This window comes from Mirounga leonina, unplaced genomic scaffold (assembly GCF_011800145.1).
Source record: "Mirounga leonina isolate KUSES-001 unplaced genomic scaffold, KU_Mleo_1.0 Mir_165, whole genome shotgun sequence".
Taxonomy (NCBI): domain Eukaryota; kingdom Metazoa; phylum Chordata; class Mammalia; order Carnivora; family Phocidae; genus Mirounga; species Mirounga leonina.
Window position 1 is genome coordinate 68,329,438 of NW_023270415.1, and position 71,795 is coordinate 68,401,232.

Below are 71,795 nucleotides of genomic sequence, written 5' to 3' on the forward strand. Positions count from 1 at the left end.
TAATCGATCTTGGAGAAAGGATTTGTTGCAAGAAGGTAGACTGGATGCTTGTGGGATGTGGAGATACAGGGACTAGTCCCAAGCTGTACAGTCCCGGAGCATAGTGGAGTTCTCAGGTGATCTTCAAATATATTCTGCTGGCATTAGTTGCTAAGAGACTAGTGCCTAGCACTAGCCTGGAGAAGGAGGATGGGGCTCATCAAAGCAGCCCAGAATACATCAAAGCAAGTATGTGTGCATTTTACTGGGGCCATGGAAGGCAGACAGATTCACTTATCTGCTCAAGCAGACTGGGGTACCATGAGGTGCAGACACTGAGAGAAGTCACAAGAGGTTAGTCTAGTGCATTGCCAAGCCAGTGTCCCTGATGAAAGATGCCATGTGGATGAGCCAACATTTGGATCCTACCATTTGTAGGGCCTTCAACAGCTTAGATAATACCATGAAAAGCATCCACCACCAGGTCTCTCACCCTTCTCACTACCCTAACCTTGGAAAAACCATCAGCTATTAGGTGAGTTAGGTGAGAAGTGGAGTAAGGATTGCTGAAGAACAGATCAAAGGCCCTTGCCTTTACTGGTATCTGAGTATCTGGACATGCCTCAGCTGGGCAGAGGGAAAGAAGCTCTAAACTGGATATGAGATTAAATTTTGATTTAAATTGGACTGGACATTTTAATACTTGCAAGTGACCAAGAAGTTATAGACTGTCCCTGATATGCCATCAGGGGAAGGAAGAGGCAAATGAGTTTGAAGGCAATAGGGAAAAAAGTAAAGCCATTTCCTGATTGTATCGACAAGGTCCAACCTATTTCCAACAAAGCTATTGTGTTTATTTTGCAGAGTATTGGTAAAAAAATAACTGAAATAACCCAGCATACTACATCCTTGTGAATAGCAGTAGTAGTATTAAAGATTTCAATGTATATGTTATGTGTGCAAGGTAATAACACACAAAGGAGTCATATTCCTATAGAGTTAACGCAGAAGAGTGGTTGCCCCCAGTGAGCTTTGGTTCGGGGGTCTGTTTTCAGGGGACCCTAGACTCCTGAGTGGCCAGGTTGGTAACCAGAAGGCTAAAAGCAAAATACAAAAGGTCCACATGGCCTTTCACCGTGACCACTAAACTGACATCTGGTCCAAATCCAACCACCAACTGGCTCCCTTGCAGAGCAGACCCACAGAATAGTCTTCAGATTCTTAGAGCAGCACAGAAAATACTTGGACTCTGGTTTCCAAACCCACTTTCCACAAATCCCACCTTCCCTGTTAGTTTCTTCTCTCTGGAAACAGTCTGCCCTGCTTTTTGATCATGGTTGCCCTTGCAGAACAATCACATTCTTTCCATTAGGACTAGAATACCTTGGTTTCTATGTTCTTTTAGGCTTCTTTTGTCCCCCCTTTAGTGAGTCACCAACTGTATCATTTAACTATTACATCCTTTAAAGATGGGCTCTGCACTGGGCATGGAGCCTGCTTGAGATTCTCTCTCTCCCTCTCCCTCTGGCCCTCCCACCTCCTCTCTCTCTCCCTAAAAAAGAAGCAGAAGCAGAAGATTATTCACTCCCAGGTTTGCACATTCAGCAAATGTTAAGTGGGGGTGTGCTTGTGAGAGCGCATTTGTGTGAATATCCAAAAGCTATTGAAGCTTCTGTGTAATCATCATGTCCCTTCCTAGCTGTATCTGTGTGGCAGGGGATGAAGGGGGAGTATCCTTCTTTAACCACTTCATGGTTAGTATTGTGGAGACTACACAGATTCAGAAAGCCAGCTGGTATCAGAGTCTTTGAGACTACACAGCTTCACCTACCAGTACTCCTTCACTGTGCTCACTGCTTCTGTATGCAGGTCTTTCAATGACCTCTGGGTAAGGAGTGAGACTCTTATAAGCCAAGAAGAAAGGGAGGTTTTTTTTCCCTCCTCTGATTTTTGCCTAAAATATACTGTGTAAAGTTTACGGAATGTTTCAGCTAACCCTCCAGGTTAGTGGTTCTTAATGTTTTGGAGGACATGCATAGCCATGGGACTCTCCTGAAAGATTTGGAAATATTTCTCAGAAAAAGAAGGCCACAGAAGACATAGAGACAAAATTTGCAGAATTATCAGAAGGGTCATGAACACTCTCTAACTATAGACCTTTGCAGATCGGTGAACTCCGGGCTCCGACTCCTGTCCTCCTGGAAGTAAAGGAGTACCTCTTTGTCAGGTACCCTCTGAGGATCAGTAAGAACCAGAGGATCAATGAATCCAAGTGGTTTTTCTTCCAAGCAGTGCAGGAGGAGAGGAGACAAGGTCAGTTGGATGAATGCTACTGAAGGGTGCTGTATGGGAGGTCCCCGACCGAGTCCTCCTCCTGCACTTTCTTGCAGAAAGCAATGCTTACGAATGCTGCACATTTCAGGTAAATTTGCTTGAAATCCAATTTGGATTCATGACTGTGATTCGTGTTATATGGATCACCATAATGCTCATGGACCAAGTACCTTTCTCAGCTGATGAATTTTATGAAAACCTTTTTTTTTAATGTTTAGCTAACTCCTTGATGGGAAGCTGCTATATGCCTTGTATTTCATTTCATGGCCCCTGATTCCAGCATCCTCTCTCCTTCTCTACCACCCAGGTTGCAGAGGAGACTGGTGAGCACATGTTAGAAATACAGTGATCATAAGTTAGGGAGAGTCCCTGCTGGTGGCCTCCTTGTCAGGCCACAGGTGGTTGTCCATGAAGGAGCTGATACAGAGGACCAGGGGAGTCAGTCCTCCATTTTCTCTGTTAAATGCCATCTTAACCAGATTTTACCACTAAACATATAGCCTTTGGTGGAATGAGGGGAGGGAGGTATGGAAATGAGAGCAAAGGTATGGAACTCTCATGGTGAGAATCATGAAGGCAAAAAGAGTCTAACTTTTATAGACTGAGAAAAGTGGACTGGAAAAAGAAAAGGAAAAAAAAAAGATAAAGAAGAAAAATAAAACCACAACTAACATAGAGATGAACCACTTAAGCACCCATCTCATGGCCCAGTGTCACCCTGGCTTAGGAAGGCTCAGCAAGCCCCTGTTGCAAGAGCTTTTACCTCAGGGAGGGTGAGGAGGGGTGGCTTTTTTTTTTAATTTATTTTTATTCTTATGTTAATCCCCATACATTACATCATTAGTTTTAGATGTAGTGTTCCATGATTCATTGTTTGTGCATAACACCCAGTGCTCCATGCAGAACATGCCCTCTTTAATACCCATCACCAGGCCAACCCATCCTCCCACCCCCCTCCCCTCTAGAACCCTCAGTTTGTTTTTCAGAGTCCATCATCTCTCATGGTTCGTTTCCCGCTCCAATTTCCCCCCCTTCATTCTTCCCCTCCTGCTACCTTCTTCTTCTTCTTCTTTTTTTTTCTTAACATATATTGCATTACTTGTTTCAGAGGTACAGACCTGAGATTCAACAGTCTTGCACAATTCACAGCGCTTACCAGAGCACATACCCTCCCCAGTGTCTATCACCCAGTCACCCCATCCCTCCCACCCCACCCCCCACTCCAGCAACCCTCAGTTTGTTTCCTGCGATTAAGAATTCCTCATATCAGTGAGGTCATATGATACATGTCTTTCTCTGTTTGACTTATTTCGCTCAACATAATACCAGGAGGGGTGGCTTTTAAACTTCCCTTCATAACAGCTATAAGTGGGTTGAGGAACCTGTAATACTTGTTGATTTAGTAACAGAGGTCACCTTGCTATCTGCACAGCTTTCTCTTCGGCTTTTTTCTCAAGTGGGAAGCTTAAGACCTATTTGTGGTTTAGATGGAACTGTGTAGAAACAAATTTGTTCGAATAATGAAGGTAGCAAAACGATAGAGGAACCCCAAGGGAAGCTGCTCCCTCATCATCATGGTGATCTTGCTAGATGCAAGAGTGGTGTTGAGGGTATGTGTGCGTGTGTGTGTGTGTGTGTGTGTGTGTGTGTACAACTTCCCAGCAACCCTGCAAATGTAGGAATTTTGAGTTGTCTTTTCATACAGGAGCACACTAAGGCTCCCAAAGACTAGATGGTCTCCCCAAGGACTCTCACTTCACTCAAAAATCAACAGCACCCGAATTATGTTGCTGATGTTATTGGCTCCCAAACCCCTCAGGGTTCCATTATTTACTCTGTTTCCAGTTACTCAGTTAGCAAATGGATTTGCAGATATTGGCAATGATGTTCTGGGTGCCGTGCTGGGTTGTAGTAGGTTGTAGGGATACCAAAATGAGGAGCCACCATCCTCAGGAAGCCCACAGTCTACGCAACTATTGTCTACTGAAATATTGGGGAATTTGCCTTAACCACTAAAACACCAGGCTGCTCTGGTTGAACTAAAGCAACATCACTCTCATCTTTCGCCCATTTCTTAAGGAGCTGTGCCAACCTCACTTACAACCTTTGCATTCCTTATCTCTTTTCCTCTGGGGCTGACCTCCAGGCTACAGGTGAAAGTCTGCATCTGCTCTCTGTGTCCCTTTCTGCCGGTTCCCTGGCTCTGTCTGCCCACCACATGCCCTGCTCCCCCGAAGGCCCTCCCCTTGGCCTGGTCCTGCCTATTAGGGCCTGGACTCGATCAGTTTCTCAATGCTGTGACCAGTCCATTTTGGGAAAGGAAGGGAAGGCAAGGAACCCGGTCAGAAAGGCTCCTCCTCCTCAGGGGGCTGAGGGAGAGCAGTCTGACTCTGAGGGAGTACCCCAGGAGAGGGTAGAATAAACTTATAGAGTGTAGATGTGATAAACAAGGACTTTGGAGTCTTATAAACTTTTTCTCACCAGTCTTTCTAGCTATGTGACTTGGAGGAAATAATTTATCATTCTCTGCCTTGGTTTGTGGGGAGTTAATAAACTCCTTACAGGGTGACTCAAAGTAGTGACCGGATTATCAGAGCAAAATAATTGTCATTATATAGCATTTGGCAATTAATTCGAGGAGTCTTAGATTGCCGTATGAACACTCAATGAGATGTGGTCCCTGTGGCCTTTGTGCTGGATGTGTTCCATTGACCCACCCAGATCCACTCTCCATCCTTCTCTGTGCCCCAGGAGGCTGACCTGGATGAATCCATCAATGAGCCCCCTTGCCATTTGGTTTCTCATAGGCTTTGGCCAATTATAAAGGGTGGGGGGGCAGTGAGGTAGGGTGTTTATTCTCAGAGTCACACCTGGAACGGGCGACTTCCTTCCTCCTTGCGTCTTGCTTAAGTCAGGCAGCTTTCTCCATACTGGCCAGGCCCTCTCTGTTTCTGTTACATAACCACTGTCCCTCTTTCCCTTGGACCTGGGGGCTGATAAAGGAACCTTGTTCTTATCAGCCCTGGTACTGCTTCTTCCCTCAGGGTTTCCTTATACCCACATATGACCTCAGTATTCTCTTGATTAAACTCTCCTTGAATGTGACTAACCTGAAGGGATGTCTTCTCCCCGGACCCTGAGCGAAACCACCTCCTTCACATTGCCTGAGATGCTGCTTGCTCCAAAAGAGGGCCAGAGTCCAGTTTTGAAGTTCTTGTCTTCTGGCTTGAGTCTCTGTGGGTGGGTTGAGTGAGAAAGAAGTACTAGTTCAAATGAATTACCCTGGGGAGGACAGGTCATGGAGGAATAAAGGGGAAAGTTGCAAGGAGATTTGAGCCCCAGAGAGGAGCAAACCCTAAGGAAAGATCTGGTAATTGGAATTAGGAACCACCTATCTCAATTCTCTTACCTCCTGAAATCACCCTACGACAGCTTCCTCCCTGTCCAGCACCCCCAGCACCTCCCTCCCCAGGACTCCTGAGAGCAGATCTAGAACCACACTGGCTCTGCGGCAGGGAGGGGCTAAGAATGACTGATGAAGAGCAGAATAGATGTTCAACTTCAGTAGTAGCCGAGAACAGGAAATTAAACAACATTAATGGTTTTAAACAAACAAAGAATGCTTTCTAAACCAGGGCACATTCTTAGATTCACAATTTTAATGCAAAGACTTCTGGTTTCAGCTCAGAGATGTAGAGAACTGGAAAGAACATGGCTCTCACCATTACAACAACAACCAAAACCGCTGGACAAACTACAAGTTAACAGCTTTTTCTTGCACCTGTCAGAGAACGCAGGCCACAGGGGTATCCTGGAATCTGGGAGAAGCAGGCACCTGCAAAGGAGGCACAGGATTCAAGCATTTGCTCATTTACTGACCTGGGGCAGATGCCAGGTAAGAAGATTCAGTTAAAATCGTGTGTGATTATATGTGTTATGTGAAAAATACATAGATGTATATAAATTGACTCACACAAACATATGGTGGGTATGCAGTAATTTGAGTTAAGGGTAGTGTAAATTATGCCATACTTAGTTCATTTCATAGTGGGGGGTTAATCATTCTCATTTAGTCCATTGTTACCTTTTCTTTTACATTTTATTTTTAAATATTTCAAACTTACATAAAATTACAGAGAGTAAGACATACATCCACAGAGCTCTCACTCCCCAGATGTAACCAATGCTGATATATGCCCCCTCCTATGCTGGCCGCCCCTCCTCTGTTGAAATGAGGCTGACCCAGCTCCTTGGGCCCAGCAGACTTGCAGGAGCCCAGGACAATGTCCACCCCATCCTACCGCCCCTGCCCACCTCACCACACCTGCACAACTGAACCTCATATTGTCCCCCAGTTTAGCAATCCATCTCCTTCCTCTCCAAATGGGACTCAGTGTGGTGAGAAACATCAAAGTTCATTTTTGTTTCACTTGGAGCTGGTGAGTTTTTGTTTTTGTGTGTAAGAAAAAGGATCTGCTCTCAGCCTCAGCTTTGAAACAGAAATTGGTCTGTCCCCAGACTAAAATAGCATGCTTCCTGTCAAAGACCTTAATGATAAAACCTCTGGTTTTTTGAAGTCCTGATATATACTAACTCATTTAATGTATTGTTCCATTTGTCTTTCCAGCAACACTGAGAGGTATGTGGGTTGAGCCCTGCATTCCAGACAGGAAGCAGAACTGGAGAGGTCCAGGTTTACTCAGCCTTGTGTATCTGTCAGGCATCCAAAACTGCACTTTCTTTTTAACGATGAAGGTACAGATCGCCTTTCATTTTACAACATCTAGATTGGTTACTCAAAGTCCTTTTCTGTATCCGCGGCTTCCTTCCCGAAAACTGAGGTTGGAAGGTAAATGACCTCCACATTAGTGAGGACAAGTGGGACTATCCAATATTTCTTTATAGCAAGGCCTCTAATTCCTGGATATGATATTATTTTGAACTTAGAGTAAGGGTACAGCAGAACTTCACTACCATCCGTCTTAGGTCAGTTACATCGAAGCAGCCCCTGAGACAGTGATTTGGGTAAAGGCGGTTCAATGACTGGGGAGGGCCTTTGAGAGAAGGCATGCAGGAAGCAGGATGGGAGGGGAGGAGGCTAAGCAAGGATGTGGTCTTGGCAGGATCTAGCTTCAGTGTGATCGCATAGGGAGCTCTGGAGCATGAAATACACCTGTTAGTCATTGCCACTTTGAGGCAGTGGGGTTGGCCTTTGTGGAAAGGTAAGAATTATCCTCACAGCAGCTGGGGAATTTGTGTGGGGACCAAGTAAAGGGAATCTGGAAAGGGAACCAACATCCCAGCTCCATTGTCCTCAAACATTTGAAAGATTGATGGATGAGGGCCACGGGTATCCATTTGCATTACAATAGAAAGAGGCAGAATAATTAAAAGGTTTGAATTGGAACTAAAGAAAACCTGCTACCTCTTAGATGATTGGACACACTGGATAAGGAGATTAAGTTTAGGGAGGTGGGAAAGCTGGTCTTTAATGGTTAATTTCCTCTACCATTTGCAAAACCATTCAATTGAAGTGAGAATGAGTTTGGTCCATGGCTGACTACCTTCAGAACCTTCTGCTATTCTTTCTGATGATGTCTTCATGGAAGGCCCATTGCCAGCCTTGAGATTGCTGATTTCAAGGCACTTCTAAGACAAAAATAAAAATTCCATTACTTTCTGCAAGAGATGACTGTCTGCTCCTTTTGAGCTGGGCCAGAGGGAGCATTCAGAATACATTGCTGGAAGTAAATGGAATTTTTCAGCTATTTAAATTGCAATTCACCCCTGAAAACTCCATTTTATCAAAACTCCTGGTTAATACTATTTTTCATGCTCAGGTATTCTCCCCAAATACACATGCAGGAGATGCAGGAGCCCTGGGGAGACTGTTGCAGAGACAAAGTTCCTTAAAGAGGCCTCAGGTACTAACATCTTCACAGCCAGGTAACAAACAAAACCCAGAAAGGACTGACCTTTAACTTGGCAGACAGGTGTGTGGTAGGACAGAAGGCACTCTACTGGAATCAGAGGATTTAATTTGCCTCTCATTACCTGTGTGCTCATGAGAAAATCATATAATCTCTCTGAGCCTTTTAGTTCATATCTCTGAAATGAGTTTTGGAACACCTTCCTCACCTATCTCAAAGAGCTATTGTGACAACTACATTAGGTTAATTTTTATGAAAGTGCTATACAAAAACCTATAATTAAGCCTATGGTAGGCAAAATTCTAAGACAGCCCCCAAGAATCCTACCCCCTGGTATATATACATTATATAATCTCTGCTCCCTAAGTGTAAGTATGTCCTGTGGATGTGATAGGGTAGTCACTCCCATGATTAGACTATGCAGCTTCAGTCTCTATCTTAACAGACTGTAGAGAGACTTTTCCTGCTGGCTTTGAAGAAAGTAAGTTTCCAGGTCATGGTTAGGACCTAGGGATGGCCTTGAGAAGATGAAGATGGATTGCCTGCCAGCATAAAAACAGGGATTTCAGTCCTACAACCAAAATTTAAATTCTACCAACAACCTAAATGAGGGTGAAAGAAGAGTCTGGCTCCAAAAGAGAACTCAGTCCAAGCCTTGTAAGACCCTGAACAGAAAATCCAGTTACTCTGTGCCAGGCCTTCTGACCTACAAAAACTATGACATAATAAATGGGTGTGGGTTTAACCTCTAAGTCTGTTACATAACTATAGAAAATGGATATACAATTGGTTGTTCTGAAATGGTTGATTGAGGACCTCTAAAACCCATTTCTCTATAAAAGCAATGAGAACACTAGTGAAAACTGTCAAAATTAACTGTCTCATAACTCTGAAAAATCACCAGTGGCTTGCAGCAATCCAAGCAGCATTTATTCAAGAAAAATGGCTGAATTCCGGCAAGGACAGTGAGCCTTGTGGCATTTTTAACTGGACTTATGCCCATCACCCTCTCCCTAGCTCTTCAGTATCACTGAAAGCCAACAGCCTCACAGCTACAGTAGCTGTGAAAAACAGCAGCTTAGCAGCTACCAAAGAAAGCAAAAGGGGTTTGGAACTTCCAGGAAGTCCCATTCCTAGAAATTGTCAGCATGTGATCTGTCTGGCAGTTCATGAAAAAAAACTCACTTTTAAGGATGTCTTTATTTCATCTAATCAGAGCTTGTTCTTTGTGAGAAGCCCCACCCACAGAGTATTTGTCAAATACAATCGGTGGCAATTGTTTAATATCACAGCTGCCCAGAGGTGTATTAACAGTTGGAGCTAAAAGTGGCAAACCAAAAATATTAAAAAGAAAAGCTGGGTAATGAGATATCCATAGGCATCTTTGAAAAGCTCCAGCATATTCCTGGGAATCTAGAAGCCCATGTGCATTTTCAGGACTATACGTATGCCCCAGAAAGCCCTGAGAATGTCCTACCCTCTCACCTCTGATTATGCTGAGTCTCTTCATGAGCAAGGAGTTAAGTACAAGTTGGAGTTGTAAACTGTCTGACAGAGCACTGAAACATAACTCTACACACACACACACACACACACACACACACACACACACACACACGGAACCCTTAAAAAGGCTGGAAGATTATTAGTTCAAATAGCTTTATGGAAATCTCTTGTTCAGCCATTAGCTAACCACTAAGCTAAATAAATAGAACTTCAGTAGCCACACATGACAAAGAATACAGATTTTATAGAAATAGCCCAAGAAAGTAACTAAACTAGCAAATAGCAGCAATAATAAAAAAGCCTGGAGAAGAGAGAGAATCTTATTTTCAGAGTTGACACATCATACTATTTAAAATGTCCACTTTTAAGTAACAATAGCAAAAAAATACAAGACATGCTATGAGATAGGAAAGTGTGGCTCATACAAAGAAAAAAAAAAGTTTACAGAAACTGTCCCTGAGAAAGCCCAGACACTAGATTTGCTGGGTAAAGACTTAAATCACTTATCATAAATATATTCAATTCTACTTGGTCATGATGTATTATCCTATTTATAAATGCTTGGATTTGATTTGCTTATATTTTGTTAAGGATTTTTGCATTTATGTTCATAAGGTATATTAGTCTAAAGGTTTTTGCTACTTGTGAGTCATTCCAAAATAAAAGAAACCCACATTTTTTCTTCTGAGTATCTACTCTGTCCCCAAGCTCTACTAACCAAGAAGCAATAGAGCATACACTTGCTTAATCACTATGTGACCTTGGACAAGTTGTGTGAACTCTCTGAGCCTCGATGTCCTCATCTATAAAATAAGAATGATATTAATACCTGCTTCCTTGGGTTGCTGTGGAGATTGAATGACAAAATATGCATTGTTATAGGTGGACTTGTTCTCTCCAAAAAAGATATGCTGGAGTCCTAACGCTCAGTATCTCAGGATGGGACTTTATTTGAAAATAGAATCATTGTAGATGTAATTAGTTAAGATGAGTTCCAACTAGAGTAAGGTGGGCCCTTCCTCTAATATGACCGGTGTCCTTATGAGAAGATAACTAAGTGGCAACAGAGACACAGGGGGAAAATGCCACGTCATGAAAGAAGTAGAGATTGGAGTTATACCACCACAAGCCAAGGAATGCCTGGGGCTACCAGAAGCTAGGAAGAGGCAAGGAAGAACAACCATGGGAGACTTTTAAGAGAGTTTAGCCCTGTGAAGATCTTGACTTTGGACCTACTAGCCTTCAAAACTGTGGAAGAAGAGATTTCTATTGTTTTATTTTTATTTTTATTTATTTCTTTGTATTTTTTTTATTTTATTATGTTAGTCACCATACATTACATCATTAGTTTTTGATGTAGTGTTCCATGATTCATTGTTTGTGTATAATACCCAGTGCTCCATGCAATACATGCCCTCCTTAATACCCATCACCAGGCTAACCCATTCCCCCACCCCCCTCCCCTATTTTTTTAAGCCACCTAATATGTGGTATTTTGTTATGGCAGCTCTAGGAAACTAATGTACATATGAAGCTCTTAGAACAACACCTGGCATATGATAACTCCATAATTCATGTTATAATTAGTCTAGATGTTTTTCTTTCTTTGTGTTAATTTTAAAACAATTTGATAAGTTAAGTAATTAGTCTGCTTGGGCTATCATATCAAAATACCACAGACTGGGTGGTTTCAGCAACAGAAATTTATTTCTCACTGTTCTGGAAGGTAGAAGTCCAAGATCAGGGTGCCAGTATGGTCAGGTTCTGTTGAGGACCCTCCTCTTGGCTTCCAGACATCCACCTTCTTGCTGTGTGCTCACATGGTGGAAAGAGGAAGCAAGCTCTCTGGTGTCTCTTCTTTTATTTATTTATTTTTTAATTTTTATTTATTTGAGAGAGAGCAAACTAGAGAGAGTGAAAGAGCATGAGCTGGGGGGAGGGAAAGAAGGAGAAGCAGACCACCCCCCACAACCCTGGGCTCCAACCCAGGACCCTGAGATCATGACCTGAGCTGAAGGCAGGCACTGGACTGACTGAGCCACCCAGGTGTCCCTCTGGTGTCTCTTCTTATAAGGACACTAATCCCATCATGAGGGCTTTGCCCTCATGACCTCACCTAAACCTAATTACCTCTTGAAGGCCCACCCTCCAGATACCATTACATTGGGGGTTAGTTAGGTCTTCCACATATGAATTTTGGGGAACATAATTCAGTCCATAGCTGTAGGTATTATTACCTCTGCTTTATGGGTATGAAAATGGAGTCTCAGTGAAATTATAACACAAGAAAAATATAAAAGGATAATGGTATTAAAAGGAGAAGATTCTAGTCGACATGTAACTTCATCATGGGCATTTTCACACACAGCCATGTATGTTTCATAACAACAGTGGTGTTATAGGTCTTGGACTCAGAGAGCCTGAGTTCAATTCCACCTTCTGCCACTCATGAACTCTGGGACCTTGGGAAAGTTACTTAACTGCTCGGAGTCTCAATATCCTTACCTGCAGAAGGGACAATTCCTAATGTCATGGAGTATGTCTGAGCACTAAATGACAAATACATATAAAGAGTGTCCCAGAGTACCTGGCACAAAGCAGACATCAAATAAAAGTTCAAACTTCAAAGATAAATATACAGAGATGGTTGATGTAGCTGTGATTGTTAGAACAGATGTGAACAACTTCAACATCCAACAATAAGTTACATAAACGACGATTGATTCCCATAAAGAGATACTGTTCAGGCATAAAACAGCGTAAGAGAGATTTATGTTGACTTACTGGGTTCTTTTCCTGTCCCTATCTGTTGTGTGATTTAGGCAAGTGATTTAACCCCTCTGGGCCTCAGTTTCCCCATCTAAACTATGAAAATAAAAGCAGTACCTAGTTCACAGAGGGTTACACGGCATACAGTCCAGACGAGATACTGAAAATCTTCTCAGGCACATAGCAAGCACATGATAAATATTAGCCATTATCACGTTATGATTCCATTTATATGGAAGGAAGGAAGGCTACTTGGTTAATATCTGGAAAAAGGTAAGAATCTGCTATTAAGGGCGCCTGGGTGGCTCAGTTGGTTAAGCGACTGCCTTTGGCTCAGGTCATGATCCTGGAGTCATAGGATCGAGTCCCGCATCGAGTCCCGCATCGGCTCCCTGCTCGGCAGGGAGTCTGCTTCTCCCTCTGACCCTCCTCCCTCTCATGCTCTCTGTCTCTCATTCTCTCTCTCTCAAATAAATAAATAAAATCTTTAAAAAAAAAAAAAGAATCTGCTATTAACTGTTATTTCTAGGGAGTAGGAGGGAGAAGGGCTTCACCTTTCCCTTTACCCTTTGGGTACCATTGGAAACAAACCAACTCCAAATTACTAGCTCTCCTCTTCCCTCTTCCTCACATAATGAAGAGTAGACCAAATGGTAGCTGAGCACTTTCTTCTCCTGGCAGCCAGGGCTGTTCCTCAGCCAGGACATATGAGTACAACAGCTCAAAGACTACCATTCTGGTGGGTATATAGCCTCCTTGCCCCCTCTGATCCAATAAGGAAGCATTAATTCCTTGCCTGCTGGGGGCCTCTGAGAGCCTCTGGAATGCTGTTTGACCATGACTCTGGTTTCTTTAGGTCCTTGTAGTCCAAGTTAGTAAATACCTTGACTCACTCTTTGTGCTAGGGACTGAGCTCAGGGCTGTGCACCCATTGTATCTGACTCTAAATAAGTCTTCAAGGTACTTATTCTCATTTCCCCAAAGATGAAACACAGATTACTTATATATAACTGGCCTGCCAGCACACAGCTCCTCAGAAAGTCTCTCTGGCTTCCATGGCCATGCTCCTTTCATTGTGTCTTTGCTTTCATTGGCTCACTTTCCCTCTCTAAAAATATTCCTATGTTCTGAGTCAACAAGTTATTTTCAAAAAGTCAGTTTTACCAGCTTTATAATTCTGGCTTGTCCCAACTGGTTCAGCAGTTTCAAGAGAATTATCAACTCTGTGAATAATTAACAAGCTGAGTTTGAGCTGTGGCCTAAAACTGACCACTGAACTTGATTATTTGCCATGAACAGAAAGACAAGGAAAACGTCCATAGATCGGCACTTTTGCTGTGCCTGGAGAGGTAGGGAAGCCGGAAGGGTCATTTTCACTCTGTTGCCCCTCTAGGAGATGAAGTCCCCTGTGCTTGGGGACTGGGACTCCACTCCTTGGGGACTGGGCAAGGTTTTGGAAATTAAATAGTCTCAGGTTTAAGTTATAATCAGTTGTGTGACATTGGACAAAGTTACTCCCTCCATACCTCAACTTCCTTCGTCATTTGTAAATGGGGGTTATAGTATTTACAGGCACTTAAGCTAATATTCTGCAGAGATATTAACATTTTTCAGCAGTCATCAACCCATTGACGTGCTGCACACAGAGCAGCAGCTCAGCGCTGGAGACCCCAGCTCTGCAGGCATGTACCTGTTAGTCTGTGGGGATATAATGGGGCCTTCAGGGCAGTGGCCAGGTGACCAGGAAGGTGGGGGTGCTGTGGTAGTGAGGGGTGGGTTTCGGGAAAGCAGCTATTTACTGACTGCTATGGAAATGTTTTAAGATTTTAGTATCTGCTAAGGATTGTTCGAGTGGCTACAGGATGAATAGGGGTCCTTTGCAAGGTGAGTTTGCATTTCTAGGGGAATTTACTCTGTGCTTCGTACTCTGGCTAAACTTTTTTCTCTCACATGATTCCACATAATCTTCACAAAGACTCTGGAAGGTGCTACCTCAGGCCCATGCTTTCAATGAGGAAAATGCCTCTCTGAAGTTTACAATGGCGAGTAAGTGGTAGACTAGTGATCTGAACTCACGCTGACCCACAGCAGAGCCAGCCTCATGCCTGCAATGGGAGAGAGTAGGAAATCCTGGGCAATAGTGCAAAACTGAAGTTGAGAACATGGGGAAAATGATGAGTAAGAGAGCTGGGCTGGAGGACACTTCAAATGAGAAATAACAAATCTGCTAGACACGCAGAGTCCGTGGGCAAGAATGACATTAAAAACACATATCCCACCTGCACTTTGCAAATGGAATAGAATGTTGACATAACATGAATCTGCATCAAGGGTAGACAGAGTTTCTTCTGCACTGTGCTTATTCAAGCAACTGAAATTTTGCCCAAATAATAAGTTCAAGTTAAAAAAAAAATCACAGCCCTTGCACATGGGGCTTCATCTTCTCTCAGCTCTTGGTTATCTCTCAGTTGGTTTGTCCAGTTACTTGCCTTCATCGACTCAGTTTTCAGAGTACCAGGGGCCACTGAAGAAGATATAGGTGGGAATGTTCCACCTCATCAACTTTCGGCAGCACTGAGGAAACCTGAAGAGAAGCTTTTGTGATTGTGTGACTTGAAGATGCTTGCAAATGAGAGCGAGTGTAACCACTGGAAGCACCTGCCATGTAGCAGGAAGAGCATTGGCCTGGGAGTCAGATAACTGTGGGTTGAATCTTGTTTGGTGCATTTCACAGCTTAGCCATCTTGGACGAATCACGACTTCATCTTAAAATGAGAATCACAGTGGCAATTTCCCAGCTTCTGCTGGAGATGAAATGAAATACCATTTGTAAGGTTCCAACCACAGGGTTTGGAATACAGTATGTGCTCAGTAAACATTTTATTTCCTTTTCTCAGAGGCTCAATTTCTACACCTATTCAAGGAGAATGGTAATAATATCTTAAGAAGAGGGCGCAGAGATTTAATCCAATACCTGTGAAATACACTTTGACAATGAGTAATGTTACCAACACGTTAAATTAGTGTTGTAGTTGTTGGAAGGAGTTGATGAACTCTTGTCCCTAATTACATCTCACAGTTGAATGTCTCATTCTATCTTTATTGCTTTCAAGTGTCTTCTGATCCTTGATTCTGATTCTTCCAACAAGACTATTGAAGCATTATATATGCCTCTGAATACAATTCACATCTCCCCCTCATGCCTAGCCCAGGGCTGTGGAAGCTGCAAACACGTTGTGAACACGGGCATTTCCAAAGGAAAGGCTAAGGAGGTCACGGGCATTAAAATGAAAGGTTTGTGCAAAGTTAACTGTTAAGTGGTAAAACTATGAGGCTCTGGATATTTTCTTCCCTTACCAGTAAATCATCAATTTTAGGATTTTGACTGGTCAGAAAACATTAAAGTGCTGACAACTTTGGGGGGGCCATGATTCTGCATCACCTTGCTACATGGAATCCCAGTGCAGTTAGGAATTGTTTGGTAAAATTTAGCTTCGGATATCAACGTATATTCACATATATACACACACGTACATATATGTAGGCATTTAGTTTTGATACACAGTTCATTTCTTATTGTAGGTCAGTAGTCAGAGTGTCTGGAAATGCTGCTCTAAGCACCACTGGAAGCCACTAAAGGGTGTAAACCAGCATGTCACACTCTGATTAACATTTTTAAAAGAAGGATAATTTTGGATACCTTTCTACCGTTTGCTCAAGTTCACAGATTGGACTCTAGAATTCCCCAGACTGACCCAGTAACCAAGTGCTTTGGAGAGAATTAGAATGCTTGGAATAGAATAAAACTATAAACCACCGATTTGAGTTCTTGGAGATACCAACGAGACTAGCTCAGGTGGTAAAAAATAAAACTCCCATAGAAACTCAACCAACAATGTACTATTTTTCACCTGTAAGTAAACAAATATTTTCAAACAGCTTTACCATAATTGGCACAATCTTTTATACAGGGTCACACAGTCGTTCCTATCAAAATCTAAATTTTGCTGGGGTGCCTGGGTGGCTCAGTCTGTTAAGCGTCTGACTCTTGATTTTGGCTCAGGTCATGATCTCAGGGTTGTGAGACTGAGCTCCGCATGGGGCTCTGCACTGGGCGTGGACCCTGCTTAAGAGTCTCTCTCTCCCTCTCCCTCTGCCCTCTTTACCCCGCCCTCTCAAAAAAAATTAAAAATAAAAAAAAACCCTCTAAATTTTGCATAATCTTTAATCCAGAAATTTCACTTGAATGATTATATTTCCTTCAGAAATACTCTCATACATGCCAAGAACAGGTATAACAAAAATGTGGTATCATTTATAATTAGGAAAAAATGAATATAGTTGAAATGGGCATCAATGGAAAAAAATGCATAAATATGCAGAAGCTTTTTACTACGAAATACTAAACAGCTGTTTAAAAAGAATGTTCTAGACACTTTCTGTAATAATATGAAGAAGGTTTGGATTTATTAATGAGTAAAAAAAAGGAGTGTCACAGTAATATGGGTGGCATGATCTAATTTAAAAACACTGGGAAAAATACACGCAGCTGAGCATGTCTGAATGTTCATAGAAAAAAATCTAGAAGGAACACACAGCACACCTAATATTGATAACGCTTGGTTACAGGTGGAACAAGGTGAAAGAAGGCAATGGAAAATGTCCTTTCTTTTACTTTATACACATTGGTATTTGAACTTCTTTTAAGCACATATTATTTTTTAACTGTAAGAAAAAAGTAATAAAATTATATTAATAAAAAACATTCATAGGCTGAAAGGGCAGGCAGAGAGAGGCACTAACCAGGAGGTAATAAAACAGTTACAGCTTTAAGATGATAGGATGATATTGGGGCGCCTGGGTGGCTCAGTCGTTAGGCGTCTGCCTTCGGCTGGGGTCATGGTCCCGGGGTCCTGGGATCGAGCCCCGCATCGGGCTCCCTGCTCGGCGGGAAGCCTGCTTCTCCCTCTCCCACTCCCCCTGCTTGTGTTCCCTCTCTCGCTGTGTCTCTCTCTGTCAAATAAATAAATAAAATCTTAAAAAAAAAAAAGATGATAGGATGATATCAATGCCTGAGCTTTATCTCCTAGGTTGTCAGGCTGGGGAGAAACTAAAGATTCAGATGAAATGATGCACTTGGCTTGTGTGTGTGTGTGTGTGTGTGATTGTGTGTGTATGCACATATATTTATGATTTTTCTCCAAACACCTGGAGCCAGAGAGTTTTAACCATTACAAAACCAAATGTTGCATCATCTCTGACCATCTTAAGTCTCTTTGGCTTAACCTGCTCCACTCTGCAATTCACCTGTGAGATTTTGGTGAGTCATGAACACAGGGCAAAAGTGGAAAAGAGAAAATGGCTAGTGATAGCAACCGATCTCTGAGCATAAAACTTCCTGCCAGGACTACTTCTGAGTGATTTGTGTATATCACCAACTCCAAAACCTCGCATGGTGGGTGACACATCATTCCCACTTTACAAATGAATACACTACGGCCTCCCGAGCCAGGCGAGGGCATCTGGCCGACTGGCACATGAAGGGAGGTGTGGGGCTGACAATCCAGGCCTCACTCCCATGCCAGGCAATGCTTTCCACAGTGCCTCTTGGGTTCCTTCAAACACAGAGAAAGCAGCCTCAGTCCCAACTCTATTGCAGCTGCTTGGCTATGCCTGAAGTCAGCTGGATGATGGTGCTAAAGAGAACAGAACACTTTTAATGCAGTGAAATTATCCTTTCGGAGTTTTTGATAATGTGCCCTAGTTGGCTGAGATCTGTATCAGCACTACGAAGAAGAAAAAAAGGAATTACTAAGCAATTTATAGTAGTTGTTCTCAAGGCCCCCCTCCCCCCGCCAGCCACATCCAGAGACAGATGTGTGTTTTGCTTCCAAAATAAAGGGTTGATGAGTTGGAAGCAGGATTATGTTAGAGTCTTCCTCTGATCAGACCTCCTCCTATCTGCTTAACTTTGCCTGGGAAGGCTATTCTGGACCCTTCCCCATCCCCACCGTGGGGGGTTAGCTGCCAACACGTCCACACGTCCAGCCCTCACGGTGCTACAAAGTTCTCCATCAACACAACTTCATCACAGGTCTTGCACTTACTGTGTGCCTGTCTGTCTTGCTCAGCAGAATGTGGATGGGCCCTGGAGCACAGGGGCCACACGGTATTCCTCTTTCTAGCCCCAGGGGGTAGCCCTGAAGGGCATCAATACAAACTTAAAGAATGAATGAATTGCAATTCTAGCCAGACACATCATTCGGAATGGCAAAGAAAACAGAAGAGCCCTGTGCAGAGAAGTGCCTTTTAAGTTTTGATAAGAGCAGCTGAAAGTAGTCCAATTCCTCGCTTGGGAGTGAAAGAAATGAAGGAGATGTGTCTTGTGTACAACTCTTCTGTGACATTATAATGGTGGATACATTTTTCAGAAGGATAGAAGGCACAACACAAAGAGTGAAACCTAATGTAGCTATATGATGTGTCAGGGTTGGTTCATCCAGTGTAACCACGTGCCACCGTGACAATGCACGCTGACCCTGGGGGAGGCTGTGGGGTTGGGAGAGGGGGTATGTGGGAACTCTGCTTTCCACTCGATTTTGCTGTGAACCTAAAACTGCTCTAAAAAATAAAGTCTATTACTCTTTTTTTTAAAGTACTAAAATAGATGTCAGCACAAAGAACTGCCACCGTTTGATGCTTTATGGCTTTATGAACAACCTTGCTCTTGCTGAAATATATAAAAAGAAATAGACCCCATTAGAATAAGGTAGGATAAATCATGCATATCCATTGAGATACAAGAGAATTCTCTCCATGGGCTTTGATGTATTGGCCAACAGTATAGTCAGGTGGCAAAGACAAATGAACCCTAGTATGCAAAAAAAAAAAAAAAAAAAAGAAAAAAGAAAAAGAAAGAAAGAATATCAGTGTTCAAAAAGCAAAATTAAACAATTAAAAACAGAACAATAACAAAAAACAATGAAATACTTTTTCCAGAGAAAATACCATTTCCAAAGGAGATACAGATTAATTTACTCTTATCATCACCTTTTTCCTCATCCATGGCCCAGATTTGGTTTCTAATACTAAGGTTATGACAAAATTTGCCGGTTCAAAAAAAATTTTTTGTGTAAAATCCTTACTTTTCATAATAAAAGCACTCCCTGAAAGTCAGTCATCTTACTATTACTTTTTTGCGTTTACATGTTAATTTTTCTACATATTAATTGTTTACATGAATGAGGTTTAGGGCTACGGGCAAGGAAGAAGTACTAATTAGTATTAATTGGTTATACTTAAGTATAGCAACTAGCAACTTCTAGAACCATCTCAAAGGATAAAGTTGCGCTTGGAATCTTGTCAGGGACTCCCGCTAGAGTCGGGTACTCCACACACAGAAATGTAGATCCAGGCTCCTAGTTGGTAAAGGGACTTGCTCAAGGTCATATATCATATTTGTAGTCACGCCATGTGCGGCGGGGCCAATATGGCGCTCACGGCACACCTAAGTGCTCCACGATGCACTTGGTTTACATTATCTCATGGAAGCCAACGAACAGCCCTATGGATTAGACAGTCCTAATAGCCCCAATTTTTATGTAAGTCAAGGAGGCTTAAAGAAGTTACTAACTTGCCCAACGTCACACAGCAAGTCAGGGGCTGGAGCGAGATCTGAAGTAGGACCCTGTGACCTGAACTCAGCCTGAAAGGGGAAAGGGAGTCACAAAAGCACAGACAGAAGAGGGTCAGTTGGAGTACGGATGATCACAATGCTCAGCCACGGAAGGGTGGAGGTAATTAGGAAATGGTCAACATTCACCCAGGGCTTGTTATTGTTACTCAGAGAGTTGCTTCCCCTCTTTCTGCCTCTTCTTGCCTTTAGGGTCACTGCCTTTGGAGTTGTTGCAACAAGAGTGAAAATCTACCCGCCTCTCAGATAATGCTGCATGACAAAAGCTGGAGCAGAATAAGGTTCTCTGTATTCTCCCTGGGTACGGAGAAGGGAAGGGCAGCCAAAGGGTAGGAGGGGCCAGATGATCTTTCAGTGGAGGGATCCTAGCCTGGGGCTTTGGAGACCAGCATTCCTAGTACAGGCCAGAAGCTGTGGCTTATTAGCTATGTGACCAGGGACAAATGGTTTCATTTCTCTAAACCTATGTCCTCAACTATAAAATGAAGCTATCAGCAGCTGTCCAGAAAGGCCACTGTGATAATTAACACTGGATGGGGGGGGCGGGGGCGGGCAAGGTGACCTTATCAGTGTTAATATTATCTAGCACTTCTAATCCCCCCTCGGCTCTCCAGCACCTAGTACCTTAAAAGTTCTTAGGCAGTATTTGTTGAATAAAATATTATAAACAAGTTAAACGGTTCATCTACTAAAGATCAAAGCCCAAGAGACATTTCAAACCCACTAGCAGTGGCTAAACGACTGAAGTTTTAACTAGAGTTACCTCTTTATCTTACCAGTTTTTTGTAGTTAAGAAATACTCCATTAACTAAAGGGAAGACCTCTCTGTCCCAGACAGAAACTTCATTTTGAATAAGGTTTTTGAATACCTATAATATCCTAGATTTTCTCTAGTCAATCATAATAGCTATTGATCTGGGCTTTACGTACATTGTTTCATTTTGTGCTCACAACCATTTGAAGTAGATATTATTTTAGTCTGATTATAATATCATATACATACTATTTTTCAAGTACAACTGAAATTCAGAGAGTTGAGTGAATTTGACCTATGTCCATAAGTCACATTGTACAGAAGATAAAATAAAACTTCCAAGCAAGTATTTAACTTTTCCCAAGGTTACCAGCTTAAGAGTACGGAGCCCAGAGTAGAGAAGCTCAGGGAGTCCGACTGTCAAGACTTACCCACTCCTCAGTTCTTTGTGCCTGGCTCAGCCCCTGTACTTAGTGGTTAGTTAGTTTAGCCTAACCACTGAGAATCCTCAGTTACGAGGTTAAAATGAATGCACTATCAAGGTCATCAAACCTTGGAAGTACATTGTTGTGCAAGTTTCCCCCCCAAAATGCAGCAAAGCTCATCTTTTGAGTCACTGATGGCCACCCCTGACAAGGCACCGAGGTCTGTATTCTAGCAGTGGCCTGTATTGGCCAAGTGAACGAAATAACGTCTTCCGTAATCATGACTCCAAGACCACGGCATGAAGGCCGTCACTTGGGCTGTTTTCCCTCTGCTTCCATCCAGCCTGATCTGTGCCACTTGCCTCAATCGTATCAGGCAAAGGCCTGAATTCACACTCTACTTCATAACCTGGCTGGCAATGGAGTTCTGGGAGAGGGAAGGACAGGGTCACTCACTTGCTCCCCCTGTTCTATCCATCCTAAAACCACTGCTGCCTCACCCTCTTCAAACCATAGAGATGACAGCACCTTGAGATGAAGTGACACTGAAGACAGAAACTAAAACTGAAGACAGAAAAGATCTAGTTTACCTTTGTATGTTAGGCACTGAGAATTTAGGAGCCTCCCAGTTAAGTACTTCGTGAATATTAGTTATATTAGTTAACATCCTTTTTGCCACCATCTGTACCTTCAGAATTTTGGTCTGAATTCTCTAATGGGAGTACTCCAATTAAACCTACACCCATCTGCTTTATTTGAAGACCTACCAACCATCAGCACTTTACAGGGCCACCTTTATTATAATCTGTCCTATACATAGGAGTAAAATTGATTTCCCCCGAGAAACAAACTCTGGGGCAGGGAGATTGCTGGTAATCTCTATGTTCCAGTACCTAGGCTGGAGTCCAGCATCCTCTGGCCCTTTCATTAATACCTACTAGTATCTTGTTGTGATTGCAAATGCACACCAATCGTTCTTGCATCTACTCTGCAGATAAAATGGCTGTATTTGTTCAATAAGCAGTTCCCCCAGTTAATTCAGTAAAAGGAAATAAAAGCCTTTCTGCACGTATTCCGGGTCTGTTCATTTTGGAAGTCTTTTTAAATGCTTCCAAACATGTCATTTTCCTACATTAAGCAAGCTCGGTCCACATAGCAGAAATTGGAAGAGCAGCCTACACCAAGATCAACCAAGAATAAAGGCACATTCTGTAGAAGGCTCCCCTCCCTTCACTTTCGTGTGCAAGGAGAACCATAAATTAAGGACTCCCACTCTAGGGATAAATGGCCTCCCTGCTGCTGAGCTCCCTATCACCTTCGGCATTCCCGGTTCTTCGTGTCCCTAAGAGCCCGTTGACAACGCCCGGGCTTTTGAACCTCACGCACGGGACTGGCGCAGTGGCTTCAGGTGCTAGCCAAAGGAGTGCTGGGGGCCTCCCACACACCAGTGCCAGATGCCACACCTGCTCTTCTACTGACTGCTGGCATCTGCATCCCTTATTATGCCAACAGTACCAAGTGGTCACATTTGTCCGTTTCCTATAATTCAATTACCCAGAGAGTGCACTCCCTTTGTCTGAAACTGCAATCACCCAAGATGCAACTGATTTTAATACCAAAACGCCCCAGTGTAGATTCCAATATGGGAGTGTGGTGATCAGCAATGTTTGCATTGATTCTGAAAATCAATGTGCACTGAAAATTTATGTTTATGAGACATTTTTCAGGAACACTGAGCGCCTAGGAGCAATGGGTGATTAATTCTCGCAGAGCAAATGCAGGGAGGGCTTTGTCACTAAATGAATTCATCAAAATGTTTACTGAGCAATGTAAAGATGAGACATACCAATATTCTCAGAAAAACTGCAGCTTGATTTTTTAAACCACATACGGCAGAAAGAGGTATACAAGTGGAAAAAATATAAATTCAATTAACACTAATAGATGGTTTACTGGACACCCTTACAGCGTTTTCCAAAAGGACTTGACAGATTTTATTTTAATAAGACAGTGGAGAGGAAGTGGTTCAAAAGATGTCATCAATCTTTTATTTAACTAAACACTGCCCTTCATTTTGAAGGAAATGATACAATTTCAAATCGGAACCTCCTTCTCAAGAAGTAGTATGAGAACATAACATTGATTTAACATACATTCTTCAACAAAAATACAGTTTACACAATTCACTAGGAAATAAAATATACACAGAATTTACTGTGTTAGTTAATGTAATTCTCCAGGGGTCACAAGAATTATAGCTAACAAAACATAGTGAAAATTTGAATAAACCAGTCAAGTTTGTAGTTACCATGATTTAAAAAAAAAAATTTTTTTTCACAAATAAAATGTAACTTTCCAAACAAAACCATTTGTTGACCATGATCGTAGATTTTATTCTAATGTATTTTTTAAAAAAATGGTTAGACAATCACATGATATCAAGAGTCTTTGACACAGTGGATTCCATTTTGTTAAGAAAAAAAATAGAAAACAAGTAGTCATTAATTTTCCTTCACTCTCCATAGCGTATGTCGTATAAAATTAAAGTTTTGCTTCCAAAAATATGTTTCCATGTGGTTGTCGTGTTGTCTAGTGGTGCTCCTAGGGCCAGAAGCACGGAAGACACGAGAAGTTGAACCACTGAAGTGTAATTTTTCATAAAAACTAAAAATTTCCTTAAAGGTCTGGTGTCAAGTCTTCTGCTATAGGCATTTTAGTGCTATAAAGTCATTTTAAATTACATGTGGAATAAAAGCTACAAAAACCACGAGTTCTTTTGATACAAAAAGTTGTGTAGCTGATGTTGTGGGCTCCTCTGACATACATAAGCAGTCTCAATAAAATATTTGCTCAAATAAGAAAATAGAATTTGTCTTCATTGCTTTTAGTATGTGATCCAGTCCGGGGTCCTGCTTATCCCTGCCACAGCTTCTGAAGAACGTTAGAATCAGTATTTCTTTCAAAGAACATACATAATTCACAGTACAAAACAGTTCTACAGTCTTATGCCCAAGGAGAAACAAAAATCATTAAATATATATATATTTTTAAAGTGCCAGATGTAGCCATAGCCTGGACATTGCGCACTCACTTATCTGCAACACTGCCGCCTTGAGGAAAGGCCTGCGTGGACAATGCCCCTTTCTTGGAGACTCCATTGGTTGGTTGGTGCTTCAGAGCCTCAGAGAGCCCTAAGAAAACTTCCAATGGAATCATTCTTCGTATTATGCACTTCACACCTCTGGTAGCCAGTAAAAATGCTCGCATGACATGGGAAAACAGTCTCTGGAGTGGATGGATTTCCTCTTCTAGTTCATTTTCAAAAAACCTCTTGTCTAGAGGCAGACTACTACTAGAGATGTGGATTTTCTTTTCTTTTCTTTTTTTTTTTTTAAAGATTTTATTTATTTATTTGAGAGAGAGAGACTGAGAGAGAGCATGAGAGGGGGGAGGGTCGGGAGGGTCAGAGGGAGAAGCAGGCTCCCTGCCGAGCAGGGAGCCCGATGTGGGACTCGATCCAGGGACTCCAGGATCATGACCTGAGCCAAAGGCAGTCGCTTAACCAACTGAGCCACCCAGGCGCCCAGATGTGGATTTTCTAAGAGTTCTTCCTTCAGGTGGAGACTTCCCACAGAAAGCAGTTCCTTTGTAACAACAGTCACTGGTGTACCTCCCTCTGTGGGACCAATGACATTCACTTTCTGAGGGCAAAGGAGGCCCACAGAGATAGGCGAGTGGAAAAGCTAGCTTAAGGTTAGCCAGCCCAGAGCTGCTAGACAGTGCTGTTCTGTTCTGTTCTCCCCTCTTGCTGTCTGCACACTGGTCTTTCAACTACCGTGTTAAGCATAAAAACAAAAAAAACCCCGTATCTGTTAGATGTGTGAGGCTCTCCTAAGTATCTTTTACCTTGCTTGGCTTTTCCATGAACAAGAGAATATAAATACAAAGCTGAGAGATTATTACACATGAAAACTAGATCTACATTTCCCACAGGTGACGGACATCTCTCCAAAGTCCCAGACTATGGCTGAGTGTGGTTCCTCTGTAGCAAAGGGATTGAACCTGCTTGGTGATGCTTGTGAGAACAGGGAACACAGCAAGTGCCCCTAAAATTAAATTCATATTGAGGTGCTACGACAGTCTAGGCTTTGAAAAATTATGGCATCAACTTCCAAGTTTGAAAAAAGTATACAAGGAAATCCTTCAAGTCTTGTTGCATGAGTTAGAAACCCCCAGGGAGAAAACCCAAGGATTGGGTTTTATACAACGCTCAAATAGGATTCCATTCCAACTCTAAGAATTTGTTCAGAAAAGGACTTGTTCGGTGTCATCTAAAATGACACCCAAGAGAAAGGAAAACTTCATGCGACTTTGGGACGGCATTAGCAGTACCAATCTGCAGCAAAACAGCACTGTGAAATCGAGGGCACACATCATCCAAGTGCTCACGTGAATACAGGAGATGGGCTGTAAAAATTTCTAGAAGCCCCACAGTACAGCAAACAGGATCAGCAGCAGAACCCAAGAGTACAGGCCAGCCTGCTGCCAACACATCTCACAACCACCAACCTGTGCCCTAGGACTGTCACCAGATTCGGTGCTGACTACACCAGGTGGCATTTAGTTTGTGATGGCTGTCACCCCTCTTAATTGCGAAACCGCACTGAAAGGGGGGAGGGAGAGTTCTCCAAGGAACAAAGAGAAGGCTGCGATATAACAAGACTTTGCCTCTTGATTAAATTGCATCAGGTGTGGCTAGCAAAACACCTTATCACTGAATAGACCTCAAGCCTAAGATTTTATCACCGGCAGAACAGAAGTGAGTGAGGGGGATGGGGCAGTGAGGAGGCAAAAAAAAAAAAAAAAAAAAAAAAAAATCACAGGTCCACCACCAAAGCCTTACAGTTTACAAAAGGTTACCTTCACTGTCCAGGAAGGGGGTTAGGTGATGAGTGGGAAATTAACTAATTTCTGCGAGGGCTACCCCATTTGACTGCTTCTGTAGTGGACACTTTATGGGGTGGCACCGGCGAACCCCGTATGGGACCTGCAGATGAACACAGCCAGGCAGTTTTAATTAGATCAGAGACACAGAGGGCTTCCTTCCTTTGGTAAGAACACGGCTCCAAGTGCCTACAAAAGCAGGCTAGAAACAAAGGCGGCAAGAGAGAATCATAATTGAATCCCTCTCCTAGCTGGCCTGTGACAATGATTTACTCGGAACCTGGGACGTGGTGGCTGGAGCAGGGGGCTCTCCTGGAAGTCAGCTCCAGAAGATGAATTACTTGGCGGTGGGGGTGGGCAGGGGGCGGTAGCGAAGTCTTTGTTGTGTAGCCCAAGTTTACCCAACTATTTATTACACTTCCCGGGGGAGCTGCTTGGTTGTGGTCTGCTGTTCCCAGACCTGGGCCTGGTCTCTCCAGCCTTAAACCGCAGGAATCCCCCAAAGTAAATCACCCGGCTTCCCATATCCCACACTCCCACACGCCCCCCTCAGGGGTGGGGGTAGCAAATCTGCAGCTCTCCGTGCTGGCAGGGCGCCCCCACAAACCCTCTCAGACCTCAGTACAGGGCACCCCCCAGCCCAGGGGAGGAGGGGAAGCAGGAAGGACGCAATAGCAGGCACTGGTACTCCGAACTTTCCTCCACCCCCGAGTGCGTAAGAAGGGTCGATTTTGGACCCGGGTCCAGCAAGGATTGAGTATCAAGCAAGTCCACCATTTGGCCCACCTCGGAAAGGAAGACTGATCCAACGGGAGGGCAGGAAGTGCCCCCCGGCCACAGTGCTCCTACCTGCTCCCCCTTCCTCCTCCGTCCAAGATAACACGCTCAAGCCACAGCTGGCTGCGCTATTTCGCCAACGCTCCTTTTTTCCAAATGGCCCTGGAGCGCAGATGGGGCCCGGAAGGTGCTGGAGGAGGGAGGGAGTGAGAGGAGGGAGGGGGCGGCGGCGGCCGCTGCGGAAGCCTCCCTCTCCAGACTCCGCACTCGGGGGGCCCCTCAGTGCACCACCGCCTGGCGGGCCTCGTCCTCCCGGGCCGGCGCAGGGGCGCGCCCGGGAGGCGGCGTAGTCCGCGCCGAGTCGCTGTCGCCCTCGTCCGGCTCGGCGGGATGCAGGTGCGTGGCGAGCTCCTGCAGCACCGCCGCGCGCCCGATCTGGTCGTTGCGCCGCTTCTCCATGATCAGGTCCTCCAGGCTCTGGAACTCGAGCGTGTGGCTGCGCTGCGCGGAGAGCTGGATCTGCAGCCGGTAGGGCTGTTTGCCGATGCGCAGCTCGCCGCCAATCTTGAACTCGCGCTTGCCGTAGCGGCACCAGGCGGCGAAGCTCTCCGAGTTGCGCCAGCTCAGCTCGCGCTCCTTGGCGCCCACGTGTGCCAGCGCGTTGCGCACCACCGCGCCCGGGCTCAGCGGCTTGTAGCGGTACAGGTCGTTCACCACGCGGCCGCGCCGGCCCTGGCTCGCGTCCGTCAGGAAGCTGTTGCTCACCTCCAGCCGGTGCAAGTGCACCACCTGGAAGTTGCCCACGTATACAGCCCAGTGCGGGTACTGCGCCTGCGACACAAACTCCACCAGGTCGCCAGGCCTGCACTTGTTGAGCAGGTTCTCGGGCGTGTAGGTGCTCAGCGCCGCGGAGCCCGGCGCGAAGCTCTTCTGGTAGATGCACTCGTCGCGGTAGAACACCGAACACTCCACCTCGTGCAGCCTCGGGTCGTAGGGCTGCGGCGGCGGCAGCGGCGGCCCGTCCCCGCCGTCGGGCAAGCCGTCGCCGCCGCCACCATCCGGCCCCTGGGGCGGCGGCTGCGGCTCCATGTCCTCGTCGTCGTTGGAGAAGATGTAGGAGACCCCGATGCGGGGCCCGTCGTCCCGGTCCACGCCGGTCGGGTCGGCCGTGGGAACTTCCTTGTAACTTAGGTGGGTCAGTTTCTCCACCTGGTTACCCATCACGCTGCGGATACACGTTCACACAGCCGAGAGGGGAGAAAGCGAAACCACCACTAGGGTCATTGGCACGGGTCCCCGGACAGGGGCGGAGACCACCTGTTGGGAGCGGAAAGCAAGAAAGCCATGTAGGAACCCCTCCAAGAAAAGGACGATTTCTTAAGAGGAGGAAGAAGGCCTGGGGGCCGAGCACCTGGAGCCATTTTACGGGGAAGCTCCGATCTCCACCTCCAGGGTCACGGTCGCAGGAGGCCGGGCAACTCGAGCTCTACCCCGCCCCCAGCACTTCACCTCGCCCGGGCAAACGCCCATTGCATCAGCAGCTCTAACCGCTTCCGCCGGCGCCCTACCTGCCAAGCCCAGGCAGGAGGTAAAGAAGAGAAACTTTACTCCAACCCCCCTTTTCTTAACCCTCCCTTTACCCCAGGGCCCTAACTTAGCCCCTGAGACGGCTCCCAAGCCTCCAACCTCGGGGAAACCGGCGAGGATCCCGCAGCCCGGCCCGCGCAGGTGAGCCACCCTACGTGGCTCACCTGCGGCGCTTTCTCCCCACGTCTCGCCCGCCCCTCCCCCGCGCGCTCACCCGCCCTTACGTTCGGGTTACCTGCGAAAACTTACCCGCAGAGAGGTGGAGGCCTTGGGGAATTGGCCCCTCTGCCCCAGCCGCACCTTGAGACTTCTAAGGTGAGTTTGCAGGTGTGGGATCCGCAATCGCTCCTCTCCAGGCGCCGGTGGCAGCGAGGCTGGGCAGGGGGGAGCGACGCATGTCTTGCCCCCGCGGCTACGTAGCGCCCCAAGACTTGAAGGTGGGGAGCGATGCCTGTTTACACCGCACCCCTCCCTCCTGCTGGGGCTGCGGCTCCCCCTCAACCTGCTCTCGGGGGAGGTGGGGCGCGAGAAGGCGGAGAAGGAAGCAGCCTCGGTGCCCGGCGGCGGCAGCTCCCGCTCGGACCCGGCGAGCAACAAGCGCCGGAGCGGGAGGGACGGGATTGTAGATCCGGCTCCGGGCTCCCCCGGGCGGGAGCGCAGCCCCTAGCATTTAAAGAGACAGACGCTTGCTCCCGGAGCCCAGGTCTTTCCCACACGGCGCAGAGCCTCCGGGATCCCCGCCCCCGCCCCGCCCACCCGGGCCACGGGGCTCCGCCCAAGCCACGCCACCGCGTCGGAGCGGGTTTAAATCCAGCTGGTAAGTGATCAACCCGAGGGCTGGTGACACTGAACGCTGGTGTCTCTGTGGGCCACTGGGAATCCCGCTTGCCTTCTTAGAGCAAGGGCCTGATGTGGGGGTCTTCGCTGCTTGCTCACTTCGTATTTTTCCGAGCTGACGGCTTTAAAGAGAAATTGGAAGGCAAACGCCACCTGCCAGTGTAGAGATGAGAGAGGGAATAAGAGCTTTGGTGTTGGCGTTTCCCCTTCGCCTCTTCTTGCCCAGAGACCTGGAGAGAAAGGAATAGTCCTTAGGTAGTAAACAGACGTTTGCTTCTTCCTTTTCTTTCCTAGAATGTATTTCTTGCCAAAGGTCACAGAAAAGAATTTTTTTACTTGGACAGCTCGAGAAGCTTCTCAGTTTATTTCTAGAATGAATGCTGTGAAACTTCACGGTTGGAAAAGAAGTTCACAGAAAGGAAACAGTATAAAAGAGAACGAAGACTTAGTTCTGGCTTGCTTCCAAGCCCTGTGCTCTATTTTATTGCATGTCCCTGGAAGTTAGCACAAAGTAGATTTCGTAACCTCCGTTATTTCGAGAGTTACCAGGTCATGCGGTAGTTAGAGAAAGCATTTGCTCTCGTTGTTTTCCTTGGGGATAGGGGATGTAGGAATTGTCTAATTGTCCTTAAATGAAGAACAAATGAGCAGAGGCCCCTGGTGGATGTATTTCCTTCTTGCTGACTTACAGAAAGAAGTGACAGGAGAGGAGTACTATTGCCTATTAACCTCCACCACAAGAAGACACTTGCTCCCCCCATGTTGATTTTGCTTTTTGTTTTTTGTATTTGCGTGTGTGTTTTGTTTTTCCTTTTGTTTTGTTCCCTACCTAAGATGCAGGTTACCAAAGTGTTCTTTGTCTTTTAAAAAAATAATAGATTGGAGTGGGGGTGGAGTGCTGTTGATCGACAAGCTTAGGCATTCACTGGAACACCAGACTGATTCGTAGTGGAATCAAGAATGCAACTTAAGACCTCTTCTACCCTGTTTTCCATCACTGTTTCTTTCACCTAAATTTTTCCGGGTAACACCATTATTTATTCAGTATGCATACCAACCAGTGGAAACAGGAATATACTAACACTACTGGGATCCTTTTTAGTTTGAGAGAGAGAGAAAAAAAAAAAAAAATCAATCTACTTAGGTACTTTTGAGCCCGAACAATCAATATTGGCAGGGCTGTGATGGAAGTTAGTCCTTCAGCAAGTCCAAGATCACAGTCTAAGTTAGGCCAGAAAGAGACTTCTGTGTGCCTGCTGTGCAGATTAAATTAAAATATTTTCCACACAGCCTCAGGCACGTGCTCTGAGGTGTTGCTGTTATGTGAACACTTTGTGTCACCACCATGTGAGCTCATGGAGGTACCCATTTTACAGGGATGAGTTAGGCTTACAGAGGCAATGGCAAGTCATCCCATGTCTGTTAGCCTGAGAAACCTCTGCCAGGGTCAGCAGCGGTAGGCCGCTTTGCCCCAGCTGGTACTGGGTAGGTTGGCTGGGGATGGGAGAATGCATAGAAGGACACAGAGGTAGGACAGTTTGCTTCCAGCACTCTGGGACAAAGATCTAATGAGTAGGAAACAACACCTAGTTGTCTAGGTGCCTGTCCCCTTGTCTTGAGGAGCTGTGTTCAGGTACATGGTGATTGTGGCTCAACAACATTTCTTGAGTTGAGCAAATAGAAAGTCTTAGAGGAAACAGGTTCTGAGTCATTTTTATATCCCAATGCTTGGTAGTTAGTAAGTGCTCCATAAGTGCTTGATGGAGGCTTTAGCAGAATTCTTGGCCATATTGATAGCCTGCCTCCTGTGTAGCTTCTTCCACTGATTGCTGATTAGGGCCCAACCTCCATCCCATCACCCGGGGCTCTTGGTCAGAGGTTATATAAGTGCTCTCAAACATTCTTTGCTCATCTCAAATAATTGTTTAATGAATTTAAAGTTAAATTAGCTGTCAACAATCTGGAGACTTGAGAAATCTCATGTTTAGATTTCCAACTTTATTTGAAAAAGCTAGCAATGTGAGCCCATCAGGCCCACATTCCATGACGGCAACAAAAAGCTAGAACTAAGCGATCGTTGCCTTGGAGATGAGATGTACTCTCCAGCTGGCCCCCATCCCATCCTGCCTACCTCAACTACCCTAGTTCCTTGGCTGGCCTGGGGAACCTCTGTATTGGCCATCTCTGCCATTCAAGTTCTTTTTTTTTTTTTTTTTAAAGATTTTATTTATTTGACAGAGACACAGCGAGAGAGGGAACACAAGCAGGGGGAGTGGGAGAGGGAGAAGCAGGCTTCCCGCGGAGCAGGGAGCCCGATGCGGGGCTCGATCCCAGGACCCTGGGATCATGACCTGAGCCGAAGGCAGACGCCCAGTGACTGAGCCACCCAGGCGCCCCTCTGCCATTCAAGTTCTATACTACACATTGTATCACTTGATTATATATAATTCAGCACTTGATCCTATACCATCTGGTATTATTATTTAATTCCTGTATTTAAAATGTCTTTTCTAGAGAGCTTGATTCAAAACCTATTTCTTGAAGACGTACTAGGTACCTACTTGTCTCATACACCACACATTCATTCTACAAATTCAACAGGCAGCATGCTAGGTTTTATAGGTATTCATGTCCCCATGGGGCTCAGGGTAGTGGAAGAGACAGAGAATAAGTAGACTTCTTAGGACAGTATGACATGTCCCAAAGGAAGGGGAAGTAGAGGGTGCCTAGGGGAAGTTTCAAGGCATGTGGACACAAGTGAATTCCAAAATGTCTACCATCAGGAGTGTTGGACTCCTGAGGGTGACACAACTCTAGATCAATAATGACAACTACCAGTGAGCTCTTGATTCTATTATTCTGTTAAGTTTAGAGAGGCCAGGTGACTTCTCTCAGCTGACAAGTGGGACGATCTCACAGGTCCTTTGACTTGATCGACTTATTTGCCACTTGCCTCCTCCTATCAACATATAAATGCTGTAAGAGAAAGGACTCTGTCTACTGTTGGCTTTAACTCTGGAGCCCAGTAAGAGCAGCAAAACTCAAGTATTTGCCAAATCTTAAAGACTGTGTTTGTCTCTACTTAAAAGGTGGGAAGCTTTGAGGTTTGAAGGTCCTCAAGCTGGCTGCCCTTGGAAAATGGACTGGAAGGGATGGGAGAGGAAGCAGGTCCGGTAGAAGGCCAGGCTGTGGGAAGGAAGGCATTCCGCACAAATGGAGCCTGGCGGACAGAGGAAGAAGCCCATGAAGGCCCCATCCCCAAGGGCAGCCACTCACTGGAGACGTGTTCACTGGATTGGAATTCTCAGCCACACTGTCGCTTCATCCCCCCAGCCCGGCTGTGACCCAAGTGTCACATCCCACACACCTCCTTGGAGGAGACACTCAATAAAAACAAGCTGTGTTGAATGCCAGTGAGTCACTCTCACAGTCTTCCTGTCCAGAGCAGTGGGGAATAATCGAGAACTGACATTTCTACCTGACAAGGCACTGGCCCTGACTCTGCAGGTGTAGTCGTTCGAGTGGCTCACTCCAAGAATGTACAAAACCAGAGCACGAGGGCAGAATTATCTGATTAGGCAATCTGGAACTCTGCCTGTTCCCCGGGGTTGGGCCCCAGGCTCCCGGTGGCAGCAGATAGCTGAGTGAATTTGCTGGAAAACAGGTTCCTCCACACCTCCCTATACTGGGAAACTCCCAGACTTACCTGCGCCTGTTCCCCGCTGCTGGGGGTTTTGTTGAAACCGTAGGAGGTGAGCCATAGCAGAATGGGAGCAGGTGATGTGGGCTGGTGTCCTGTTTGCCAGGTGCATGACCTTGGAGCCTCTCTTCTCCATCTGGCCCGCTTCCCCAGTCTCTAAAGCGGGGCTGATGATACTCCTTATCTCACTTGCGAATCCTCCAGTGAGACAGCTTACATGGAAGCATCCTACAAACCCTAAAGCCTGTGGAGATGCCAGGCATTATTCACACAGCGGGTGTAAGAGCCAGATGATGATTTTAATATGGGGAGGAAAAGACAGAGCCGTTTGTTGTGGGCATGGTCTTAGACATTTCCATACCGATCCTGTTTTTACATTCCCCAGATAAGCACCCAAAGGCCTAGGGATAGGAATCTTGCTGACTGTAAGTGGGAGAAGCTGGATTCAAATCCAAATCTGGCTGGTTCCAAGCCTACTTTTCCCACTGCATCAAGCAGCCTCAGGGACACCAGCATATATGTTCCTGCAGCCTTGGCCAGTCCGAGGACCAGGGGGCTGGTGTGTCTGCTGGACATAGAGTGACCAACTTGTCCTGGTTTGCCCGGGACTATCCTGATTTTAGCATGTCCTAGGCCAACTGGGACAGTTGGCTGCCCTATGTGGGTGCTTCCCCATCCTGGTCATTGCTCTCCCTGGAGTGTTGCCAGGGATGGAGCAGGGATAGGAGATGGGGAGCAAGGTGAGTCAGGTGTTTTAGCCCAGACTACCTGTCACAAAGGGCCCCCGTCTCCAGGTGAGGTTACATACATAGCAGCAACTGCATAAGCAGGGCCATCCAGTAAAAAAGACAACAAATAACCTGCTTTGGGCATGTATTCTTTTTTCTGTCTCTTTTTTTAATTGGATGCTTCACAGGAGGTGAGGCCTGGGCCTCTCTCCCCTCTGAGAGCTGGTGGCCTGTAGCTGCCCTCCCCACCCTCTCAGCCTGGCTGTCTTGGGCTTTAAAACCTGCATAAAGAGTTTTGCGCTTTAACTGAATTACTCCTTGACCTTCAGATTAAGGAAGGAGTCATAGAGGCTGCTGAGGGGCATCCCTTTCCTCGGCTTCTGTATTTGACTTGCTTCTTCCCTCAGATAACCAGAGCAGGCTGTCTCAAGCAGGCTGGGCCAGAGCTAGGCTGCCCTGTGGGTAGGCACGGAGAGGAGACGCCCTGAGAAAGGGTCTGGGGCTCTAACGCCCACACAAAACCATTTAGCTCTCCATCCATTCGTCCTGTGGCTAACCTGCGAGGAGGCTTTTAATCCTTTTCTAGAAGAGGGCTCACCAGTGCGAAAACACTGAAGCCTGTCCCTTCCAGATCCTTGCAGTTTCGGGAGGCCCCTGACAACATACTGTTGATGTTGAACCGGAGAGTTTGATTTGTGCTCGGGAGTCTGAGCTTGTAGCTGGGCTCCTGCAGGAGCCTCATGAAAGATGCATTTCATCAAGCGGTTCCAGGGGAGAGACTGGCTTAAATTACAGCTCTATAAATCCAAATATTGGCATATCTGCAAATCCAAATGTAGAGATTTCAAAAAAAGTCTAAATTCTAAGAATCTTATTTTGCACTTCTTGTGCAAAAAAAGGGGAGGATGAGATATTTAGGGAGGAGACAGGGCTGTCAATAATGAGAAAAGCTTCAGCACAGCAAACCCAACCTCCTTTTCTTTCCTTGGGCATTCTTCATGCTTCCAGGGAAAGAGAGCTGACATGAGGGAGAAAGACCGCATTTGTTCAGCATGGCTTTCTGCAGGACAGATTAGGGGGACCACCCACCCAGGATTTGGGGTGTAAGTCTCAACAAATGTGGTTGGTCAGTTTCTGTTTTCTCCAAGCCAAGGGAACCCCATGGGGCACTTACCCCACTGTAGTCCGTTCATAACCCAGCAGCCCCTAGCAATCCCATGAGACTATAGGCCAAGCCAGGTCACTGCTTTGCTCGAAGCCCTCCTGAGGCTCTCCCTCTCTGTTGGGGAAGGGCCCAAATCCCTAAAATGGCCCCCAAAGCCCTGGCCTGTCTTCCACATTACCTCTCTCACACTCCCTCATTCACATCTCCAGACACACTGGCCCCTTGCTGTTCCTTCCCCAGTGGTGGCCATGCTTCTCTCTCATAGCCTTAACATTTGCTTTTCCCTCTGCCTGGAACAGTTGACTCCCAAATAACTTCATGGTGTGCTAAGTCTTCACTCAGATGATAGCTTCCTGGTGAGCCTTCTCTGGCAACGCTATTTAAAATTCCAAATGTCCTCCCACACATACTCCTTATTCTTCTTTCCTGCTCAATTTCTCTATCACTTACTCAACTCACTTATCACCTTTTAGGGTTCTATTTTAATTTCTATATTATTTTGTTTATTACCTTTCCTAATTGAGTACAAGCTCTGTGAAGCCAGGGATTCTTGTTTTGTTCATGGAGGTATCCTTAGCTCCTAGAACAGTGTTGGACACTTGTTAGGATTATTCTTAATTTAGAGATGAGAAAATTACTTTGAAAATTTACTAAAGGCCTGTGGTGTGCCAGGCTCTACCCTAGACAGTTGAATTTCAGAGGGGTTAAGAAGTGGGTTAAGAAGAGTTTAACACAGCTAAATTCATCAAGAAATTATAGCTCTGCCCTGTTCAACATGGTAGCCTCTAGTTGTGTGTAGTTATGTGTGGCTATTGAGTACCTGAAATGTAGCTGGTCTGAAATGAAATGTATTGTTAATGTAAAATGTACACCGATTTTACAATATGGTACGAAAAAGTAAAATATCTTACTAATTTTTTCCAAGTGATTGCATGTTGAAATTGTAATATCTTAGATCTCTTGGGTTAAAAGATAATTTTACAGAACCAGGACACCTACCATTAACATCACCGAGCATGTTCTACTACCTACCAACAAAGCATACCTCCTGAGAGGCATTTGGGGAACCGTAGAAGACATGCTTATAAACAGTACAAATTGACCTAATAATTATATTTCTTTTCGTCAGTCAGCAAGAGAGGTGGGGGCCTGGCTTTATGCTTCAGACTCTGTGGGCTAAGTCCCTCCACTTTCCATGGGTTGGCAGAGTCGGGTTTCTGAGCCTTTGAGCTTAAGGATTGTACCTCAGATGATGAAGAATTCATGAAAGTGGTAATAAACAAATAAGTTAATAGCAGCTAACATCTGTGAAGTGCTTATTATAAATAATGCCATTCTAAGAGGTTTATGTATATTCACTCATCTAAGCCTCACCTATGAGCTAGGCATTATTATCAATATCCTCAAGCATCTTACCCGTGACAACACAGCTAGTGATTTGCGGAGTCAAGAATCAGACCCAAGACAGTGCCACAGAGTAGGGGTAACCTCCAGCCACCCAGCTGGCCCAGATAGTAGCCAGTATGGCTGAGTTCCTTTGTCTTCATACTCCACATTCCTTCCATCTTTGCCTTCATTCATGAATCTGACTCCTCACCACACTTCTGGCCTCATGTCCTCCCAGTTGCCCACTCTATATGGCTCAGCCACATCAGTCCTTGGTTTCCTGTCCACACCAAGCTTGTGATTACCTCAGACCTTGACATGCCCATTCCCTGGGCCTGGAATGTTCTGGAATTCCACTCTTCACAAAGCTAAATCCTTTGTATTATTTATGCCTCCAATTAAGTCAAGTCCTTAGAGGGGGTTTTGCTAACGAGCTTGTTACCCACCTCACCCTTCTTCAGCCCATTTATTTCCTACGAAACACTTATTACAATAGTGATTGTATTTGCTTCTGTCATCATTGCCCATGTCTCGAGGAGGCCAGACTGATGTGTCACTGTTGTACCCCCATTGTCCAGTGTAGTGTCCTACACATAATAGATGCTTGACAATTATGTGCTAAGTAAACAAACCCTTCTTTGGATTAGCCTGATATTCTCATTTTGTGTGGCTCAGGAGTAGCATTTCTTTAAAAAGTGATTTTGAGTTTCAAGTATGTGTTCAGTTCGCAAAACTAAGGTGTGAAGTGGAACCAGGAAGAAGCTGATGGAGTAAAGTGGGTCAAGGGGGGGAAATAAAAAAAAAAAAAAAAAAAGGAAGTCAATAAGGTCCTATTAAGGAGAACAGATATCAAGAAAGGATTTTGCTAAAGGTCATGGCATTGGGGGTTGATTGCCAGTTGAGTGGATGAGTTATCTGACAACACTGCAGGAGCAAAGGATGGGATGGGGTTCTTCCTCTACATAGGGAGGACTTACCTGTGGGCTAGCCCTGCCCTGGACTCTGTGGCTGGGGCTGAATGTGCACCACTGTGCATGGCAGTCAGCTGCTGTGTCTGCCAGTCCCGTTCCAGGAATCCTTACTGAAGGCCTACTTTATGCCATCCACCGTTCTCACTTGCTATGCAAAGGGACCAAAATCTGATCCTTGCCCTCTGGATGCTCAGGGCTCCATCACACCAACTAGCATCTACTGAACAGCTTAAGAGATGTTCAGTAAGCATTTTTTAAGTAATAGATTAATGAATGCATAGAATTAAGCCTTTGCCTTAAGAGTCCTAAAAGCAGTTGGGGATGCCAGACAAGGGATATTTAGAGACTGAGCCAAAAGGATAAGTATATAAGCTATGTTTACTGAGCTTTTACAAATTGGAGAAGCTATAATCACTGTGTACATAGCTCTTGTAGGGGAGGAAGCAAATAATTTTGCTCTGTCTCAGGTTCATTGGCTGGGGTCCTCAAATTAGACTAGCAGATGACAGATTAACAAGAGAAAAACAAATAAAATGCTTTTTACTTGCTTATTAATGTGTGCATAACACACATATATAGGAGCCCTCTGTGATGAGTAGATCAAAAGGGTGGTTGCAACTTGGGCTTTTTTATATTTTAGCAAAGTACAGTAATTTTGTAGAGAAGTGACATGACAAAGGGCTTTGAACTTCTATGGAAAGCAAATTATGGCAAGACAAATATATGGAGAAACTAATGGTAAACTAATGGAAATTTTCTCGGTGTCATCTTATCTCCAACGGTACAGGAAGTGGAGAAGGGGGACACCTTAACAAGGGGAATTTATGTCTGCCTTCAGGCAGAGACGGGGAGGGCAGAAAGCTTTTCTTATATCTGCTCTTCAGTTGCCTTCAACTCAAATTAATCCTTGTGCCAAAGCGACACCTTTTGGGGTAGCATATTATGCTACTCTTCACTGTGAACCAGAGAAAGATGAGGTCTTGTCTCTGAGACAGCAGAATTCATTCTGTGCCAGGTACCGTGCTAACTCTTTGTAATCATTACCTGGTTCACCCTTCTCATGACCTCACAGGGCAGGTTCCATTTATGATTCTAATCCCCATTTTAGAGCTGGGGAAAGTGAACTACCTAAAGTGTCAAATCAGCCAACCAACAGGATATGGACCCAGATGGCTCTGAATGCAAGCCCCACTGGACAGGGGACCCTGGTGCTCCAGCCACTATTTGTCCCACTGATGTGACCAACAACAACAGGAAGGAGCTTCTTGCTAAGGCAAAATGCAGCCGTTAACTGTTCCTTTCTCTTCTTCCTCCTCCTCTAAGTGGGGTGTGCTTCCACCAGAGCATCTGGCTCAAGGGTTTCAGACCGGTGTCTTAGACTTTAGCACACCCATATAGATTTCAGTAACAGACTGATAGAAGATGGCCTCATTGGGGAAAGGGACCTGAACTTTCTGTATCCGGACAGCCCAGGGAGAGGGGGAAAAAGAAACAACCTGGGGACCCTAATTTGACAAATGAATGTATTACTATGGGAGGGTCTGAGACATTAAAGCTTTGGGGACATGACAACTATGATAAATAAATTGGATTTCAGTGTGCTGTACCGAACGAATCACTACATCCCTGCAGGCACTTAAACACAACACCAAACTGGAGCATGAAGAAGTCTGCCATTTTGGCAAGGTCAGAAAGATTCCCATTCCCACCTGGCAAATTTCCCTCACCTAGTGATTTACAAATTCCTGCCCCAAATTGTCAGGGACTTGATCAACATTTACCAATACTGCACTCAGCCCCTTTCCTTCCCTTGTCCACAAACCCCAGGGGCTCTTGCCTCCTGGGGGTCATTATGTAAATGAGTTATAGGCAGACCCTAACAACCATTAACTAGGAACACTCCACCTTGACCATCTCTAGTTAGCTGGATTTCTGCTTAACTGAAGGTTAAATAAAACCTGCCTTGTTTTATTCCTTGTTATTGAAAATCTTTCTAAACTGTGTTAGTGCACTTACCTGCCTAAGTTTCTGGAGCAGAATGAAAATAATTACATTTTTGCTCGATGACCAGACATCTTGCAGTGTCTTGGGGCACTGTTCTTGCTAGTGGTTAGGATTAAAATTTCGCTTTTGTTGCAGACTTTTGTGAGAAATTGGGTGCTAACTGTTCTAAGTTGAAAAGAAATTAATTCAATTTTGTTGCGAGAAGCATACCATCTTGCCTTCCCAGTGCCTAGTAGAGTGTCAGGAGCGTTTTCTCAAAAATGCTGATGGAGTCAATGATTGCCTGATATGAATTTATTTCTTGCAGGTTTTTTTCACCTAATAATGATTGTATCTGCTCTATATTGATTGCTAGTGATTTTTCCAGGGGTTGTGCTAAGCCCTGTGTATGCTTTACAGCATTTCATCCCTTGTTGCCACGCAGTGGGTGGGCTTTATTGTACCGATGAAGAAAAGGAGCCTCGGGGAGACTGAGTGATTTGGCAGAGGTTCCCAAACCAGGAAGGGGCAGAACAGAATTCACATTACTTGAGGGGTTTTATGGATGGCAGTTTTCTTCTGCATGTGGGGCTTGATATACCGGAACTGCCTCAAAACCACAAGAAAATGGAACCTCTAGGAAGTGAAGTTGAGGTGGGACAGACATACATACACCCCATGGTCCTCGACTCTTCATCTATGAGGGAATCAGTACAGCATAGTAGTGTTGAGCAGTGATTTTCAAATTATCTGTAGGGAAGGACCAGGCTGTTTGTTTTGTTTCCTGGTTTTGTTTGCAATTTCTAACTTTTTGTGTACAATACCTTTGTAAAATAACATTGATATAATTTACTAGATGAACACAGTAAAAATAATAAAACGATGTACAAGCCTTAACTTTTGCTACTAGATTTAGCAGATATAAAATAACTGTCATATAGTTATAAAATTTCTAGCAGCTCACTCCCAATTTTTGTTCTTCTTTCTCTGTGGACAGGTAACAAAGAGTAGGTGGACGAACAGAGGTGCTCCCATTCCACTGTATAGTGCTGGGTCCTGGGTCCAACTGGCCCTCCTCCAAGTGTGGTCTATGACCTGGCAGCATGGGCCTCCCCTGGGAGCTGAGCTTGTGGGAAAGGCAGGATCTGAGGCCCCTACTTCGACCTGCTGAATCAGAATCTACATCTGAACAAGGTCACCCGATGATTCTTGTGTGTGTTGGTGTATAGGAAGCATTGTCTTAGAACATAGGCTCTGAAGTCTGACTGCCTGTTTTAATCAAGCTCTTACCTCTTACTTCTGTGTGACCCTGAGCATCTCACTTAACCTTTCTGTGCTTCAGGTCCCTAGCTGTAACAGCGCCCCCCTCTGCTGTGAGCTACCGTGGACTACTGTGAGCACTGCGGGTTCCTCACCGCACTCAGGACCATCTGTTCATACTAACCGTCTGGAACAAAGTGAGTCTGCAAGGGTCCCCTCCAGGCTGGTAAGTTCTGGCCTCCCAGGATGTTGAGGGCAGATCTCACTGTGGCTTGGTGGATCTTTCTGGCCCATGGAGCCATGGCAGTTCAGCCGGGAGAGAGTCTGCTGTGGGTGGTGGGGTTTCTGGGGCAGTCGTGACCCTAGCTGCTCTCTTTCTTTCCTTCTGTTATCTCTACAGAAGAAAACCAGCATGTCCACTGGTGAGACTAACGGTTCCGTGAGCCGCGGCCAGGAAAAGGCAGCAAACAAAGTGAACAGTCAGCCAAGGAGCATTTGCTGGAGATTTACGTGGAAACCTGCTCACAGATGCAGAGCTGCTGGATTTATAACAAGGGTGGGATAATTTGTTCTTGTGTGCTAAGATAAGGGTAAACAAATTTCATGCTGTGATGTAAACTCCTATCTGCAGAAGTCAGGAAAGAGTCCTTGCCCTGCTGCCTAATCACGTGCTTGACAAATTATCCTCAGAGGCTTATTTCTCCGGCGACTTCATCTAGAGGTCACGCTGGGGCCTGAGTGTGAATGGTGGAAGGACATGCCTGGTTGCAGAGGAGAGAGACTCTTGTGTTCCTGTGCGTCCAGAAGCCCAGAAATGAAAGTGGCCACAGTGCTGGCTATAGTATTTGGAAAATCCCCCAGGGATGCTGGGGTGCTGCTGAGTAGCTCTGTGGGATCCGTGGGCACGGTTGAGGAAATATGGCTGGAAATGTGCATTCCCATTTCACCCCATGCTTGGCCTTGGTCCAGCAGAGACACACACCCTGGCCCTGCCCTTTGTACTGTCAACAGCAGGTAGATAAGTGTCCTGTGTTCCCAGCGAGCCTCATCACACATGGAAGGAAGCCTCCCCTGGGCTGTAGGAACTAGCTGGCTGTCTCTGCCACCCCTTCTGCTTCTCAAGGACCAAGGCACTCTCTTGATCATCTTTGTATCCCCGATGCAGGAGCTACTCTATATAGTTGAATAATGTTTACAGAAATAAGAAAGCAAGCTGGAGCTCAGAGGGTGAACCTCTAAGAAGTGTTGGGGCGCTACTTAAAATTTGGCCAATGATTATTCTGTCGTATACGTTATTTGGTGTTTTGCATATATTTGTTTTATAATCCTAATTATTCTCTATGTAATTATTATTACCCTACCTTACAGATCTTCCAACAGAGGCTCCAGAACCAAGAAAACACAGGTCTCCTCTTGTGAAGCCAGGATTAGAACTTACTACTGTTAGGCACCCAACCCCTCTTTGCCCAAGCTGATCCCAGAGTCCTGATTCCAGGGTATATCACTATCCATGTTCCTTTAGGAATTTCCCTGGGCCTAGGCCTCGGTCTCATTTTTCCCATCTGTAAAAAAGGGGGAGAGCCAGATTAAGATCCCATCAGCTGCTTGTCAGCAGGTGTCAGGAATGCAGGAGGGGGACGTGTGCCGTCAGGCAGACTGGTCTCTAAGGCTTGGGCAATGTCAAGTGTGACTCCCAAGTAAGCTGGATGTTGCTACACAGTCTTGGGTGTGAGAAAAGTGAACAGGGAGCCAGTCGGTAGCGCAGGACCTCCTAGCGGCCATTCATCCCAGGGGCTAGAAGTCCAACCTAGGACTGATGAGTGAGCAGGCTGGTGTAATAGAGAACAGTGATCCCAAAAGATGGGCGTGGTCCTGTTTGTGTGTGTGCAGAGTAAGGCACACGTATGTGCACACTTACGCACACATGGATACAGACATCAAGAGAGTGTCTCTGCGTAGCCAGAGACACAGAGACGTAGGATAAAATTCTTCTATATTGCAGATGATATCATCCAAACTCTCCGGCTTCCCAATATAGGACTCTGAAGATCATGAAGGCCTCTTATTAATCTCCCTCTGCCCATGATTTCCATATTCTTGGTGCAGACAGTGTGTATAGTGTATTACATTCTGTGGAAAACAAAGAAGGTAATATATGTGTGTGTACATGTGCATATGTACAACATATATATGTCACTATGTATATATTGTTTTTTTCCATGATTTTTCCATATATGGGCTATTTCTGAAAGTCTATCCAAAAAGCTAGTAAGCATAGTTGTCTCTGGGTAGGGATCTAAGTGCCAGAGGTACAAAAGAGATATTAGCTTTGCATAATATCCTCTTTTACAATATTTGAATCTGTTGATCATGGATATAGATTCCTTATTCAAAACAGTAAACCAAAACAAACAAACAAACAGAAAACTATGGTTAAGCACTTATCTTACACTCAGCTGTTTCTGAATTGGTTCCTCAGAGCAGCTGATTTGTTTCTGAATGCCATTAACTCTCTGAGTATTTATGATACTGTTAAAGGTCCTTTAGGGTTCATTGGAAAGAAGTAGATTGAAGGAAGGCCCCTGGAGGTGAGGAGGATGGAAATGCCCTAGGGGGTGGCGGTTCCTCCAGCCTCAGCCAGGAAAGGCCAGACCACTGGGGCCTGACGAGTGCCAGTCATTCTAGCAAATCAGTTAAGAAATAAGGTGGACTTTCCATCTTAACACCTGGCTGAAGGGGGTGTATTTAGAAGTATTGGGAGATTTGAACTGGACTTAGGGAACTTATTTTTTATTTTTGAAAGTAATTCGGCTGCAAATGCCAGACATTTGCTGCTGGACTGAGCTGTGGACACAGAACTGAGATGCAGACTTTAAAAAGAGAGTCAGCTGACTTTATTTAATACCTGCCTTGGGCCGGATTGTGGGTAGGCATTTTGCGGTCTCATTTCATCTTAAACAATCCTAAAAAGTATGAGTCCATTTTACCTGTGAACGAAATGAAGACCACGGGACCCTAGGGGTTAATCAGATGTGGCCCCAGATGTCACAGCTAATATGGCAGAATCACAATATGACACGAAATTCTCTTTGATTCAAACCCTAGGGTTTGCCCAATACTGTCTAAAGAAAAGGAGTGGGAGCTTCTTGTCGTACTGTATTGGCAAATACTTATCATAAGGTAGTGGCTCTGAAACTGACTACATCAGAATCACCGGAAGGGGTTGTTCAAGCACTTACTGCTAGCCCCGCCCCCAGAGCTTTGGCTTCAGTAGGTTTGGGGTGGGGCCTGGGAATTTGCATCTCCAGCAAGTTCTCAGGTAATGCCGATGCTTTTGGTTTGGTGACTCCCCTTTGAGAACCACTGTCCTCAAGAGACTAGAGTAGGGTTCATAGAGCTTAACTGGTGATTTTAGGATCAAATGTGATGCGAACAGGGCAATTTCATGCTGTTTATATTTCTTGTAATTATTTTCTTTGGGTTTTAATGAAATACTTTTCAAAAATATCTACCTATCTTACCTATTTTAAGGTGAAAGAGGAAAATGCCTTTGGGTTTACACATGAGCCAGAGAGAAAGGGGGACCAGCGCATCTTGCATCTTACGGTACGGCATGCAGAGGGGGCCACAGGACTCCCCAGGGGAAGACCAAATCACTGATCAGGACTCTTTGGATCACTAGTGACAGAAATCTAACTCATTTCTCTCAAGATCGAATGTAGCTATGTGAAACAGCAGCTCACTTTAAACAGGTGTCTTAAAACCAATTTTTTGTTTTTCTTGTTTTTCTCTAACAAAATCAGGTCTGGCATCTCTGTGATTCTTTTTTCTTTTCTTTTTTTTAAAACCCATGGTCACAAAAGAGCTGCTGTGGCTCCAGTGATCACATCTGTATTCTAGTAAGGAAGGTGGAAAGTGGAAGAGATGTGGTCTGCCTCCTCAATTGTTATATCCCTTTTAAAGCCTTCAGCTGCGTCACATAACCACATCTAGCTGCAAGGGACACGGACAGAGCATTTAGAGGATGGTACATTCCCCCCTACACAAAATCAGTATTTTTCAGTCAAGGGAAGAAGAGCTATTGGGTATTAGGAATGCACTGAACAGTCTTGCACAGCAGATTGGGCAAAATCTGGAAGACAGTGGCTTCAGGAGAAAGGCAAAAATGAGTGGTTTTAAGAAAGTTAGAGGGGTTAGCTTTTGCTGAATAGCAAGCCACTCCAAAACTCAGTGTCTTTTAAAGTTTAAGTTTAAATAAACACATATTTGCTTATGAATCCGTGGATTGGCAACTCACGTGGGAGACTCATCTGTGCTCCATGTGGTGTCCACTGGGTTTAGCGTTGCATCTGTGACCTTAGATGGCTGGCTGGGACAGCTGGGATCTTTGAGACACGTGGGTTCTTCTTTCTACATGGTTTCTTGTCCTACTGTCCCCGTCTTTACATGATAGCAAGAAGGTCCCAGGGACCCACAAGTTATTTATTGTGGAGCAACAAACCACTCTAAAACTTGGTGAAATAAACAACCACCCTTCCATTTGCTCATAACTCTGTGCACCATCATTTTGGGCTGGGCTCAACTTGATGGTGGTTCTGCTCATCTCTGGTATCCCTCATGGGGCATAACTGGGGCCAGATGATCCATGATGGTCTTCCTTTTATGTCCAGCAAATGGTGCTGGCTATCGGCTGGGCCACCTCTCTCCAGCAAGCTAGCCTGGGCTTCTTCACATGCTGACTAAGTTCTAAAAGCAGCAAGGGAGAGGGTAGGTCCCAATGCATAAGTATGTTTCAAGCCTCTATCACATCACATCTGCTGATGTCCCACCAGCCTAAGCAAGTCATATGGCCAAGACCTGAATCAATGTGGGAGGGGACTGTGCAGGTTGTGGATACAAGGAGACATGATTTAAGTCTACCACATGTACCTTAAACCAAGGACTTGAATGTCCACAGGGTTGTCCCTGTCATATCTTTGCTTTTCTCTGCAAGTCCTCTTCATTCCTTTAGACAAAAGCCTTCCCTGGAGCCACACCTGCCCTCAGTTCCAGAAATCACTTTTTTTCAGTTTCCCAGCAAAGAGAAAAGGGTCTTTCTCCCTTCAGTTCTATTCTGAATGCTGCTGGGAAGAACTCTGATTGGTCTGCTTTTGGTGAGATGCCCATCTTGCAGCTAAGTAATTAGGATACAATTACTGGCAGTTCTCACTAGAAGTGCATATTTGGATAGGGGTTGCAGAAGGAGCAATGTTGGAGACACTATTCTAAAAATAAAGTGGTGTCTCTTCTGGAATAATGGAGATATACTGGCCAGAAAAGACAAATGTATGGGCACAGACATCATTAGGGAACTTTTTTTTTTCTTTTTTTAAATTTTGTTTATTTGAGAGAGAGCGTGAGTGAGCATAAACGGGGGAGGAGCAGAGGGAGAAGGAGGAGCAGACTCCTGTCTAAGCAGGAGCCCGATGTGGGGGATGGAGGGCTCGATCCCGGGACTTCAGGATCATGACCTGAGCCGAAGGCAGACATTGAACCATCTGAGCCACCCAGGTGCCCCATTAAGGACCATTTGAACAGAAAACCTCACAGACTCTTGTGGATATTTTTTGTTTGTTTTGTTAGTTGGTTGGGAGGGTTGGTTCTCTTAAGAATTTAAGCTAAGCTTAAATTCAGGGTCTGTAAAGATGTAATCTAAGCTTAAATTCAGTTTCTATTGTTTTCCAAAAACTCTACACCAATCTACACATTTTCCCTATTTTATTCAAAAAAATGCAGACTAATGTCCACTGCTGGCCCCAGTGGGAAGGTTTCTAACTGGGTGTTTTTTGTGGCAAATATACAATAGCAATTACATTGTTTTGTCACTCACCTACCCCTGAGATTGTGTTGGGATGACAGCACAGAAAAGCCAAAGAAGAAAGACCTCAGTCCTTAATTGGCACATTGGTCCCATCAATGAGGATTTTTTTTTTTTTTTCCTCCAATCCCATTAGGTATTCAAGAGTATGCTAATGACGTTTCACCTTATGACCTGTGAATATATGGGAATGAAAATTGCTGGGATCGCCTCTGCGATGCATGGCCTCTGATGGGGGCATTCCAGGTGAGTGTCATGGAGGGTCCCCAGCATGAGTGGAGGATAAGGGCCCACTCTTGCCTTTTTAATTGGAGTGAGGGAAAGTAAAGAAAAGCAGCCACGGAAAGGGCACGGGGTGTAGGAATGCTGGTCTTTGGGGAATGCGATCCAGTTTCCACAAATAGCAGAGATTCCTGAAAGGCTTTGAGGCTGGCTTTGCTGGGTAGCCAGGGAGATGCTGTGCTTCTTGCCTCCCTGCTCCTGGAGAAGGTGAGTTTGCTCCCCCCTGCCCAGAGGCCTCGGCTGGTGCAGCCAGGGCTTATTTCAGAAACGCTCCCAGATACAGCTGCTACTCTGAAGCACTCCGTTCATTGGTGGAACTGGCTCCTAATGGTTTCGGTGCCCTGAGGCATTTCACAGACTCCCCTTCCTCTCAGCAAACATTTGCCGGTAATTGTGGTGTCACCACTCTTAGTTAACAGGTTCTGGTTTGCCTCAAGGGGTTGTTGAGTTCTCTGTTGGATTCTTTGTTAGCAATTGTGGTGTGTTTATAAGTAGGACTGCTGAGGAGTCTCGGCTGTGACTTTGGAGTATGAAAACAGTCTGGCTTCGCATACACCCCATTCAGAATCCATGTTCCCTCCTGTCTGTACTCCTCCACGGTCTCCCATTCCCACGGGTCCTGGATAGACATTTGTGGGAGATGCCTGGGCCCAAACTGGGATTTCTCAGCCAATGCAATGGAAAAGCCAAAGTGAGAAGAGTAACGTTTCAATCAGGTAAATTGTGCTAAGGTCCACGAGAAGCCACAAGGAGACCACCTGCCTTTCTAAAATAGCAATGGGCTACAGAGCAAGGAGTCAGGTCAGACTCTTTAGGGCACACTTGGGGTGCTGGGGGTGGGGATGGGAGCTGGGGGGTAGGCAAAGCAAGGGAAGGTTTCATGTAATTGCTTAGCCATAGTCATATCTCAGGGACCCACAAGGAGGGAAGTGAGACCTGAGATGAGTTTGTAGGTAGAAAGTGGGAAGGACTGCACTCCTACTTCAGCTAGAACCCATCTATTATATTTTATACATTGAATGACCAACTAGGATCCAGATTTTAAAAAATTAGTAGACTTTTTAGAGCACTTTTAGATTTACAGGGACATTGAGCAGAAATTACAGAGTGTTCCCAAATATCCCTTTTCCTTTCCAACCCATCCCTCACCCCATTTTCTCTTTTATTAACATCTTCCATTAGTGTGGTACATTTGTTACAAGTGATGAACTAATACTGATATATTATTATTAAAGTCCATAGTTTATTGTTACAAGTGATGAACCAATACTGATATATTATTATTAAAGTCCATAGTTTAAATTAGGGTTCACTCCTTGTACGTTCTATGAGTTTTGACAAACCCATAATGCCATGTATGCACATTATACTGTCAGAATAGTTTCACTGTCCTAAAAATGCTCTGTGCTCCATCTATTCAGCCCTCCCTGGACTCCTGGATTCCACTAAGCTTTTTACTGTCCCTATAGTTTTCCCTATGTCAGTCATATCTTTGTAATCGTACAACATGTAGGCTTTTCAGATTGGCTTCTTTTACTTAGCAATATGCACTTAAGTTTCCTCCATGTCTTTTCATGGCTTGAGAGCTCATTTCTTGTTATCACTGAATAATATTCCACTGTTTGGATATACTACAGTCTGTTGGATGTAGATTTTAAAAGAGGTCTTCTACAAAAAGCATGTTTAAAAATCACTGGTTTAGAAACAAATAAACACTGGGTTAGAGTTTATGGCTTTCTTTTATGAGGTAACCAAGATGTTGGATAGGCCACCTGCAGGGACAGCACCCAGGTAAACAGATGTGAGGACAGGTCAGAGTGACTGGTTTATAGGAAAACCTCAATTCCTACACACATATAAAAGACAATATTTAAAATGGCTGGTATTAAGAGAAAGAACACTGGACCAGGAATGAGAAGATGTGGTCCAATATGAGTCGAGCATAGAGTGACAATTTGTTTATTCACTCATTCATTCAGCACTGATTTACTGAACACCTAATTGGAAGATTCACGCTTGGTCCTGGGAATAGAATAATGAACAAAACAGATGGAACTGATGAGACTTTCAGGAGAGTCAGGCACTCGCCAAAAAGATCACACCAACGAATATACCGTTACATACAGAATGAAGTTTCGAAGGAAAACAACACGACTGCTATTGGAGAGCCAGGGGTAGTTCCCTATAGGAAGGGGCACTTGACCTGAGATCTTAGGAATAACTGGCAGTTGACTTGGATAAGGAAGAGGCTGTTACTCTTGTGACCAGCCCCACTAGCACCCTGCTTATCAGACCCTTCTCTTCCATTGTCCTCTCTATAAGGCAACTCCATGATGGAAATGCAGCCTTCTGTGGAATGACTGGGGCATACAGTGGGTATAACCCTCTGACACCAATCCAAAGAGCTGTCTAAGTACCTCCACACAATGCAAGGGTGCCAAAGACAATTAAGCTTTATTTCTTGCTTGCTGTGTCCTCCATCTCTTTTTTTTTCCAACAAAATATATTTTGAGCAGTCATGATATTCCAAACATGGGAGGTATAAAATTAAATAAAAGATGGTGTCTCCCTTTGTGGATGAGGCTGATGAGTCAACATGTAATTGCATAACACACTCCAACAGCAGCCCTTGCAGGGTGTTCTGAGGGCATCCACATGTGTTTTTCTTGTAGTATGTATTGAGTGCCCGCTGTATGTGTTGGGCCAGGGATGGAGAGATGAAGGAGGTATAGGATCTGCCTATAAGGACCTCACTTTCCAGTGCAGGAGATGATCTGTCAACGTAATTCAGTACAGTGAATCCCAAGATAGGCACAAGAGGTAACAGAACTGCTTGGAAGAAGGTACTGTTGAGAATCCTCGCTTAAAATCTTTTTTGCTTTAGGCAGAGGAAGTAGACTTCTTCCTAATTTATGGTAAAATGATTTATGGAAATGTATATACGTAACTATTTTAGCTAAAAAATTCTTTTCACTTAATCTGAGGCCTGAGATGACAAATTCCTCACTCTGCAGAGGGAGGCTCAGTGTTGCAGTATTAAATAAAGATTATGCAGCTTCCTGAGGTGGAAGACCGAAACCAGCATGCTGAGGTCAGTCCTGCTCAGATGCAAGTGACGTCTTTAGTTCTGGCTATGAATTCTCCTAGGGCCTAGTGAATGAATTCAATGTTGGGGGGTCAGATGTAGCCCTGATTTTCCTTTTGGAATAAAGCATCAACCACAGCCTGTTCTAATCTGTTGGACCCAGTGGGAGCCTCTCTTGGTTCAACCAGGGCCATTAGAGAAAGGCTGATGGGGGTCTGGAATATGATTCCCAGCCAGGATTTAAATGTGTCTGGTGGCCCCTTCCAGCCTCTCTGTACTGGCAGGTGTCTTCTGCCCCAGTATCATAGAGTCCAGGATGCAGGGGCAGCAAGCCCAGTGAGGATGTCTGTTTTTTGTCCACTGTCTTTTGGGTAAGAGGCTGACGGGGGCAAACCATCTGCACCGTGTCATTCTGCCCTCCACACATTCCCATGAGGAGGTACATGAGGCCGTGTCCCTAGGATGCCCAGTTTGCCTGCGTTGTCCAGAACCATTTATTGCTGTTCCAGTGCAGCAGTTGAGAATGTGGGCTCTGGACTTCGCCAGGTCTGGTTTTGAAATCCAGTTCTGCCACTGAATAGCTGTGAGGCCTTGGACAAGTGGCTTTACTTAGTTCTGAGGCCTGTCTGTAAAATGGGTATAATCACAGTACCTATATCAGGATCCTGACGGGAAATAGAGGCTGCACTCGGGTTAGGGTCATTCAAGCAGGTTTTATTTACAAAAAAGGGAAGCTCTCAGTGTGTGGAAGTGGTTTAGGAAGCCACACAAGGTAGTGAGGTAACTCAGGTTCATAGGAAAGAGGGAAGAGACAAGTGACAGGAACTCGAAGGGGGAAGAGGTGCTTAGCAAAGGCCTCTGTGAGAAAAGCCAAGACCTTAGTCTACCAGAAGTGGCCTCACAGGGAACGAACCTGACCTTCCTTTCCTTCCTTTCTCTGAAACCCTGCTCCCTTGAGGCTGCCTGTTGGCCGAACCCAAGGAGAAGCTAGGGGGCAAGAGAGCAGATGTCATAAGCTGCACAGACAAGCCTCCCAGGGCAGAGAGAGCAAAGTGGAAGCGGGGAGGGATGCTGGTGGAGGGCAAATGGAAGATACCCAGCACAAACTGCACAGCGTGGTGGAGCTGATTACAGAGCACAATGACCTAAGGCTTGTTGACCTTGAGGGCACAGTTCCCGGCACTGAGTATTTAAGGAATGTTAACCGTGACACTTCGTATTTCTGTTTTCTAGATCAAATGTGAAAGAGTTGGCAATGTTTCAGAGTTAAGCGCATGAAGCAGGGCCTAACTGGAGTAACAGGGATTTTACATGTGGTCCTCACCCATGCTCAAGTAACGATGAGTTTGTGGTCCTCACCCATGCTCAAGTAACAGTGAGTTTGTGCTCCCTTTGGTAGAAAAAGAAAACTGAGTGTGGTTTCTCCTGTCCAGAGGAATGTTCAAATTACTTCTTTGAACCCAGCCCACCTCCTACAACTCTTATCATCTTTTCTTTGCCATTTCGGGTTGCATGTGAATGTGCTATTATAAAGAAAATGTGATTTAAGCTACTGATCACTAAAGTAATGGTTCTCAAAAGAATAAGGGTTATTTGGGTTATTTGGAGGGGCAGGAAAAGGGGACTCCACCTAGCCATGAGGCAGTATGTGCGGGATGTAGAGGGTACAAAGATGACATGAGATCTCATCACCAGAGAGGCTGACTCGTAGGGATAGGTCCATTCCCAATCTTGGTATTAATGGATCTTCCACATGGTCCTTCTGCCTTAACTTTTGATGTGAGCATGAACCAGTCATGGTGCCTAGATTTCTGTAAATTTTGTGTCTTACCTCAGGAGTATTCCGCAGATTAACAAACATCGAGAAAATAGGTGAGTCCTTTTGCATGGGGAAGGGAGCCTGTCTTCCTATTGCCTATCATTAATCAAGATGGGATTGGTTCCCCAGTTCCCCCCTCCTACTAATGGTGTGAACTTGGGCGAGCCGTGTCACCTTTCTGAGCCTCAGTTTCCCCATTTGTTAAGGTAGGGTAGGAATACTTTTCTTGTGAGGTTATTTGGAGTAAATGAAAGGAAGTCATGCATGCAAAGAACCTGTAGGCACTCAATGCATGGCTCTCTCTCTCCCGAAATCCATTTTATATTATATTATATTTAATTTTTAATTTTTAAATTTTTAATTTTCTATTTCATTTTAAACAGCCATAAATACTCCAATAATAGGGAGCCAGAGATAGTTCACAAAGATTCTCTAACACCAACAGAAAATAGAAATATTTCCCAATTCTCCTACATTCAAGTGCCGTGGATTGACACAACTTCTCAGAGCCCCACCTCCTTCCACTTGCTCCTAATCCTTCATCTGGAAGGCTGCCCTTCTCACACCCCACACCATCAGCTCTTCACTCTAGTTTCCCTGTGTCTACCCTTCCCCAGAACTGTGTTCACACCGCATTCAAGACCTCACACACCAGGATGCTCTGTTCTGCCCACAGGCTCCCTGCTAGGCTGTGTCCTCGAGGCGGGTAGCACCTGAGGTGTAATCCCAGCGAACACACATCAGGCTCCTCAGTTCCAGACATGCTCTCTCACTGAATCCTCACATCCGCCCTCCAGGGCATTGTTACCAACGCTTTATGGATGAAGAAACTGAGGCACCAAAAATTTCAGCATTTTTACCAAAGGGCTCAAAGGTCCAAGTAGCAGAGCCAGAATCCGAACCTGGTCTGACTTGGGGGTCTCCGTTCTTCTCTGCACTAGCTGTGTTGGCTCTGGATAGAATCCCTGCCTCATCATAGGTGTCCCAGAAGTGCTTGTTGAATTAACTGGAACAAACACCCAAAGCTATTAGAAAGTTTTAACTTCATGGGCTATGTACCCTTATGTGAAGGGAATGCTGATGTAATGAATTTGCGCCCGTGAGGCATTGGAGAAAGCTAGGTTTAACACTTAATTTTTTTTTTTAAAGATTTTATTTATTTATTTATTTGAGAGAGAGAGAGCACGAGGGTGGGGAGGAGCAGAGGGAAAGGGACAAGCAGATTCCGTGCTGAGCGCAGAGCCGGACGCAGGGCTCAAACCCAGGACCCTGAGCTCCTGACCTGAGCCGAAATCGAGTCAAGAGTCAGTTGCTTAACAGACTGAGCTACCCAGGTGCCCCAAGTTTAACACTTTAAAGTCATTCTGCCATTATGTATAACAGAATTTGTGTAGGATCCTTTTTCCATTCAGATACTTACCGAGCATGATATGAATACAAAAGCACACAAAGTACGCATTCCACACACTACCATTTCCTAGGCAGGGACGAGCTGGGATAGCTTGGGGAGTAAGATTGCAACACCTCTCTCTGTGTCCTTGCAAGGAAATTCCAACAGCTCTCATTTAGAAGTTTCCCTTTGGTGGCAAGTGGCTCACCACGCAGCACAGAGGAGTGAGATAAGTGTTATCATGGCCATTGGACTTGACTGTAGTTCAACCCCAAGGTCACTGGGAGGCCAGAGCAGAACAAGGGAAGGAATGTTGGCCTCTGAGCCCGCTGAACCTCAGGGCACAGTCACTCCCCCTGTTGGCTTTCCCATGGAGCACTGTGTCAGCCTGTACCAGCCCTTCACGGGGCTGCCATGCTTCTCCCCACAGGAAGGGAACCAACCCCACACCCGCATTCTGGAAAGCTCAGGCACCACCCTGCATGGCCCTCACTCCTCTTTGCGCATGCAGCCTGTCTCCAGTTCACACAAAAGACTCTTTCAGAAACTGGTTACCTGGATTTGAACTTTTCAACGAGGCTTTTTTTTTTTCTTTAAGCTCTGCAGCTCAAATACCAGATCCTGCTGTTGCTAAGATTAAGGATTTTCTCCCTCAGCTCAGTTTCCATTGACTAGGAAAGACCAGGAGATGGATTACTGTTCTCTTGCCAAAAGCAGAGAGGGTGCTTGAGCTTCTGGGGCTAACACTGGGATCTGACATTATTCAGGCCTGTGCTAATAGTCCTTAGTTACTCCTCAAGCTCTCACAAAAGTCACACACATTTGTGTTGGTAACTAAGGCCTACGGAAACCAATCAGCCCTAAGTGCACACAGGAGAACCATGGAGTCGGAGTAAAAGGTAATTTAACATGAATATTTATATACTGTACATACTGCGTGCCATGATTCACGCAGCTTATTTTCAGTTTATGTGTTTGCTTCCCATTTGCCGTCTTTATTTATTACAAAGTTAAAGCCGTTAGCGAAATAACACATCAGAGTGGGTTTTCTCCCCCGCCCTGCCCCATCTTTAAAAAATTTTCCTGCTTTCTTTTTTTTTTAAAGATTTTATTTATTTATTCATTTGAGAGAGAGAATGAGAGAGAGAGAGCAGGAGAGGGGGGGAGGGTCAGAGGGAGAAGCAGACTCCCTGCCGAGCAGGGAGCCCGATGCGGGACTTGATCCCGGGACTCCAGGATCATGACCTGAGCCGAAAGCAGTCGCTTAACCGATTGAGCCACCCAGGTGCCCATAAAATTTTCCTGCTTTCTAATGTATTTCTGGGAAAGTCTGCCAGTATAGCAACGAGACTGGTCACTGCTGCCAAACCCCAGAGATTCACGGAGTGCTGTACTGAGTGGAGTGTTTGCCAGGCCCGTACCACTGAGTGCTGCGCTGGCCACCACATGAGCCCTGTGGCTGCTGAGCTGGGGAGCTCCCATCCATCACCATTAGTGACAAGAATCCCCCGCTGCTCTGACTCTCAAGGTGGGGATGCAGGTGCCAAGACTGCTAGAGTGTTCGCTGGGTGCATGGGATCTGGAGCTAGAGAAGCTTGGGTTTAGGGCTCAGCACTTCCCCTTACTAGCTCTGGGATGCCTAGCAAATGACTTTCTACATCCTTTCGATGAACATTCTCAGTCTCCATTTCATCTTCTACAAGATGAGCCTAATACACTCAGCTTGACACATGACAAGCTCGAAATATACATGTGCTCCTAACAGTAACCTGGAGGTGACGAGGAAAAACACAGCCTAGGGAGGTTTAAGTCCCTTCCCTAATGTACACACCTACTGCATTTTGGACCTAGTTGTCTGATCCCTGTTTGCTTCATTCCAAAGCTTCCAATCTGTTCGTAATGAAACCCACCTCAATATCTCTTGCTGTTTTCTACCAGAAATATGTATTTGAGATCTGGCAAATTTGAGCTTTTGGGGGCCTTGACCTGGATACAAATGGTAAGAATAGGTTTAAAAAAAAAAAAAAAGGCGCAGGTTGTCCTCGTACCAGTGCCAGATGAAACGTGCTTTTTAGAAATGTCATCCTAATATTTTGATTTGCGCCTGAGTTCCGTTTCTATGGGAGCTGCAATTCCCAGCACTCCTAAACTTCGCTGCTGCTGCCATGGTCTTGATGACTGGTATACAGAGAGATGCATCTCTCAATCCCAGGGGAAGAGCTTGTTCAGCTCTGGATGTCATTTTCCAAGAGAAGCAGAGACATGTTGGGCATGCCCCGAGGAGGGCCAGCAGGATGGTGAGGGCTGTAAGAACATGCTAGGAGCAACGCTTGCTCCATCTCAGAGGAAGAGGCCTGATGTGTGGCAAAGAGATTAATCTTTGCCTTTGAGGCTTCAGACAGAAGGTCTCACACAACAGGTGCGAGGCACGAGGAAATAGTTTTGGGTTCAATTGGAAAGAGAGAGTTTTGAGCCTGCAGTTAAACAATAGAAGGAGCTCTGCTGAAAGGGAGGCATTTTCATCTCTATGGTGTGCCTGATGGACTGAGGAGCAATTTTTAACCATGTTGTTCCAAGGGTTTGTACATAGACGAGAAGAGAACCAAGGTGCCCTCCAACTCATAGATTCCATCCTCATGATGCTGGGTGCTTACAGATGTGCAAAAGGCTTTCCTACACCTGTTTTCTTTCACTCATTCACGTGCAGTTAGTCAGTAGACCAGTGAATGGCTTTCGTGCTCCCACTATCTGGCCCTAGGTATCAAGTACGTAACAGTTAACAAATGCTGTCAAGTACCTTATAGTCTTGCGGGAGAAATGGACAAGAAGACAGACATTTGTAACAGAACCTGGTAAGGGCTGGAAGAAGAAGCATAGAGAACACCAAAAAAGAATATCTACCCCTGTCTGGGGAGGAGAGAAGGCTTCCTGGAGGAAGGGACATCTAGGATGGGACCCAGTTGGACTCAGCCAGGGGAATAATGGAGGAGCATAGTAGGCAAGGCATTAGCCTGAACCAGAGCCTGGAAATGTAAAAGAAGAAGGCAGGATGGGGAGCTGTAAGCAGTTCTGTTGGGCTGGAACAGAGTCTGTGAAGATGAAAACAGGGACACAAAGAGATGAGACTAGAAAAGGAAGTTGTGGGAGATGGTGAAAATGGACACATCCTCTTTTCTTCTTAGCAACAGGGGACATCTATTTTCCCATTTCATCCCTTGAATCTGAATCACCTATGGGACTTGCTTCAGCCAATGAGAAATTAGTAAATATAAGAGGAAGAACAAAAAGAGGCTTGAAAAATGCTTGCACAGGAAAGTTTCTTGCTGCTCTTGGAGACTGACACTGACAATTTTTTAAGTCCATGATAACCTGCTGGAAGGTGAGAGACACTTGCCCCCAGTGTCTTCTTGGTCATCCCTGGCCTGGAGTCAACTATCTTCAGAAGCAGAGCTACCTAGCTGACCTGCTGTTAACCACAGATGCATGAGTGAGCCCAGCAAAGCTCATCAGAAGAACTGCCCAGCTGAGCCCAGCCCAAATTGCTGACTCAGAAAATCATGAGCTAAGTAAATGGCTATTATTTTATTCAACTAAATTTTGAGTGTTTTTTTTTTTTTTCTTCTTCAGTAAAAGCTAATTGATATGGCAGTCTTAGAGATTTATAAATCACGTTAAGGAATTTGGACTTGAATCTGAGAGCGCCACGGAGACTTCAAAGGGTTGAAGCTATGGAAATGTTAGTATCAGATTTGTGTTTCGGAATAATCACTGTTGGATCCAGCCAATGAGATCATGTGTGGTTAAGTATCTGCAAATTGTAAAGCAGTATACAAATACAGTTGATGAGTAAAAATAGTACATACCAATGGCCTAGAGACACATGACACACAATATCAAGGCAAGCCCTTCAAATCAAACTCCCTGAAAATATCCAGCAATGGCACATCTGGCTATAAACAAATTACCTCCCAAGTACCTTGCTGCTGATAACCAGCTCTGAGCCTAGAAGGAGAGCTGGCCAAAGCAAGGTGGCCCGGGGGAGGGGCAGAGTATGCCAAGAACATGGAAGATTCACTTTTCTCAAAGATGACTTAGATCAACAGTTGTTCAGGCTAATTTGGTCCCTGTAACAATTACCTAGGTCCTGGGGCCTCAAGCAAGCCTTTTAGAAGATTATCATAAGGGCATGATCAAAGAATTACACAAGGATGAGTTTGCTTTTTGCAACATTATTTATACTGTGAAAAAGTTAACACAAATGTCCAACAAGAGGGAAATAATGATGTAAATTATACAACCATATAATAGTGGTTGAAAACTATGTAAATATTAAAATACTTTTAAAGATTGTGGCACAGAAAATGTTCACAATATAAAACATATGCATATAAAGTAGGTAACAGTTTCCTACTAGCAGTTTTCTGCCCTTTTACTTTTAATAATAAACTACTGATTTTTAGCTGAAAACATGGCCCAGCTAGAAATCTCATTTCTCAGCCTTCCTGGCTTCTGAATGTGACCAGATAGCTGAGTTGTGGACAATGGAATGTGACCAGGAGGGATGTGTGCCACTTCCAGATTGTTCCCTAAGTATTTATGGATGGGTGTTCCCGTTCCCTGTGCTTTCCTGTAAGGTTGAGTTGCAGATGTCATGATGGGAGCTCAGAGATATATGTTGGACCCAGCACCTGTCTAGGGAGTAGGTGTCTCCTGTGTTGATGAAAGTCCTGCCCAGTGTGAATGCTTCACCAAAGCTCAGGTGACCCATGAGCTGCTGCATGTTTGAGGGACACTCATTTGAAGGTCAATGATCAGGTGCTCAGGTGGGCAACTTGAGAAAGTCACACACTCAGCAGCAGAGTCCCGCAGAGCCAAATATTCTCGTTCTAAGTCTGGCACCTTATCTCTTAGATTAACTGTGATATTGTGGGGACTGCAAGTGACGTGAAGAGACAAAGGAAGGACTGTCACAGGAGTGCAGGTGGGTATATATAAAGTGTGAATGAACTTGGGCTATTCATTTTGGGTCATTTCTCCTTTGATCTCTTTTTGTTGACTCTCGGTTCTGCTCCCTTTCTGTCATGGGTTGAAGGCTTCCCCCCACCAAATTCTTATATTGAAATCCTAATGCACAATGCCTCAAAATGAGACCTTACATGCAGAAGAATCTTTGCAGATGTAATCAAGTTAAGATGAGGTCACTAGGGAAGTAAGTCAATCAGAGAAACAAAATTATCATATGGTTTCACTCATATGTGGAACATAAGGAATAGTGCAGAGGATAATAGGGGTGGGGGGGGAACTGAATGGGAAGAAATCAGAGAGGGAGACAAACCATATGAGACTCTTGACTCCGGGGAAACAAACTGAGCTTGTGGAAAGGGAGGTGGGTGGGGGGATGGGGTAACTGGGTGATGGGCATTAAAGAGGGCACGTGATATAATGAGCACTGGGTGATATACTCAACTAATGAATCATTGAACATTATATCAGAAACTAATGATGTACTACACCTTGGCTAATTGAATTTAAATTAAACAAAGATGAGGTCACTAGGGTGGTCTCAAATCTAACACGACTGGTGTCCTTATAAGATGACACATGGACACACACAGGGAAGCTGGCCATATGACAGTGAAGGTTGAAGTGTTAATAACTACAAGCCAAGAGTGCCTGCAAACCACAAGAAGCTAGGGAGAGTCAAGGAAGGATCCCCGACACAAGCCTTCAGAGACAGCATGGCCCTGGTGACACCTTGATTTTGGACTCTGAAGCTCCAGAACTATGAGATAATGAATTTTTCTTTTAAGCCACCCTGCTCATGCTATCAGCAAGGCAGCCCTAGGAAACGAATACACTCTTTCTGGGCCACCTAATTCCCTGCAGAAATGGCCAAGGCAGGCAGAGCAGTCCAGGCAGCTGGGCACCCATAGGGTTCTGACCCCTTCCTTACCCAGGGCCCTGGGAGTGACTGGCTGGCCAGGCTGGGGCCTTGACTTAGAGGATTTCCCTCAGCATTAAAGCCAGAATGGATCAGGCATGAACAATTGCAAGATTTATTACTTAACCCTGATTCCTACCAGGGTTTTGGGGGGAAAGAAACAGATGAGTGGTCTATGGAAGACCTTCCAAGCCCAAGCTCTTGTCATAGTCTCCGTGTTCCCATTCTTTTTCTGGGACAAAACTACTCCCATTTGTACTCATCTCCTGAGAAGATGGAGCAAACTGGACAAATGGGAACACCCTCACCAATAAAATCACAAGTTACTTCATTTGCATGCACTTTTCTCATTTAAATATCATTACCATAAGGCGGAGGTCCTATTGCCAGGGTGACGAGTAACAGAAAATGAGCAGGGTAGGTTTGCCAGAGACTCTCCACTTTGACCCATTCCTGCTGTGTTCTCAGCTACCCTCCCAACTGCCATTAAAGGAATACAAATCATTCCATAGTTCTGCCTTTTTCTCATCTTGTTTCACTTTTCCCTTTGCTTAAGATTCTACTCCTTACCCTACTGGATTTGCGAATTTAGCTCTTTCATTTCTTCCAGCTGAACTTGATGACCCTTCTATTTGATGCCGTCTCCTCCGATCAACCCCCCACTTTACTGTTTCCCTTTCTGTGTTTCTGTTGCCTGGTATTTGATCATATGACCTGTCCGGAGTGTGAATTCCAGCTTGTAAATTAGCTCCCTGACCCTGCGATAAATTCTTGAATAATTCCAGGCAGCGGGTTGCCGATCTGTAATAAGAGATGTACTTTAAGAGAATTAAATAAGGTAACATATATGAAGGCCAATGCATCTAGCCTTTGTATTAGTTATCTAATGCTGTGTAACTTAGGAGCTTCGAGCAGCAAGACTCATTTATTATTCCTCACCCCGTCTGGGGGTTTGAGGCTTCTCATGAGGGTGTAATTAGGTGTTAGCTGAACCTGCGGTCATTTAAAGACTTGGCTGTAGCTGGAGAACCCAGGTGGAGGGTGGTCTTTTCATGTGATCCACTCACAGTGGTGCTGGCTGTTGATGGGAAGCCTCAAGTGACTCTCTCCAGAGGGCTCTGGAAACCCCTCGTGGCGTGGTGGCTGTCTTCCCCCCAGAACAAAGCGAGGGAGAGGGAGAGAGGCACAGGGGTGCATGTTTTTTATGACCTAACATCTGAAGTCACGTACCATCACCTACACCACATCTGTTTGCTGAAAACGAGTCATGAAGTTCTGCTCACATTCAAGACAGAGAGATTTAAACTCCATTCTTGGAATGGAAGAGTGTCCAGGCCACGGGCAGAATCAGGTGTGTCCACCGGGCCTGCAGAAGCTCCCCCTGGTCCCTGGGTGTCTTCAGTGAGTCTACGGCCATACCACCCTGAAGGCGCCCGATCTCGTCTGATCTCGGAAGCTAAGCGGGGTCGGGCCTGGTTAGTACTTGGATGGGAGTGGGACAGTCCGGACGCAGCCCTGGTCTGGGCAGCTGAGGGTGGCCCAGGCGGGCTCCGCGGGATCCTCTGCTGGGCCGGGCGCGGTCTGTCTCTGGCCCATCAGCCTTCAGAGCATGCTGCTGCTGGAGAAAACTCTTCACCGGCCCCGTGTTGGGCCTCTCAGCCCCCACCGGCTCCTGGGCCAAGCAACACAGCACCACGGCAGGCTAAGCGCCTCTTTTAAGGCAACGGACAACGTGTGTGGATTGTGTGCTGGTCTGAAACCTTGGGAGATCCCCAGGTAAAATTCGCCCGGCACAGGGAAGGCAGGGCGAAGAAAGAGGCAGGCCACTCCAGATAGGTCGATTGGCAGGTTTAATAGGTAAGGGAGCTGACCCAGGAGGCTTGTCGTGGGCCCCGCAAGACCAGGAGACCTCTGCACGGGCCAGCCAGAATCTTAGCAGTTATAATGGGGTTAGGCCTCGGACCAGCCGGCACCTCCCACCCTCGGGCTGCACCCTTGAGCCGCTCCTACTGTGTTAGTGCTGGGCTGAATGTACCTTCCCAGGCCGGCGGAGGGGGTGGGGAGCCTCCTTTTGCTCCAGGGCCAACCGGAAGTCCTGTCCTCCCCGTGACCACCTCCTCCGACAGCGTGCTCGGGAAGCAGGCGGCCGGCAGAATCGGCTTCATCTCCACAGGGCTTTCGCCCTGACCTCCGGACTCTGGCTCCAGGCTGCTCCCTTGTGGACACAGCCAACCCCTGGCACCAAGTGCAGTCTTTTGGCCGAATCTGCACTCAGGCCCTCCAGGATCTGCCAAACCATGCAGCTGGATAAACGACTCCCCCGCCACCCCAGCCCTGCCCCCACGCTGGGAGAACCTTCCTGCCCAGAAGGATCAGCTGGCTTTTCCCAAGCATGGATCTGAACTTGGGGACAGAAAGCACCTGGAAACAGTCCCTGCAGAAGGCGTGTTCCGCCGGGATCACCACAACGGGTAGGTCTTGCTTGTACTTGACACATTCTGCTCCTAGCCAAGTCTCGGGGGAGCAGCCCCCTGGCTGCTGCCTCCCTGCAGTCCTCAGCCCCAATCCTACACACACATTCTATATGTATCTGTGTTTGTGGCAAAAAGGAAAAAAAAAGTTATTTCTAGAATTTACCGCATCTTGCTCTGGTACCCCCTTACCTGCGGAGGGGGTGGTATGAAGGACTGAATGCTTCTGTCTCCCCAAAATTGATGTGTTCATATCTGAACCCTCAGTGTGTGGGTCTGAGGAGATGGGGCCTTTGGGAGGCGATGAGGTCAAGAGGCTGGAACCATCCGGAATGGATTAGTGCCCTTATGAAAGAGACCCTAGAGAGCCCTCTCGCCCCGTCTGACATGTGAGGTCCCAACCAGACGATGCTGTGAACCAGTAAGTGGTCCTCACCAGACACTGAATCTGTCGGAGCCTCCATCTTGGACCTCCCAGCCTCCAGAACCCTGAGAAATCCGTTGCTGTTGTTTATGGGCCCCCGGTCTGTGGGTTCTGTTACTGTAGCAGCCCCCGCAGAGGAAGACAAGTGGCCTAGAGTAGCCGAATTAACCTTTGGTGACTGAAAAGATCAATCTCTCTCTTTTTGAAATAGTTTCTTCAGCCTCCTTAAGGTAAATAAGCCACTGATTAAAAGCTCAAACTCCCGCAGGCCTGATGTTTTCCCTCTTGGGACACCCCTCCTTTCCTCTCTCCTCGAGGACCCCACACCCACTCACTGTCCCTGGACCTGTTTTCTGCACACAGCTCTCTTCCCGGCCCCCACCCCCCACGTTAGTCTTGCTTTGGCCCCGTCTTGCTTCTTTGACTTTTGAATCAAAGTCCTCCGTCTTCGTCAAGGTTAACTCAAAATACAACTTTTTGCTGAAAATATTGCGATGTGTTGTATTTAGATTTCCAGGCTAGTTGCCAAAGGCTCATTCCTCCAATAATGTATGTAATATCTGACAATGGGCGTTTTTAGAAAAGTAATAATGTTACCAAATGAATAAATAAAACACAAGAATATATTCTTTCATTTATTAATTCTAGGTCTTAAATTATCATAGAGGAAAATTGACTGTTCTGGGGTACGTAGTTTTTCGAACTTGAACACACGTATGATTTATGGAGCCACCTCCATGGTCAGGTTACCAAACGGTTATGGTGCCCCCCAAACTACCTCGTGATGGCAGCCCCCACCCCTACTCCTGGCAAACCACCCATCACTCCATTACTAGCATTTTGTCACTTCAAGAATATTGTGTAAATGGAATCTTTTGAGATCAGTCTTTTCTATGATCCTGGTGGGGTTCATCCACATTGTTGAATCTATCAGTGGTTTGTTCCTTTTTAATGTTGTGTAGTAGTCCATTCTGTGAGCATGCAACAGTCTGCGCATCCGCCTGACCACTGAAGGGCATTCGGGCTGTATCCAGTTTTTGGCAACTGGAAATAGGGCTGCTGTAAAAACGTTCAGGTGTAGGGTTTTTGCAGGAATACGAGTTTTCATTTTTCAAGGAGAAATGCCTAGGAGTGGAATTGCTGTTGACTCCTAGGACACAGGTTATGTTTGTAAGAAACCCTTAAACTGTTTTCCAGAGTAGCTGTCCCATTTTAACTTTCCCACCAGCAATATACAAGACTTTCAGTTGCTCTGCATCCTCACTAGCACTTAGTATTACTGGTATCTTTTTTTTTTTTTTTTTCAGCTATTCTAATAGACTTGTAGTGGCATCTTATGCTTTTTGTTTGCATTTCTCTAATGGCTCATTATGTTGAACATCTTTTTTAGATGCATATCTGCCATACCAGTATCCTCTATTCTTTTGCCCATTTCTAAAATCGGGTTTTTGTTTTCTTTCTGTTGAGTTGAGAGTTCCATCTATATCTACATATACACGTCCCTTGTCAATATCTAATTAGTTTCTTCTAGTCTGTTGCTTGTCTCTTCAATCACTTAACAATGTCTTTTGCAGAGCAGAAGTTTTTAATTTTAATGAAGTTCAGTTTATAATTTTTTTTTTTTTTTTAATGAGTCACGCTTTGGGTGTCATTTGTGAGAGCTCCGGTTCTTCCGTCTAATTTGGTTTCTGAAATCTGTCATTCCAAGTGTTCCCCCATAGGTAAGGAATCTATTTCTCTCTGGCTGCTTTAAATACTTTTTTTTTTCTTTGTTAGTTTCTCAAAGTTTGATTAGGATGTGCCTGGATTTTTGAGGGCTTATCCTGTATGTGTTTTGCTTCGTTTTCTTAAATCTGTAGGTTTAAGTCTCTTGCCAGACTGAGGAATTTTTCAGCCATTATTTCCTCAAATATTTTTTCAGCACCGTCCTCTTTCTCCTATCTTTTTGGGACTCCAGAGACCTGTTTTTTACGGCCCCCCAGGTCCCTGTGACTATGTTGTGTTCAATCCCCTTTCTCTTTGTTGTTCGGATGGATGACTTCTACTGATGTATCCTTAGGTTCACTGACGATTTTCTCTGTCATGTCAGAACCCATCTAGTAAGCTTATTGATAGAGCTTTTGGTTACTGTGCTTTTTGTTTCTAAAATTTCCATTTGATCCTTCTGATATTTTATTTCTTTGCTGAGATTGTCTACTTTTTTTTTTTTTCAGATGTTTCAAGAATGTTTGCTATTGCTCGTGGCGTTTTAAAGATAGCGGCTTTAAAGTCTCTGTCCGAAAGTTATGTTATCTGTGTGTATGAGTCTACCAGGGCTGCCATAACAATGACCACAGACGGCAGCTCACGGTTCTGGAGGCTGGAAGCCCAAGACCAAGGCGGCAGCAGGTTTGGTGTCTTCCAGTGCGTCTCTCCCTGGCTTGCACGTGGCTGCACTCTCACTGTGTCTTCTGTGCACGTGCATCCCTGGGGTCTCTGTGTGTCTGAGTTCCCTCTCCTTATAAGGACACCAGTCAGATTGGGATTAGAGCCCCCCAAATGGCCTCATTTTAACTCAGTCGCATTTCAAAAGACCCATCTCCAAATCAGTCACATGCTGAGGTACAAGGGCTTAAGGCTTCAAGTGGATGTGAATTTGGGGGGAACACAATTCAGCGCATAACACTGTGTCATCTTGTGGTTGTTGTCTGTCGATTGTCTTTTCCTAAGTGGATAGGGGAGTTTCTGTTGTATCAGGCAACTGGCCTGGTTAGATTCAGGCTACAGGTTCCAACCTTTCTTCTGTGGGCTACCGTTCCAATGTCAGTTCAGGTTTTAAAGCCTTTGGAGGTCCAGTTAGATCTGTCCCCTGTGTGTGGCATGCAGGGATCAGGCTGAGATGTGGGCAGTGGCTTGTGTGTTCAGTTCTGGAATTCTTTGATATGCTGATTACGATCATGTCCATGCATGCACAGCTTGGGGGAATGCCTAGGAGTTTATAAGTAACTTCATGGGGTCACTTTCTTGATCTCCTTCCATTTTGCAATCTACTGGTATTTGTTCCCTGGGTGTCCCCTTTTGCACCTTTAGCTAGAAAGCTGGGGCTTTAGTTAATCTTCCCCTGCCTCACATTTCACATGGACTACGTCCATGTCTGGGGCCAACTTCTGGGAGGACAGAGAGAGACAAAGAGAGTAAAAATTAATTGCTTTATCCCACCTTCTTGGAATTGCAGCTCCACAGAGAGGAAGGGCCCTCCAACACCCTCCCCAGTCAGTGGGCTCCCGTGGGGGACCTCTGCCATCTCTACCAGAGCATTTCTTAGGGACCGGGGTATGAAACAGAAGGAAAAAAAATGAGAAGGGAAGTTTATATATTTTCTTTGCACTTCTTGAGGCCAAATTAAGGGCTTCTTCTGGAGCTCTCTGTGCTGATACTCATTTGCTGGTTCCAGGCTACATTGTACTCAGGTGGGGGGACACCTGAGGGCAGAAAAAAATGAAAAAATCACCACTGATTGGTGGTAGTTCAAAGTCTGATCTTGTTTCCCAGTTGTCTTGCTACTATTCACTTCTCAGAGCCTCTGAGTAGGTTTATTGTGTATTCCGTCCCTGTTTTGTAGCTGTGTTCAGTGAAAGAGACAGAGTGGATTGTGCTTACTCCTTCTTCCCAGGGACTGGAGACCCTGAAACAGCAATGTTAAAATTGAATAAGAAAAAGGTGGAAACATGTCTTTTGAAGGCTAATGCTTAAGGCCAACAGATGCAACGAGGGGAAGATGAGGATATGGGTAGAAGTTTAAGGGAAAAACAGGAATCCTGAAGGAGATGTCTAAGAATCTGCAAAGGTTTGAAATTGAGAATTCCTGTTTAATTTTAGATAAAAATGGATAGTTTCCATTTTCTTGAATGCTGACATATAACTAACTAATACCATCTTTACGCTTATATGCAATGATGAATTTTCAGCTCACAAGAATAAAGGAGCAGGAAGAACATACGTGGGGAATATAAGTGAAACAAGAGAGAGATGTAGTTTAAAATGATGTGTTTGTCTTAATTTGTTTGAGTTTGATGGTAAAGACAATGAAGGACAGAAGAAAGGAAAGCTGTTGGGAGTCTCCTTAATGGGAAGAATAGAGGTCTGAGAAAAAGCATGCCTCATGCTATTCTTTGGTGACCACATGGCGGCGCTATTGGCAGGACATAGCTTTAGTGGGGTCCTCTCCAAATGGGGTTGGATACATTCTAGGGATGTGCAAGAATATCCCTAAAGAAAATACTAGAACTTCAATTTCTGTTTAGATTTTATCTTAAGAAAATAGAAATACACTAAGCTTTACTGATATTTAATATGTGGACTGATAACTGGCTCCATCACCAAATAGGTAAGTTAGATGATTCGGTGTCACATGGTCTGCAAGGGCACTGCAAGGATGGGGACTCTATAATTTAGAAGCTGGTGGTGGCCAACTCTTTCATTCATTTGCTATGAATGTATGGTGACATATTGCAGTTCACACATTCTTGGTGAAGTGTATTTGTACACTATATTACTGATTTTTTTTTTAAGATTTTATTTATTTATTTGACAGAGAGAGACACAGCGAGAGAGGGAACACAAGCAGGGGGATGGGAGAGGGAGAAGCAGGCTTCCTGCGGAGCAAGGAGCCTGATGCGGGGCTGGATCCCAGGATGCGGGGATCATGACCTGAGCCCAAGGCAGACGCTTAAGGACTGAGCCACCCAGGTGCCCCTGTATTACTGATTTTAATATACTAGCCCTCTTAAAACATGTAAGTGACTTAAAATACTTCCTGCAAAGAAACTGCAGGTCAAAATTCTACTAACAAGGGCTCCTGGCTGGCTCAGTCCATAGAGCATGTGACTCTTAACCTCGGGGTTGTGAGTTCAAGTCCCATGCTGGGTGTAGAGCCCACTTAAAAAAAAAAAAATGATACTAATAATTCAAGCCAAAATAACAACAACAACAACAAAAATGGAAGAACAGCAAACCTTGTTCTTCTGTTTTGGACTCTTTTCCAGACATATCATGGGATTAAAAATAATGGCTATTGGTGATAGATAATCTGACAGTGATTTTAGGACAAAATATACCCACTTAATCGATCCCTTTGAGGTAAAGATAATGTTTTTGATAATAAATGAGAAAATAACAGCTTTTTAAAAATTTTTTTTATTTGTCTGAGAGAGAGAGAGCACAAGCAGGGGGAGCGGCAGAGGGGGAAGCAGGCTCCCCGCGGAGCAGGGAGCCCGATGCGGGGCTGAATCCCAGGACCCCGGGATCATGACCTGAGCCGAAGGCAGACACTTAACTGACTGAGCCACCCAGGCATTCCTGAAAATAACAGCTTTTTGAAAGAAATTCATGATTTGGAGAAAGAATTTGGAAAATATGTTTAAAAATATTTCCATCATTATGCGATTTTTGTTCCTGAGATGAAGATGGATGTATTTTAACCTATAAAACTCAGATTTTGATATTAATAAGGCTTTAAAGCTGAATTTTCTTGTCTGTTCAAAAATCTTCCAAATGAAGACTTTCAGTAGGTTTTAAGACCATTTGTAAAAACCATAAATATTAAATGCTTTCCACTAATTAAAAAAAAGACTGATATTATATAAAATGAAAATTTATCAATCAAATATCAACATTAAACTTAGAATTATTTGTGAATGGGACCAAAAGTAGGGACCAGGACTTAAAATAATTTGAGCTAATATGGTTACTTGTATATGAATATGCTTTTTCCATAAGGACCTTCTTTGTGAAGTATATTTTTTCAATTAGGCAGTCAGTAAGATCAAGAAACGAAATAGATTTTGAACCAGTCCATGAAATCACTGTACCACAAAATGTTGTGTCCAGACTTTTCAAAAGCAACAGAGCATATTAAATTGTATTTCTCTTGCTAAAATTAATATTAGTAATATTTTTAGGTAAGTTTATGAAATAGAATTTGTTTCATATTTTTCATTGTCTTTAAATTTATTTTTTGTGTGTATTTATAATAGACACAATCATAATAATTATATGTGGCATTTTATACATTTTACTGTATACCAGGTGCTGTTTTAAATGTTTTACATGTATTAATTATTTTAACTCTCACAACACCCAGTATATATCCCAGTGTCGCCATTTAAAGGATCAGGAAGCTGAAGCACAGATAAGAAACTAGCATAAGACCAATTACTTAAAAAGAGATACAATCAAGATTAATTAGTGCAGTAATGCATATATTTAATTTATACGTCAATTACTACATCTCTAAACCAATAAAAAGACCAACAGAAGTATGGATTAAAGTTCAGAGACTATTTGTCTAAAACTAATAGGCATGGTGGTAGCATTAGAATGTGCTCACAGGGAACTCAACCCAACATTCAGTGTAGTTTATTAGCATTTATAAAGAACCTGTATGATCCTGTTTAATTCCCACAATAACTTTTGAAGTAGTCATGTTAATCTCAAGAACACAAGCATAATAAAAAATAACATTTAATGGAGTCTCACAGACTTGGATATAAGGTCTCCCATTACCACTCACCACATCTTAGAGGTTTTCCTAACTTTTTTGAATTTAATTTTAATCATTTTTCAAAGTGGGCAAAATAATATATGTCCCATAGGGTGGCTGTCAGATTAAACAGCATGTCATAGTGTAATGCAGGGTAGTGGTGAAGAATACAGATTCAGGATCAGGACACTCCAGGTTTGAATCCTTGCTCTCCCGCTTAGTAGAAGCAACTTTCTTTGTGAAGTTACAAATCTTCTCTCTGCCTTAGTTTCCTCATCTGAAAAATGGGGCTAATAATACCACCTACCTCACAGAGTTCTTATGTGGATTGATTTATGTAATGATATTTAGGATTTGGTACCCCACAAGTACTCAATAAATGATGGCAGTTATAATAAATATAAAGTGCTTAATGCACAGTAGGTGCTCAACAAATAACTGTTTGTAATCATTATACCCATTGAGAGCTTTATTCAAAATTATGCAATTAGGACGTATCCAGTCTCCCCCTTCTGGATTCTATGCTATAAACAGCTGGAGTTGACATGTATGGATACTTCTCCTCTGAGGGATATAGGCAGAATGTGTTCCTGGGGAGAAAACAGCCTGAGCTCATCAGGAAAGACAGCACTGGGATCTAAGTAGGCTTTGGAGAGACAGGAGACTTGGAAGAGGGAATTTGAGGGAGAAGGAATGATGCAAAAGCCAAGAAACCATAAGAGAGAGACATGTTCCAGGGAGAGTGAGTAAATTTTTTTAAATTTTTGTTTGGATTGGAGCAGAGCTACATTTTAGAAAGATTAACCTGGGGGTGTTTTTTTGGGTAGAACTAGAATAGGAAAATACCTGAGAAGTGAGGAGACAAAAGATATGAACACTGTGCTCATCCAGACATGAGTAGTAAAGACCGGAACTAGGCAACCACTGAGGGAACGGAGAAGAGGACAGGGAAGGATACTCTCCAGAAGCCAAGTCAGCAGGGTCTGGATACTGATTAAATGATAGATGAGCAAATGGAAGTCAGTAGATAGAATGACACTGATATTCTCATTTCAGTTGGTTGGGCATCAATAATGACACTGAGAAATAGGAAAGTAATATTTAGAGGGGCAATGATAGCTTTGACTTTTTACTTTGAATTTGAATTAATGGAGAAACACGTTAAATAAAAATGTCCTGGGGCATTTGGAAAACTCAGATTGCAAAGATAGAGTGAGAAGTCATTGCATAGAGGACATAATTGAAGGAGATCCCCATTATCCAAAGAAGATTTATATTGGAAAAAGATCATTTAAATAAATCCACATGGGACAAGACCGATATTTAACAATAACTAGTGAAAAACTGATTAAATTGGGACCTCAAAAGAAACAGATAATTACAAACAATTACTTTTATCTTATATTTAAAACAATTTATATTATAATTCCAACTGGTTACTAATTCTTAGAATGAACAAATAATTAATTGCTTGTTGGTTATTGTTGTTGTTGCCATACAGCCAATAAACTTGTGCACTAGTCAGTTATGAGAATCTTCACTCCATTTTACTTTAAAAAATATAAATGCATGTTTATTCCTTAATCTTTTTTTTTAAATAAATCATTGGCATATTGATTAGAGTTTTGACTGGTCTCTCATGCATAGATCTCACACATAGTAAAGAAGCCAATCTTGCTTCTTCAACATGGACTGAAAATTTAGACTCTTTTGGCAATCGATCTGAATGCAATATCCTTTTAGATTTTTATGACAGTTTCCTCTAAACTTTTTAAATAGTTTTTTTTTAATTCTGGTAAAATACACATAACATAAAATTTGCCATCTTACCCATTTTTTTTTTTTTAAGATTTTATTTATTTATTTGAGACAGAGAGAATGAGAGACAGAGAGCATGAGAGGGAGGAGGGTCAGAGGGAGAAGCAGACTCCCTGCCGAGCAGGGAGCCCGATGCGGGACTCGATCCCGGGACTCCAGGATCATGACCTGAGCCGAAGGCAGTCGCTTAACCAACTGAGCCACCCAGGCGCCCCCATCTTACCCATTTTTAAGTGTACAGTTCAGTAGTGTTAACTATATTCACACTGTTGTGCATCTTGCAAGATTGAAACTATATACCCATTAAGCAACAACTTCCCATGTCCCTCTCCCCCTAGCTCCTGGAAACTTCTTTTTATACCCAGATGTGGAATTGGTAGAATATACGGAAATTCTATTTTCAGTTTTGCGAGGAACTGCCGTACTCTTCCACAGTGGCTATACCATTTTCCATTCCCACCGTCAGTGCACGAGGGTTCCCGTTTCTCCACATCTTCTCCAACACCTCTTTTCTTTTTCCTTGTTTTCTTTTTATAGTAGCTGTTTCAATTGGTGTGAAGTGATATCTCATTGTGGTTTTGATTTGCATTTCCCAGTGAGCAGCTTTTCATGTGTTTATTGGCCATCTGTATACCTTGGAGAAATGCTTCTTTCATCTATATTTGGAGAAATGTCTATTCAAGTTTTTTGCCCATTTTTGAGTTAGGTTGTTTGGTTTTTGTTGTTGTTGAATCTCTGGAGTTTGCTATATTATCTGGATATTAACACCTGATCAGATATGTGATTTGCAAATGTTTTCTCCCATTTCATAGTTTGTCTTTTCACTCTGTTAGTTGTGTCCTTTGATGCACAGAATTTCAATTTCTTTGTGTCCCAATTTATCTATGTTTACCTGTTTTGACTATGCTTTTGATGTCATATCTGATGGGGTTCAGAGCATGCTACCCCAAAGTATGGCATCTTGGCAAACTCAATATTTTTAAACTGAAGGAGTTTGAGAAAATTTGTGATCAAAAACCCTGTGTGAGAAGTACCCTCTCAATACCTGGAGGAAAGGAGCATTCTTATCTCTGAAGGTAAAGGAATGCCAAAAAGTCACACCAACAGGCTTTGCTAAATTTCCCCCAGTTTACTACACTTAGCTTATACTCTTTGCCCCATCATATTTCTCCACAACTGTCCACTCTTCCTCAAACCCAGCATAATAATACTCAGATTTAACCATTTCTTTGAGTCTCGATTTCCTTTTGAAGGTGCCCATGTCACCCAAGACTTACATTAAATAAATTGGTGTGCTTTCTCTTGTTAAATCTGTCTTTATCGGTTTAATTTTCAAGTTCAGCCAGGGATCCCAAGAGGATCGAGGACGTTTTTTTTTTTCTGTCATACATGTCCAAGAAATTACTGAGAAATCCAGTGTCATGAAGCTTTCCCCCTGTGTTTTCTTCTGGGAGCTTTAC

The 71,795-nt window shown here is 44.5% G+C and overlaps 1 protein-coding gene and 1 long non-coding RNA gene across 4 annotated transcripts; one reads left to right on the forward strand and one right to left on the reverse strand.

Annotated features, from left to right (window-relative positions):
- Window positions 1-26,285: 26,285 nt before the first annotated feature.
- Window positions 26,286-29,397, reverse strand: LRATD2 (LRAT domain containing 2). Of its 2 annotated transcripts, none has more exons than XM_035011928.1 (2): window positions 27,770-28,923; window positions 26,286-27,734 (listed from the first exon to the last, which is right to left on the reverse strand). In XM_035011928.1, the coding sequence occupies exons 1-2, from the start codon at window positions 28,330-28,332 to the stop codon at window positions 27,095-27,097; spliced, it is 1,203 nt and encodes a 400-aa protein (XP_034867819.1). In that variant the 5' UTR covers window positions 28,333-28,923; the 3' UTR covers window positions 26,286-27,094. The 2 variants fall into 2 exon arrangements, with proteins under 2 accessions (XP_034867819.1, XP_034867820.1); XM_035011929.1 differs by adding an exon at window positions 28,948-29,397 and having other exon boundaries at window positions 27,313-28,428.
- LOC118015210 lies at window positions 28,243-58,387 on the forward strand. Of its 2 annotated transcripts, XR_004680571.1 has the most exons (5): window positions 28,243-28,302; window positions 40,811-40,925; window positions 41,129-41,284; window positions 46,722-46,831; window positions 58,073-58,387. It is a non-coding gene; the product is annotated as an uncharacterized LOC118015210 (long non-coding RNA). The 2 variants fall into 2 exon arrangements; XR_004680572.1 differs by lacking the exons at window positions 28,243-28,302; window positions 40,811-40,925; window positions 41,129-41,284; window positions 58,073-58,387 and adding exons at window positions 42,243-42,876; window positions 44,260-44,334; window positions 51,186-51,341.
- The last annotated feature ends 13,408 nt before the right edge of the window (window positions 58,388-71,795 follow it).

Bases quoted from the DNA above. Each gene is read 5' to 3' on its own strand.
- LRATD2 (XM_035011928.1), bottom strand. From the start codon at position 28,332: ATGGGTAACCAGGTGGAGAAACTGACCCACCTAAGTTACAAGGAAGTT. The intron at 27,735-27,769 runs GCTGGCACACGT...AGCGCGAGCTGA, and splicing joins GGCGCGGTGGTGCGCAACGC to GCTGGCGCAACTCGGAGAGC.